The sequence below is a fragment of the Nuphar pumila genome, chromosome 12 (assembly GCF_984573655.1).
Source record: "Nuphar pumila chromosome 12, dmNupPumi1.hap1.1, whole genome shotgun sequence".
Taxonomy (NCBI): Eukaryota; Viridiplantae; Streptophyta; class Magnoliopsida; order Nymphaeales; family Nymphaeaceae; genus Nuphar; species Nuphar pumila.
Genome location: NC_143260.1, coordinates 13,666,916 through 13,739,004, shown reverse-complemented (window position 1 = coordinate 13,739,004; position 72,089 = coordinate 13,666,916). Strand labels below are relative to the sequence as shown.

Sequence of the window (72,089 nt, the reverse complement as noted above, 5' to 3'; positions counted from 1 at the left end):
AGACAAAAATATCCCATCTGTGCAGGGTTGCATGCCTGTGTCCACTATCCTCAGTTTATTGAACCTATATATTGCATCTTCAGGAACAGATGTTAAAATTTGTTTCTCTCAATCATCGTCTCTCAAAAGCACATTTGTGAATGAAATCAGGGAAAAGACAACCACAGCCCAATAACTAAGAAACTACAACAGATTAAACTGGAAATGCAAGCAGTCAGAGATAATTACACAGAAAACAAGTTTTTATTATAGCAGAATCTTAACATAGATAAGAGCCTGCTTCGTAAAATAAACCTGTATATATTTTAAATGCAAACACTACTCAGAGATAAAAGGGAGCATCAGGTTGAGCAATGATTTTTTTGACAAAATCTATAAGAATTGCAACGGGCTCTGTTGGATGAAGTTTTGCTTCCACAATGTAGCCATCTAGGAAACGAACCCAAATTATCTTTCTTTGTGAAGTACAGAGAACTATCATACAACAACAACAACAACAACAACTACGCCTTCATCCCAAAACAATTGGGGTCAGCGATATGAACCAAAAAAGAAATTCATTTTGGGTCTTCCACATGAATCCTTTTCCTCCAATCATTTCTATCCAACGCCATGTCCTCGGTGAGGTTCAAAGCATTCATATCCTTTCCTATCATCTCCATCCAAGTCTTCCTAGGCCTACCCCGACCTCTTTTAACTAATATATTTTCCCATTTCTCCAACCTTCTAACTGGAGCATCATTAGGCCTTCGCCGAATATGTCCAAACCACCGTAAACGATTCTCTCGCATCTTATTTTCAATGGGTGCAACACCTACCTTCTTACGTATCTCTTCGTTCCGAATCTTATCTTTTATTGTATTTCCACACATCCATCTAAGCATCCGCATCTCAGCTACACTCATTTTTTGAATATGATGTCTCTTGGCAGCCCAACATTCCGTACCATATAGTAAAGCGGGTCTAATAGTCGTCCTATAAAACTTTCCCTTCAACAGCAATGGCATTCTACGATCGCACAGCACTCCAGTAGCACTTTTCCATTTCATCCACCCAACCTTTATCCTATGATTTACATCTCCATCAATTTCTCCATACTTTTGAATGATGGATCCCAAATATTTGAAATAATCATTCACCGGTATATCTTGCTCACCAAGTTTCACTACACTCCCATCACTACTTCGTTGCTTACTAAACCGACATTCCATATATTCAGTCTTACTCTTACTCAACTTAAAACCTCTAGCTTCCAATGTCTGTCTCCATAATTCTAACTTAGCATTAACCCCAGCTCTAGACTCATCAATCAAAACAATATCATCAGCAAACAACATACACCACGGTACATTTTCTTGAATTGATCTCGTAAGCTCATCCATCACTATCGCAAATAGGAAAGGGCTTAAAGCAGATCCTTGATGTAACCCAACCGTTATCGGAAAATTGGTTGTCACCCCTCCACAAGTGCGGACATTGGTTACTACTCCTTCATACATATCTTTAATTATACTAATGTACAGAGAACTATCATAGTGTACTGAAAAATTATCCACATTGACTTGGAAATCTAACTGCATGTATGTCACATCACTAATGCAAACTATAGAGGAAGAGGCTTACATTTTCGTCAAAAGTGTAACATAAACATGTTTGTAGGATCAAATAAAAAAATTACAAACCAGTCAGGCATTTACCACTGCCTCCAGCCATCCAACTGCCAGTGCAAAAGCAATACCTTTCCAATAATCTGGATCATCCAACAGAAATTGCACAGAAGAAAAGCCCAATCCTCTTAATTCCTAAACTTGCAGACCAAGAAAGACAAGATCAGTGTTATTAAAAACGTGCCTTGAGGCGCAAAAGGCGTGTCTCGCCTTGAGGCGAGGTCCTCTGCGCCTCAAGGCGCCAGCCTGAGGCGTGAGGCATGAAGAAGAAGAAGAAGAAGATATATTTAATTAGTTTCTTAGTTACTTTTTATATGTTAATCTCATATTTTTTAACTTTTATAGGTTAATCTCATATTTTTTAGTACTTATTTGAGATTTTCTAAGTTTCTTAGTTACTTTTTATATGTTAATCTCATATTTTTTAACTTTTATAGGTTAATCTCATATTATTTAGTAGTTATTTGAGATTTTCTAAGTTTCTTAGTTACTTTTTATATGTTAATCTCATATTTTTTAACTTTTATAGGTTAATCTCATATTTTTTAGTACTTATTTGAGATTTTCTATTGCTTATTGGTTGTTGCTTTATAGGACATTATATTTTTCAATTATATAATTAGTTTTCCAGTTATGTAATCAGTTGCTTAGTTATTTTATATGTTAATCTCATATTTTTTAGTACTTATTTGAGATTTTCTATTTCTCATTGGTTGTTACTTCATTAATAAAGCATTTCTTTATTTATTTGTAATTTTAGATATTTTTTTATAATTTTGTTAAAGTTTTCAAAAAAAAAAAATTGAGGCTTACACTTTACGCCTCGCCTCAGTTTTTGGTGGAGCGCCTCAACGCTTTTCACAACACTGGACAAGATCCATGTAAGCAGGTTAGCGCATAATGGAACAAAAAACACACTTTTGGCAAAAGAAAAAATAACATTTTTCCTGCTAATATAAGAATTCTTTTACATCATTATTTTGTCACTTGGTGAAAAGACATGAACAGCAACAATGTATACAAATGCAGATTAATCCATATATAACTCATTATTGCTTTTTATGAGAGATGAAGATTAAACCCACCGTAAAATGTAAAATACATGTTTCACAAATTTAAAAAAGATAGCCAAAAGATATACAAAGGAGCTTCACCTTCATATGCATTTAACAACAATTTGCCACAAATGTGATAATATTCTGGATCCCTAGTTAACAATTGAATCAGTATGCACATGGCATTTTTTGAAGTTTATTAGGTTTGGCAGGTGGATATAACATATTACTAAGATCTCACAAGATCAAACCTGTAAATTGACAAGTTTGCTTTGCAAAGCCACAAGCTTTACTTCTTCATGTGGTTGACAGTTATAGATTTTGGAAAATTTGAGTCATTTCTGGAGGTAAAGAGCTTGGTGGAAAACATATAATAATACCTTCCACGATCCCACCTATGCATGGCCTGTGGCTGCACATAAGCAAGCTGAGCCCATCCAGGCTGTTGAATCTGGAGATGTTTCTCAGGCTTGACTTGGTAGAGCTCAAGCAGATAAACTAATTCAGTACCTTCTATTTGTTATTAAGATCAAGTGAAGGAGGACTTGAAACCTGCCTCTCAAGCACAGAACAAATGATATACCACTGATAATTTTTCCTTGGTTTCCCTTAAAGATTGCATACATCACTGTTGGCTTGAATAAAACCCAATTTTCTTATGCTTTAAAAGTTTCACAGAAACTAGATTCACTTTAATGCTTAAATCCTAATTATGAAAGGGAATCTGCAACTCCTTACTCCTAGCACAGCTTCCAGGTTTTACTGGTGGTTCCAGCTATGATCTTTGAACACCAAATTTCATGCTTAAAGACAGTTCCTTTAATGCAAGGCTCCAAGGATATGTAGATCCTCCCATATACAGGCTGCATTTCACACACAATAGCAAGTAGTCTATCCTACAAATGCATAATTTCTAAGGGAATTTTAAGCATTGTGAAGCATTATATGAACATCAATCAAAATATTTATCTATTTAGAAATTTATCTAATGCAAATGCTCAATAATTATGTGAGCCAAGCAACGGTACCTAAATGAATACATCAAGTATGCATGTAAGGGTCATGCTTTTTCATGGACATGGAAGTCCAATCAAAGTAGTGTGCCAGGATTATCTACCGGAGCCTAAGTAGGAGGAAATTATGTGCATTTCATGCATCTCAAGAACTTCAAATACACAGTTGAAATTTCTATGAAAAAGACTATATGAAAATGAATAACAATTATAATCACATTCTAACAACTAAGAGATGTATCAAACAAAACTTCAGTTCCACGCAGTTGTCTCCAAAAGAATGAATTACATTAATGGAAGACAATGCTCCTCACAAGTCCAAAGCAAACTATCCAATAAACTATCAAGAAAGTTACCTCAATAGCAAAATCAGATGATTCAAAAGAATCATAATTTATGAAGCCAAAACCACGAGAATTTTGAGTCTCCAGATCTCTCATTATCTGCAACAAAAAGAACCAGTTTGATAAAAGAAAGATGTAAACAGCAACGAGAAATGATCATCAGTTTTGCAAACCCACAATGCATTACAAGTAATATCATCAGTTTTGCTAGCCCACAATGTATTACAAGTAATGCATCAATCCCAACCAGAAATGTCACTGTAGTTGTTTAATCAAGCTGCCAAGACAGCACAAAGCTTGGCCAGTCAAAGGTAAAATATGCACTCCATATGCATGCTCCAGTTTGTGTATGTGTGTGCATATGCATGTTGTGCAGAGCAATCGGTACATACTAATTATTATCCTCCTAACCATCCTAATTAGTTTGAGAAAACATAGTTGCAGGTGTTTTCACCTAACACCTGTAGATGCAATTTTCATTAAATTCACTAAAAGAACAGTTTTAGACCAATTTAATTTAATGTGAAAGTTTGAATTTTTTATCATAATTTTTTTGTGCAAAATATGTGCCATTGGATTTTAGATCACTCAAGGAACCCATCTAAATTTTGGAAAATATCGAATCTAATACATGTTTTATGCTAAATAGACTAGAGAATAGATCCACTAGGTTCAGATTAGCAAAAAGCGTCTGCAACAGTGTTTTTTGAACTGGTTAGGACAGCTGGGAGGATAACTGGTTAATATGTTCTTATTTTATATATATATATATATATATATATATATATATATATATATATATATATATATATATAACCATCCCCCCAAGATACAAATTCAAATTTCAACCAGAGCTATGTTATTTCCACACCACAGAAGACTACACTAACATTACCTATCATCAGTAAATAGTCCATCGAAAAGAAACCAAACAGAAGTCTTAAACACTTGCACAAGAAGAAAGAGTTACATTTCCCCAACGCTTTATAGCACATTACATGTCTGCCTACCAAACTAATTCCCTCTTTTGCAAGTCTGCACATGGGTGGAAGTCCCAATAACACAAACCAAGTATCGACCTAAATAATCAAACTTAATCATGGTCTAAAATGTAAAAAAAGTAATGACAAAACCAAAAGAAAAGAACAAGGAAATTCGATGTGTGCATGAACCTGCAAAGTGAAGATACCAAATACCGGAAATTAGATGTAATTGTAATATATGCTCAAGCATTTATGAAATGTCCACCAGTGCTCACAATTGAAGAAAGCTGAAACAAAAGCAATGCACAATGCTAGAAGGCACCTTGATAAGAAATTAAGTATGATTCTTGTATATGTTCAAATATTTCTGAAATACAGTTGTTTAAAATATAAAAATAGTCCATATTTGTCCATCCACCAGTGCATAAATTTGAAAAAAAACTGAAATTGAAACCATGTGGAATAGTTATTAAAAATGCAAAGCCCATTATTTTCCTTCCACCAGTGCACACAACTGAAGAATGCTGGAATTAAAACAATGCATAATTTTGAAGGCACATTGGACAAGTTCATCGTGGGTAAACAGTAAGCTACATAAAGAAACTCCAAAAGATTTACTTAGATGATTTGAAGAGAAAAAATAGTGATTTTTAACACCAACTGAGAGATACAAGAAGAAATCTCAATAGTATAACCAGGAATGACTGCAGCAGACAGCAGAAAGAACCTTTGGATTTGTGACAATAACTCCGAATGCACTGAACGTATCATAGAGAAGCTTTTTCATCCGCATCCTGTAAATGTCTAGAGGTAAGTTTTGCACATTTTAAAACGAATAAATAAAATATATATATAGTCTTTGGTTCCAACCGAATCAAGGTTTCCTACAAAAAGGTTTGCCCCAACATCCAAACTCGGCTTATCTTGAGAAGCCTGAAATGGAAGTAAAACGTTAGATAATCACCATAGTCCAAATTCCTCATGCTAAAGCCTCCACATCATTGGCAATGCTCAGAATTATCATTGAAATTATGCAGAAATCAAGTACTTCCCTCATGCAAAACCGCTAGTTAACGATCCAAAAACCTAGATTGAGAAACGAAATCTCGACACAGAAGAAAGAAAACAACAAATATCAAAAAGAAAAGAAAAAAGCAAATTACCTGTAATTCCGGCAGATAATCGATCAAGTAAGGAACCTCTTCGAGAACGAAACCTCCCTCTCCCTTCTGGACCTTCTTCAGGTGCGCAACGAGATCGCCTCTTCTCCTCTGGATCGACGCCGACGCCGAGTAGCCCACGCAGGAAAACCGAACTCTGGAGTTGAAGGAGCAAGAGGAAGCGGGTTTCTTCGTCCTACGCAGTTCTGCACGGAACGGCGGATGGAGGGAGAAGGGAGCAGCGACAGTGAGAACACGAAGGAAAGGCGGCGAGGGCAAGAGATAAGGGGAGACAGATAAGGAGCGAGAAAGAGAGGGCGACAGTTCTTTCAAAAAAAAAATAGAGAGAGGGGCGACGGAGAGGGGGCGAGAGAAAGGGGGTGAAGGGCAACAGAGAGAGGGCGAAGGAAGACGGAGAGGGCGCGAGAGCGAGGGGGCGACAGAAAGATAAGAGAGGGTTCGAGAGACGCAGTAAAAAGGCCGCGTCCCTCGAACCTTCCTTTTTATTTTTTGTTAAAACAACCTTATACTGGCGCTACTTTTTTTCTCGCCGATAAAATTATTTCACTGGCGTGATTTTGCGCCAGTAAATGTAATGTATGTCGTAATGTACCTTCTGGCACGAACTTAGCAAACATGATTCATTGTTGGCGATACATTTGAGGTGAGCCAGTAAAAAGATAATTTATGTAGTGCTCAGATGCTAGTCACGATGCTGTGGTGATTTCTCCCAATCCTATAGGAGATTCACCCTCTATATGAGGATACTTGCTTGGAATATAAGGTGTAGGGCGTGTTTGGGCCAAAAGAGAAATCTTGATAATTTATGTACATATACAGAATATCGATGCACCCTAACCACAGCCAAAATAGATCTGGCATTTCTCGAGGATTACTTCTCAGTCATCTCTTACTTGTTTTAAGAAGTACAGACTTTTTGGAGAACTTGCTTGCAGCCTCATCATGTGGCATTCTGTCTGTGGAATCCAGACAAACATGGATGTGGATATTTTATGTCTGATCAAAGTTCTTTTGAGCATAGAAATCTTCCTCCCTCAAGGGCCCTGATATCTCTAAAATACCATCCAGCCTTCTCTCTCTCTCTCTTGCAAAAATAAGGTTAATTGAAAGGGGCAAATGTGATTACTAGGTCATATAAATTTCTCAGTTAGTAGCTAAGGGGTCCTGTTGGTAGATCTCCTCGTTTGCCCCTTAGTACCTCCCAAGCATCTTGACTACCCACACACATATTGCACCTGATTCTCTCTCCATGAAAAGTATGGAAGATCCAAAGGTTTCAAGTCACCGAAAGTATAAAGTATGCTCAGATAGTGAAGAAAACATTCCTACAACCTATTGAACAGAGAAACTAAAAATATCTTGTCCATTACAGAGACTAAGTAAAATCATGTGAACTTCGGGGATAATTAATATTTGAAAATGATGATATTACTTAGAAATCATAACAAATATAAATGTACCTAAAGAAATTTTGAAAATGGCATGCTTAAAAGGTATATTCTTTGTTTTTTCTGAAAAAGAAGCAATCGTGAGTGAAAACATAGGTATGGCAGGCTGAGCCAACACGATCAGGTCTTCATGCCGAGTGCGGTTTCTTTGGATTTTAAATTCAAAAAAAAAATGTATCCTTCTTACTAGTGGACCAACAAACTGTCAAGTTGAAGCACCTGCTTTCCCTTTCACATTTAATTTTTTTTTTTTGAAAGGCAAGTCGGGGTTAATCAGACCCCGAAGCTTCTTAGGTAGATAGGAAGCGCACTTTTCGAAAACTTTAAGGGAATCTCGATGCTTTTTTTATGCTTTCCACACATATGGTCTATGCTTTCTATATGTTTTTTCACATTTCTTTTCATGTTTTACATGTACTTTCTCTCACGCTTTCACTCACTTTTCATGTACTTTCTCTAAATTGGTAACCATCTTGTTAGATTCTAACAAAAAATTAATTCTTTTACTGAAAAATCATGAAATATAAGAATGATCAATTTTATTTTAGTTTTTATTTGTTTTTTGTTCAATTCCTATTCAGTTACCATATTGCTTCATTATTTATTCATATTTCACTTTCAAATTGATACTTGGCTTTCCGCTTCTTATAAATTTTAAAATGACTCGCTTCTCACTTTCGCTTCCGTATTGTTTCCTACTTTCGCTTTCTAGTTTGACAACCTGGGGCAGGACCCCACGTGCACTCACAGCTCCTACCAGCCACGCAGAGTCCCTATCGTGCAAATAACATCATTTTCCTTTTTTATTTTATTGGACAGTCTAAGGAAAAAAACCCTATCACCAACCACACATTGCCTTCAACCCTTGAGGTTTCTCCAGCCCATCAAGGAGTACATCCAGCTTCGGCCTTGCGACCAGGGATGCCACCCCTGGATTTACCAACCAGTGACATCATTTTTCTTTGACATGTTGATTGTGCAAAAACACCTATTCACCTCTTCACACTTGTGCAAAACCCTATCATTTTTTCTTTGCAATAATCGTTGTGCAAAACCATCTTGTTATATTTCTCAAATGCTCCACTGTTATTAAATATTTTTAAAATTAAAAAATGAAATTGAAAATGAACTCATTATGGCATTAGTTATCAAAGAAACCTAGCTACTTCTATTTTTTAGTCAAGTTGGGGGAGAGCCCTAATGGGATTTGAACCCATGACTCCTGAGTTAGACAACATCCCTCCATGGGCGGATCCATGTTGGAGCTGGATTGCATGTTTAGGGCCTGTTTGGGATTGGTAGCTGGGATGGGCGTTTATGGAGTTTATGCATTTGAGGAAGTAGTTACCACCTCTAGGAGTTCGTAGCTGTCAAATCCATCCTTTAGCGAAGGAGAAAGGGCCTTCTCATCCCAAATGCATAAACACCCATCCTAGCGCCGAGATTCCAAACGAACCACCTTGGGCGTTTGACCAAGATTTTGCCTCGAGAACACCAGATGCATAAACGCCCATCCTAGCACCGAGATTCCAAACGAACCACCATGGGCGTTTGACCAAGATTTTGCCTCGAGAACACCAAATGCATAAACGCCCATCCCAGCGGCGAGATTCCAAACAGGCCTAAGTACATTAGGAATCCATTCAGGTGTCTTTATTTTTTAATAATCTATTTTAACCAGGCCTTGCATATAAGGTGTCTCATCCTTTCAATGATCTATTTAACCAAGTCTTGCATACGAAGTGAAAGATCTACAAAATCTGTTTTATGTGGCTATCAACGCTCATTATTCAAACCGTTGAGGTTAGAAACACAATCACAGTAGTATAGACCAGAGAAAAATTATCCCCTTGATTAAATAACTTCAATTTCCCACAAGAGAAAATTTACTTCTACCAAACAGGAATAGATGTTTTGAGCAATGTTGTCAGTATTGGCCAACTATTCAGGCGAATCGGACGGTACCAACTCTAAAGTGAATCGTTCTGGATCAGTTAAAAAATAATTAAAAAATATGTCATGTCAATCAGAACGTGACATGTGTTGAAACCATTAAAATAATTTTAAAAAAACCAAATTTAAGTATTTTATATTTATTAAAAACTAGACTATTCAGATTAGTATCGTATCAATTTTTCTGCCGATACGGGTCAATACTGACAACGCGTCATGTCCTTTGGTCAGGGCCATCCATCCAACCCACTTAAACCAACATGATTTTCTTTACTTCTTTTTTTCTGATAGGCAAGCTAGGAGACAACCTCCATGGATTTGAACCTAAGACCCGTTGATTATGCCATCCAACTATCTCATTTGACCCCCCAACATGAATTACTGTTGCTTGTAAATCCGACCTGCCCTTTTCTCCTAGTGGGATAAGATGAACCTGAAGGATATAGCTGCAAAGAGGGATGACAAAAGTGGATTTGGGCTAGAGAGCCTGATTGAGACTCATATCCAACTTTGTGGCACTGGTACCGGGTCCTTGTTTGGATCTGATCAGACCTGGCTTTAACATTATCAGACGTAGGACCAGATGCAAATGGTGAGAACCAAACCATGTAAAACCTCTATTTTTTGGTATTTTGCATGCAAATTTTGGGATCTCAAGCACAGTGACAAAAATTTTAAATGGTAAGATAATGGCGGCCAAATTCTTGTGAGAGATTGAATTTTTTTTATTTTCCTTTCATTTCGATTGACAAAAAATATGGACATAAATAAATTAACATTTAAAAAAATATGTAAAGATGACAAAAATGAAAAATATACTTAAAAGAACATGTTTTTCTAAGATATAGCAAATATAGACATAAATATATATCGCTGCAAGGTAATCATATTTTTCTCTAAATGACAATCATGATAATTTTTGCCGTCTAAAAGCGGCAATCAAAATATCATGTATTTTCGTGATATTTTCAAACTATCACACTAAGCTCTAATCGAACATGGGTCTGATTTATAAACTATCAGCAATCGAGTTGGATCGTGTGTGTGTGACACAAGTAACTATGTAAGACCTACATTAGTTAAGTACCCCCACCCACCCCACCCCCCCACCCCAGGTCTGACCATGTAAGATCCAATCCAATGGACAAACCCTACTTGCAAGCTCCACAGTTCGATGTGTTAGACCTCGAATTACTGATCACGTCTCACCATTCTCCCCGCTTCCAAGGGTGAGAATCCTGGTTGAGACCTTTGAGGTTCATCCCCTCCTAAACTCGCTCTGGTTTTCCCCTAGGGGGTTCCATCCAATCTAAGTTCGCATTCTGCGGATCCAGATCCATTTCTGCAGGTCCCATAGCCAAGAGTCTGAGATTTCATATATATATATATATATATAGATAGAGAGAGAGAGAGAAAAGATCAACATTGCCGCTCATGAAAATCAACAAAATGTTGATCTCATGAACCGAACAATATAGAGAACAAAACAAAAAATAGCTAAAGAAAAAGAAACTATAGACAGATAACAACCGACAACAAAGCCAAGCTCAACCAAGATCCATTGGATTAGAAGAAACCACCGATGAGTGAACGTTGTTAAGAGGGAATGAGAGGTCTCTAAGATGCATACGTAGAATTGCATATACATCAACCAAGATTTTATGGACAAGATTATTAAGGACGACCGAAATTTGACGGAAAGTAGCATCATTGTGTGTCATCCAAACAAACCACCAAGTAGTAAACAACCACGTCTTCCAGATTAGTCTTCACCGCTTGCAACGTCTAATTCCAATAGGGCCCAGGAGCAGATCAATCACAAAAGAATCCTCTTTGACAATTACATCCGGAGATGTCCATGTCTTATTAAATAGGGCCACAAAGATTGGGCAGGACCAGAATAAATGAGAAGTAGTTTCTTCAACAGCTTGACAAAGCACACACCAGCTAGGGAACTGAAAGCCCAACTTCTTTCAATAACTGTGAGTCTGAATCCTATCATGCAAAATTAACCAACCCAAGACCCGAGATCTTGGGGAAGGGCCCTTAGCCCATAACACACACTCAGGGAACCAATCTGCCCCCGGGGGGAGCAACGATCTATACACTTTGTGGGTGAGGAATGCACCATTTGGCGCAATCGTCCATTGCAACCACTGATCGTAATTTTCCGCATCTCCAATTTGATCTCTGAATAACGATAAGGCTCTCAGCCACATGCTTCGCACGTGCAATATCGCCAACCCCCAAGTTCCATGACGAAAAAGAGATAAATCAGGAGCCCAATATTTAGCATGAAGCAAACTAGCGCATGGAGAATCTGGATGATGGGTCATCCAACATTGCTTGGCCACAAGAGCAATACTCCTCTGTCTTAGAGCAAAAATAACTAAGTCAGCCATACACCTAGGTAACACTACCGTTCGCCAACCAACCAAATGGCGCTTACTCTGGAGTTGACACCCAGACCAAAGAAAATCTGTCATTAAACGACAAATTTGTTTCTCTACACCCACATACATCATGAACATTGACAGGAAGAATTCAGGAATAGAAGAAAGAACATGTCTGATCAAAGTCAGACGGACAGCGATGGAGAGATAAGATGTCTGCCATGCAAAAAGCTTATTTTTTACTTTTTGAATAGTTGGAGCCTAAGCAGCAGAAGAGAGGTGCTTCACTTGTAACGGCATACTCAAATACGTCATCGGCAACTCAGAGATAGCTCAATTAAAAATCCGTTGACCTGCTGCAAGTATAGAAGACTCAACATTGAAATAGTAAGAGAGCATTTGCTATCATTTAGGGAAAGCTCAGAAAGAGACAGAAAGAACTGAAGAATAAGTTTGAATCTAAGCATCTGTTGCATGTTTGCTTGCCCAAAAATAATCATATCATCAACATAAATAAGAATATGGTCTGAGAAACCCTAACATCTAAAGGATCTATCAGGCGCTTCTCCACAACACGCTTGAGCAACACCACAAGACCCTCAGCAATGACATTAAACAACAAAGGTGAGAGAGGGCAGCCTTGTCGTAATCCATGCCCCAACTTGATTTGGCCACCTCTAATGTCGTTAATCTTAATTATAGCCTGAGCATTGGAGATCAATCCCCTCACCCACCCAGAAAAACGACGATCAATGCCAAAATTGGATAACATTTGAAATAAGAAGGGTCATTGCACAGAATCAAAGGCTTTATGAAAATCTAATTTAAGAGAAAAGTAGGACTGACCACTAAGATGTAAGGAGTGAATTACTTCATATGCCAAGATGAATGAATAATGAATCCTTTTATTGTGAATAAAAGCAAACTGAGAGTTCAAAAATATTTAGTTAGCCACGAACTTCAACCTATTAGTCAATACCTTGGCAATCATCCGATAAAGAGCACTCATAACAGAAATCGGGTGAAACCTAAAGATATCAATAGCAGCAGCATCTTTCGAAAAGAGAGGGAGGCATGTCGAATTTTATGAGTGGGGGATGGCAAAATGTCGACTCAAACAAGAGTACAGGACCCCATATTAGTGGCCCATTCAAAAAGCCTTCGTAGAAGTCAAAAAAAAATCCAACGACAGGTTTCCTCCTTCCGTGTACGCACGAAGGCTCCATCTGTCTGTTGGGGAGCGGTTAGCTGACCGTTACATCGACACGGCAAACTGAAAAAAGTACGAGTGCTTTTCTGGGCACCACCCCCACCTCACGCGCACACATTCACAGGGACACACCCAAATAGAACAACCGAATCTCTTCAACCGCCACCCTCTCTCCCATCTGTACACGACAAGTGTTGGGCCACCAGCTTACTATATTTCCCCACTGATGACCCCAAATTCCCCTCCCCAAGATTGGAAGTCAGTTTGCAGTTTGTGAGACCTCTCTCTCTCTCTCTCTCTCTCTCTCTCTCTCTCTCTCTCTCTCTCTCTCTCTCTCTCTCGGATTCATTTTATTTGATCCAAAAGTCTGAAAGAGTTCGGGTTTCTTCGTTGAATTTTGCTGGGTGATAAGAGCTTGTTGCCAGTTGCAGAACCACCATTTTTTTTCCTTCAAGATAAAAAAGGACCACCCATTTGAAACCTGAAGTTTCTGAAGGATTCTGGTAAGAGTTGGTGAAACCTTCCTGTTTTCCTCCACACCATGTAGTTTCTCTTTTTTCTTGGATGTTTTTGTTATTTTTTTTTGTTTGATCTGTTTGTTGGTACAACATAAGTTTGCTTGTGAGATTTGGTGACTTTTAATCCGATCAGAGTTTTTTTTTTTTACAAAGGTGGCAGAGGAGATTAGTGCTATGGAGCAATTTCGGCGCGTTGGAGAAGTTCTTGGGAGCTTGAAGGCTCTGATGGTTTTTAAAGAAGAAATTAGGATCAATCTGCATCAGTGCACGCTGTTAATCGACATTTACAATCTTGGGTTCGACGTGATCGCAGATGAGATGGCGCGGAATCTGAGATTCGAAGAGAGATCAACGAAATGGAAGGTTTTAGATCAACCACTGAGGGAACTTTATAGAACTATGAAAGAAGGGGAGGGATACATAAGAGAGTGCTTGGAGCCAAAAGAATGGTTGATCAGGGCAATTTGTCTTGCACAGAACAACGATTGTGTCGAATTCCACATCCATAATTTCTTCATGTGTTTCTCAGTTGTGATGGAAGCTATCGAAATTGCGGGTGAGATCGCGGGGTGTGATCAGTACGAGATTCAAAAGAAGAGGATTCTGATCTCTAAGAAATATGAGAGGGAATGGTTGGACAGGAAGCTTTTCCAGTGGAAATTTGGCAAGCAGTACTTGGTGTCGAATGATATACTCAGGAAAATAGAAACAGCATGGAATTCAGATAGAAGGATGTTGTTGGATACTGTCAATGAGAAGAGAAACTCGGCAGGTTTTGGAACAAAACAAGAAAACAGAGTCCTGGAGATTTTATTGAAGAACTATGAAGGATTAGAACCATCCAAGGGAAAGATATTCCCTTCGCCGATATTGGTTGGTTCCAAGGATTATCAGGTGAGAAGAAGATTGGGAAATGGCAGTCAGTATAAGGAAGTTCAATTGATGGGAGAGAGTCTTGTGGTCAGGCATTTCTTCGCAGAGATCGAGCCATTAATTCCAGAGATCACCCAGTCGTCTGCACTCATGCATCCAAACATTATGAATTTTCTATGTGCATTTACTGATGAAGAGAAGAAGGAATGTCTTCTGGTCATGGAACTCATGAATAAGGACCTTGGCAGCCATATCAAAGAAGTTTGTACCCCAAGAAAACGTGTACCCTTTTCTCTCCCGGTAGCTGTTGACATCATGCTTCAGATAGCAAGGGGAATGGAGTATCTCCATTATCAGAAGATATATCATGGTGATCTAAACCCATCTAACATACTTGTGAAGATGAGAAGTTCCTCCCCAGATGGGTATCTACATGTAAAAGTGTCTGGTTTCAGACTTCAAACGGTCAAGAAATTTGGCTCGCGAAGTCCAACTGCTCAAGCATGCTCCGATTCATTTATCTGGAATGCACCTGAGGTTCTTGCAGAACAAGAACAGGGGAACACGAGCACAAAGTATACCGAGAAGGCAGATGTTTATAGCTTTGCCATGATCTGTTTTGAGCTATTAACTGGTAAAGTCCCCTTTGAAGAAGGGCATCTTCAAGGAGGCAAAATGACTAGGAACATAAGAGCTGGAGAAAGGCCCCTGTTTCCATTTCTGACACCAAAGTACTTGACAAGTTTAATTAAGAAATGTTGGCAAGCCGATCCCAGCCAGCGTCCGAGCTTCTCGTCCATCTGCAGAACCCTACGCTTCATCATGCGTTTCCTTGTATTGAATCCTGATCATAGTCAACCTGAACCAATTGCACCAGTAATTGACTACTCTGATCTTGAACCAGTCCTTTCAAAAACTATTGTTGGTTGGGCAAGTTCAGAGACCACACCAGTATCAGATGTACCCTTCGAGATGTTTGCTTACAGAGCTGCAGAGAAAGAAAGGACAACTGTAAACTTGAAAGACAAAAATTCAGAGTCAGGAAGTGAGGAGACATCGATCTGCGGGGATGAGAACCCTGCTGGAGCAGAGGATCTTTTTTCTACGCCTGTTACTTCGTCTAATTCGTGTTCCAATTCAGACAACACCAAGAAGCACTCAACAAAGAAATCAGGAGATGCAAAAGCATACAAGTGCTCAGGTAACCCCTTCCACTCCTACCATCCGTCCGCATTTTTTCACAACAGTAAATCTGTATGCCCTGGTTGCTTTTTTATGGCATAGCCAAGGATGTTCCATTCCTTTTCATAGCACTGAAAAATGAGGTTGTCCTCAACTATATTAGCATGAATCATTGCTTCATGTCTTTATCTATGGATAGCTGTGAGCAAACCCATGGCAACCATGGAGAACATTTTATATATATATATATATATATATATATATATATATATATATATATATATATATATATATATATATATATATATATATATATATATATATATATATATACATTGGATAACAATTTAAGATAGCTGATTTTCACCATGGTTGCTTTTAGATTCAAAAGGAATCGCTCATTTGCTAGTATTTAGAGGAAAATTATTGAATGTGAAGTTAATAGATTATGATAATGTATGCTTCTGTTCAGCTCCTAACTTTGTTTATTTATGTTTCACTTTGCTATCATAGGACAACAAAAGGGGGGAATACTAAGACCTCCTCAAATGGCATGCGGCCGAAGCTTGAGGATGAACTCAGAAAGCCAGTTGCAACCTATGGTCATGAACCCAGATAAGCGGAAAAGATCTGGACACGTCTCTGATTCTGAGATCGCTTAGGAATTAACATTCAGTTTGTGCTTTCTAACACAAAACATCATCAGATTATCCACATCTTGCTTATTTAAGCAAGTCATATACCCAAGTTTTCATGTTGTCGGTAAGCGAATAGCATTATTGTATCAAGTTTGCAAGGCCCCTTGAATCTGTTAAAGTGGGGAGATGCTAACCTTTTATTATGTGGAAATTATGTTTTGCCAATTAAACAAATTCCAGATTTGGAGATCATATATCCCCCACACCAAAACCAACCTCTCTCTCTCTCTCTCTCTCTCTCTCTCTCTCTCTCTCTCTCTCTCTCTCTCTCTCTCTCTCACTCACTCACTCACTCACTCACTCACTCACTCACTCACGCACGCACACACACAGACGAGTAATGACAAAAAGTCAGTTATTATAGTTTCAGACACTAGCAGCACAAATTGAACCTGAAAAACAATACTTTCTTGACGTTAAATATTCTGTGGCAGGTACAAAATTTTGCAACGTGCAACAAATACATTACGAAATCTGCCAATTACAATACCTCTTCTAACTTGTATGGTCAACTGAGATTGATTCAAAGCCAAAGTCAGAAGATCAAGTGTTGTATCTCTCACCTGATACTGATTGCAGCAGTAAACATTATGAATCTGGCGATGCCTTGTGCTATAAATTCATGCACAGTTTGTTCCAATCTTGGTTCAGTCACGTAACCGTGAGATTCAACAGATAGTAACTTAAAATGCTGATGCTTCAAAACACTAAATTTGTAAGGCCTTTATTTCAGCATGCAAAAATGCCCATCAGTTGATGCAACTATCACAGATGGCAATCCAATATACTCGAAGCACATACACCAAGCTATACAACAAGCAAACACTGAGCTTAGCTCAGTGCCCAAAGATCAAACTGGCCAATGTTGCTCTATGTCCAGCTCATCTCAGTGAATTCCATCCTCACATATTTCGTTGCATAGGCTTTCTGTATATCATGCCTTCTGACCAGCAAAGGCCCCCGGCAGATGCTCCACAAAAATTTCCATCAATCAAATATGTACAAAATTTGATATGTAACAGCCATTTATCAGATGTGCATCACATCAGAGAACACAAGAACCATCCAATGATGGTGCATTATAGAAGATCGCCTGGTTGTCTTGTTAGAAAATCAGACCCATAACTGCAATATGCCAAAAGAGTTGGCCTTACAAAAAGACAAAACCTTAGATGGTGAAGTTGGCAATCCTTGTATACTGAATTTTTATTTCCCTAAGCTTTCCATGCTTCAGGTGCTGTCAATTAGTTGATCATTTGCAAGCTGGAAGCTCCCAACTCTAAGATACCTCAAGTCTATGTCACACATCCCATAGTGATTTGGAAACAGACAGGCCCTGAATCTTATTGCTGTTTTCATGTGACAGGTCTGAGACATCCAAAGGCTGCAACAGGATCTTTTTAGTCATTTCTTCAGTTCAAACTTATTTCAAGTCGATAGCTTTCAACCCATGAAACTTTCTGAGCACAACTCTGTCGATGTTACAACAACTGCAACAGCTTAATATTTCCGTTGGAGTTTGCAGCAACAACCATATTTGACTTCCCCCTCCAACACACACTAGAAACAAACAGCCCACTATCATCACCCGTCTCTTGACCAGACACAGGATCGACGGATCCAAACTTGTGAGAAGCTATTGGCATGGGAAGAGACCTATGGTAAGCATAAACCTAACAAACAAATAGGGTGAGTAAGCAGCAAGCCCCAACTTTTCAAGATTGAATGGATTTATTACAGAAAAATGCCTGATTGATGAACTATCAAGATAAAATCTTTAGTTCGTTTAGGGATCCCATTGAATCTAAGTCTTTGTAGACGGCTAAAATTGTGGAAGGATCAGAGCAACAATGTGGCAAGCATGTATTAAGAATCTCCTAGAACAGAATGAAACCAAGTTATAGAAATACCTCATTAGTTTCAGAGCCACAAGCAATATATCCATCAGAAACAGAGAGGCCCACGAAGTTCTGGAAAATAAATAATTGATGTCTACATCAGCATAACAATATAACCGCTTTAACTTTGAAAGTTTATTCTAGTAAACCGGAAACAAACCTTTTCATTGGTGTGGCCGCTCAAGGTCAAGCTGCAAGCACTGGTAGACGGAACACAATAGTTGGTTTTGTTGAGATCCCAGATCTTCAGTGTATTATCAGTGGATGCTGAAATAACTGTGCTTGCATCCAAGAATTTCACATAACTAACAGCTTTTCCATGCCCAGTCATCGTACACCATGGCACCCTTATGTTCCGAAGATCGTAACAGAAGACCTTGTAATCAGCAGATCCAAAGGCCAATAAATGCGTAGAATGTGGGGAGAATTGCACACAACAGACATTGGCAAGGTTTCTTATTGTACTAACACAATGTTTCTGTCAAGCAAAAAAAAATGTAAGATGCAAATCTCAAAAATGAATTTGCTAACTGAGACATGAAATTCTCCCCAAATTTATGAAAAATCAAAATAATCAAAAGTCATACAAATGATTAGTTCCCAGAACAGGAGAAATGATGACTGTGTGATTCAATATCTTTGTTAACCAAAGCTAGTTATTTTCAAGATAATCTGTGCCTCGTATATCCTTTCAGCATGAAAGATTCAAGAAATAAACCTTTCTAACAGAATTCTAATTGACAAGTGTACAGTTCAGATACCACTCTTCCCAGGGTGAGATGATTGATGCTTCTCTTGTTCCTTCTTTAAGGATAGATCTCACAGAAAAACTTGACAGGATTGGGTAACTAAGAAAAAACACATACAATAAAAATCATATAATCACCCAAGAAGCTCCAAGCCTGCTTTTGGTATGCTAGGAAAAAACTAATTTATTTTCATTTGATTTCCTGAATTCTTTTAATTTCCTATGAACTACAACAAAAGCAGAGTAGAATGGTTCAAAAGCACCTGCCTCGTTAATGCTCCAAAGTTTCACAGAACAATCGTCGCTTCCACTGGCCAATTTTGTTGGATCAGCCAGTGAAAAATCAACAGACCAAGCTCGCTTTTGGTGCTCTCCATATTGCATAAATCCCTGCCCAGTGCTTGCATCCCATAACTGAAAAATACCAAAGCAAACATAAAAGTGAAACGAGTCAGTTCATCCATCAAGAAGGAAACATAATAAATGATAAGTGCTTCCAATAAACAAAAGATCACAGGCTAAACAATACAAACAGGACATTCATTAACATTCCCATCTTTTTTGGCTTAAGCAGCAAGTGTGAACAGGGTTCATGCTGAGGACAAAATAAGATGAGAGGAAGAAGAGGATGTTGCAAACCCCCAAAACGTCAATGCCACAGACGTATGGGTTCTCTTCTATTATATTAACTTACCTTTTAAGAGTACATGTCCATTTACAGCAATACCCCATATTTCTAAAAGCCTACAATACAAGATAAGGGGAAAATATAGGAAACATAAAATACATCAGCACATGGGATAAACATAAAATAAATCAGTACATAATGCATCTCAGTTCTGGATCCAAACCAAATCACGCCTCATAAGATTCCTTGAAGTTGTGCATAGTTAAAACCATGGACAACTTGCTCATTAAAAACCAGAACCACTCTGTTACTCAAACCTTTTGTGAGTAAATCAGCTACCTGCTCTTCTGTCCCAATAAACTTAGCCTCGATCTCTCCATTCTCAATCTTGCTTCGAATGAAATGCTGATCTATTTTGATATGCTTTGTTCTACCATACTGAATGGGATTAAAAGAAATCTTAATAGCAAGGTTATCGCAAAGTAGTATAGACTATGTCACAGGGACTCTTCAACTAGGTGCCGCACCCGCACCCGATGCAGTCAACCTGACCCTGGGTGCAGTCAACACACCCAGGGTCATTTATGTCCAACTTTTGGACTTTATATATATATATATATATATATATATATATATATATATATATATATATATATATATATATATATATATATATATATATATATATATATATATATATAATTTTTTATATTTTTGCCGAACCCCCGCATCCACACCCGCACCCATGTGACATAGAGTATAGAATATAACATCTTTTGATTTAATTCACTAACCAAGTATCTAACCCATGTTATGAAGATGTCATAGCCATCGCCCTATACTCGGACTTTGTACTGGAATGTGCAATTGCCTTCTTTTTCTTACTACTCCATGATCTTCGTTCATTTGGATCACTTGACCAATTTGCATCTGAATAAGCCATTATAGTTATAGCATTATTTGTTTCATCTCTTTTCTTCTAGCATAAACCATCACCAAGAGTACCTTTGAGATACCGAAGTATTCTTTTAATAGCCTCTACATGACTAGTTCTTGGAGAATTCATGTATTGTGACCAGTGTTGTTAAAAACGCGCCTCAAGGCGCAAAAAGCGCGCCTCGCCTCGAGGCGAGGCCCTTTTCGCCTTGAGGCGCACTTAAAAAGCGCAACAGCCTCAAGGCGTACGCCTCATGCGCCTTGAGGAGTACGCCTTGAGACGAGGCGCGCCTCAAACTGAGGCACGCATTAAGAAATCAGATGGCCCGAACCCGAGATCGACCCAGATCCGGGCCCGTATTCTCGAAAGATCGAGAACCTGTCTTTAAAAAAGACAGACGCTTCGGGGCGAGGGAAAGCCCTCGCCCCTTCTCTCTCCACTCCGTCCCCTCTCGTCCCCCGCCACTGCTCGCCGCCGGCCACCACTCGCCGCCGGCCACCACTCTTCCACCTTCTTCTTTCCTTTGCTGAGAAGCCATCGGCGACCCGCCGGCCACCACTCTTCCACCTTCTTCTTTCCTCTGCTGAGAAGCCATCGGCGACCCGCCGGCCACCACTCGCCGCCGGCCAGCGACTCACCGCCACCGCCGTCCATTCCGGCGACCTCTGCGCATTCCGGTGACAGGTAAGATCTGTGTGTTTTTCCCCAGCTTCTTCTTTTGTCATTTGTTCTTTGTGAAACCGTGTAACCTACGTTTATGGGGAACCCGGCTCCACTCATCCCTATATCATCCTCTGTGGTCATAACTCCCTCTGGGATCTCATTGGTACTAAGTTATTTTGATCAATCTGGCCATAACGATGGGTTCAGCACGATTGATTTAATAGAAATCAATCTTTTGATAGTGTTCTTTAACAAAAAAAAAACATGATTTTCAATTTATTTTGACAGTGTTCTTTAACAAAAAAACCATGTTTTTATTAATGGTTATTGATTTTTGAATCAGCAAAAAAGTCTTGCACATAAGTCGGATTCTGTCTATTCAAATGCCGATCTTCACTAAATGGATGATGTAGATCACATACACAGGGTCCAATTTGATGAAAACAACTTGCATCAGTGAGGTCCTAATTACATGTTAATCTCATATTTTTTTCGTATTTATTTGAGATTTTTTATTTCGTGTTGGTTGGCGCTTCATCAATAAAGCATTTCTTATTTATTTATAATTTTAGATCATTTTTATAGTTTTTTTCAAGTTTAAAAAAAAAAAATTTTGAGGCTTACGCTTTGCGCCTCGAGGCTTACGCCTCGCCTCGGATTTTGGTGGAGCGCCTCGCTACGCCTCAACGCTTTTAACAACACTGATTGTGACACTTGATTCACAGCCTAAACAACATCAGGTCGTGTGAATGTAAGATATTGGAGCATACCTACAATACTCCTGCACTTGATTGGATTATCATACACATCCCCTTCATCATAAGCTTTTGATTCAATAGGCTAGGAGTCAGAAGAGGCTTACAATCTTTCATACCAGCCTTATTTAACAGGTCAATAGTGTACTTGTGTTGTGTCAACAGCAATGTGTCGTTTCCTCTATCAACTTCGACTCTCAAGCTTTTCCTAGTCTTTCATTTTGAACCTTCGTCTTAAAACTTATTTGATTTCTACAATATGCTTCTCAAAATTTTCTGCAACTATTTTATCATCCACATAAATGAGCAGAATAGTATACGAAGAGGGAATGATCAGTTGTGACCTGATAAATCCATGTTTTTGAATCTCAAGGGAAAAGCTCTCAAACCACGACCTAGATGCTTGCTTAAGTCTATACATAGCTCTAATAATTTTATATACATACCGATTGTGATCCTTCTCACTATATCCCTAAGGCTTTTCCATATAAACTTCCTCCAAATCTCCATGTAAAAATGCATTTTTAACATCTAGTTGGCTTATGTTCAATCATAGTCAACTACGAGAGATAAAATAATATGCATGGTTCTCATTTTTACCATTGGGCTAAAGGTCTCATCATAGTCCAACCCATGATCTTGTTTAAACCCTTTTGCCACCAATCTAAACTTGAGCTTTTCTATACTTTCATTGGGTTTATATTTAATCTTATACAACCACTTTAACGCAACAACATTTGTATCAACAGGTCTCGGGACAATATCTCATGTTTGGCACCAGTGTTGTTAAAAACGCGCCTCAAGGCGCAAAAAGCGCGCCTCGCCTCGAGGCGAGGCCCTTTTCGCCTTGAGGCGCACTTAAAAAGCGCAACAGCCTCAAGGCATACGCCTCATGCGCCTTGAGGCGTACGCCTTGAGGCGAGGCGCGCCTCAAACTGAGGCGCGCATTAAGAAATCGGATGGCCCGGACCCGAGATCGACCCGGATCCGGGCCCGTATTCTCGAAAGATCGAGAACCTGTCTTTAAAAAAGACAGACGCTTCGGGGCGAGGGAAAGCCCTCGCCCCTTCTCTCTCCACTCCGTCCCCTCTCGTCCCCCGCCACTGCTCGCCGCCGGCCACCGCTCGCCGCCGGCCACCGCTCGCCGCCGGCCACCACTCTTCCACCTTCTTCTTTCCTTTGCTGAGAAGCCATCGGCGACCCGCCGGCCACCACTCTTCCACCTTCTTCTTTCCTCTGCTGAGAAGCCATCGGGGACCCGCCGGCCACCACTCGCCATCGGCCAACGACTCACCGCCACCGCCGTCCATTCCGGCGACCTCTGCGCATTCCGGTGACAGGTAAGATCTGTGTGTTTTTCCCCAGCTTCTTCTTTTGTCATTTGTTCTTTGTGAAACCGTGTAACCTACGTTTATGGGGAACCCGGCTCCACTCATCCCTATATCATCCTCTGTGGTCATAACTCCCTCTGGGATCTCATTGGTACTAAGTTATTTTGATCAATCTGGCCCTATCGATGGGTTCAGCACGATTGATTTAATAGAAATCAATCTTTTGATAGTGTTCTTTAACAAAAAAAACATGATTTTCAATTTATTTTGACAGTGTTCTTTAACAAAAAAACCATGTTTTTATTAATGGTTATTGATTTTTGAATCAGCAAAAAAGTCTTGCACATAAGTCGGATTCTGTCTATTCAAATGCCGATCTTCACTAAATGGATGATGTAGATCACATACACAGGGTCCAATTTGATGAAAACAACTTGCATCAGTGAGGTCCTAATTACATGTTAATCTCATATTTTTTCGTATTTATTTGAGATTTTTTATTTCGTGTTGGTTGGCGCTTCATCAATAAAGCATTTCTTATTTATTTATAATTTTAGATCATTTTTATAGTTTTTTTTCAAGTTTAAAAAAAAAATTTTTGAGGCTTACGCTTTGCGCCTCGAGGCTTACGCCTCGGATTTTGGTGGAGCGCCTCGCTACGCCTTAACGCTTTTAACAACACTGTTTGGCACTCATATAATGCCTTTATTTCCCCATTCATGGCCCCAATCCATCTATTTGAATTTGATGAAAGGTGATATGTCCCGGAATCTTCATATTTTGAGATAGCAATGAAGAATAATTGATGATCGATACTAAAACTTTCATAACTGACCCATCTTTCTACTGGATATCTGATTCGAGTGGATCTCCTCACATCTGGCTGCATGTGATCATCTTCAATGCTGGCTGCATTATGTTGCACCTGATCTGTCCCTGTTTCAGCCTTTGTTTGTAAAATTTCCAAGTTATTGTTGTCTAAATTTCTGCGTCTCAATACTTTACCTTTGAATCTGTCATTGTATAGCTCAAGATCTTCATGTGAAAGGTTGTTCTAATGATTATTTTGATCAGCACACTGCTGATTCTCAGACTGCAGCTCATGTATTTCATCTTCACACGAATTGTTATCACGTTTCCTTGGACTGATTCATCATTCTTTGCTGGGAAAAGATTTGCATTCAGCAAAGGGTGATAAATATCAGCTGTTTGAACTCATTCATATCCATTATTTTTGTGATCGAAATTCCTTTCATCAAATATCACATTCCTTAATATGCGGATGCATCTGTTTTCAATGTCATAACAGTGATATCCCTTATATTCATCAACATAACCAAAAAATTTGCAAACATATGCCTTTTTTCAAACTTGTTTCTCAAGGATGCATCAATATGCACAAAACAAATGCACCTATAAGCCCTCAAGAGTCAAGTTCTTGAATATGTTAAAAACTTCATGTCTATGTTTTACAAAATATATCCAAGTGTACCGGAAAAAATTGTCAACAAAAATCACATAGAATCGACTTCTAGAAGAAAAAGAATTAGGAGTTGGACCCCATACATCGGAGTAAATGATTTAAAAAGGTTATAAGCTCATTTATTGCTGAAAATAAATGAAAGTACACGACGCTTGGACACTCAGCAACTATGACAAACATGACTCAAATTCTTGACTCTCACTAGAAACAGAAAATAACTTATTGGAAATGAGCTTTTTAATGAAATTTTCATTACAATGCGCAAGACGACTATGCTAAAGATTAAAATTACTTGATACGGACTCATTAACAAAACATGAGGACAAAGAGAGACTCTTGGAATGCTGCAAACATTTATTGACTCCAGCCACTGGATCTTCCTTGAAGATGTACATGCTTTCTTCCCTCTGCACTTCAGCGTACGTCCTCTTCATGTGAAGATGGATCTTCACATAAACAGGAGTAAAAACAACACACGAGTTGGTATCATCAACTAACTTTGAAACAAACACTAGATTATTTTTAATATTTGGAACAAGAAAAACATTTGACAACTAAAGACTAAAAGGAGACATAGGAATAGAAACCTTTCTAGTGCAAGTGATGGGATGTTGACTACCATCTCCAGTAATGACTATCGTTTCCAAAGGGACCAAATTTCAAAATTTACCTACATCCCTAGTAATATGATTGGCTTTTCCTAAATAAACATACCAAACTCTTTGTTCATTTTGTTTCAAATTGAGTCCTGCAAGTGTTGCCAACAAAAGTTGTCTATCTACCAGTGCTTGGGCCTCTGAACTCGTCTCTGCCCCTATAAATCCTTCTGTTGATTTTCCTTGAATTTTAGCCTCCGAATTGTATTTGGGATCATCCTTAAACCAACAATCTTTCTTCACATGATCTGGCTTCTTGCAGACATAACACGTAGGAATTCTTTTGCCTTGATTTGTCAACGATGGAATATTTAGAAGTGGAAGGAGACATAGGCCTCCCAGATACCCAAATCGTCCACGTCTTCTGCCACCTCTGATTCCACCATGTCCTCTACTATACTGATAATCAGATATTAATACACTATGGTTGTCGGCATTACATGAATTACCTCTCGAACCTCCTGACATGTTCATTTCAAAGAGAAGCAACATTGACCTTAATACTTCAAATTCTGGCAATGCCATATTCTGATTCTAACGATCCCAACTGACCCTCGTAAAAATAAAGGATTTTTTTAAACAATTGCAGAAACTCACCCAAGGATCCGGGGCATCATAGATTTAATATACAAAACCACAAACCATACCGTGCATTGAATCAATCTAAAGAAATAAATCAAACTTTATTAATTTAATCAAACTGTCAAATAGTTTAAGACACAAAAATCATTTATATCAATTTGAGTCATCCTGTCAGAACTCAAACACCAGTCACAAGGCTCGCAGTCTCCAGCCAGTTAGTCCAAGACATAATTCAGCATATGTGCCTGTAAAACAGTTTTAAAAAAACGAGTAATAACCAAAGTCCTCGTACGAATTCCTCTAAAAATTCAAACAATAAATGAAATAACATAAACAAATTCATGCATGAATTTCAGAGGAATCACAAGCAATAACTTACTATAACTATCCTACCAATCAAGCATTTAACCAAATATCATGCAAAACCAAATATTATGTAAAGTCAAATATGCATAAATGTATAAACTAATGCTAAACAGTAAAATATGCATGATTCAATACACATGCATGAATAATTTATTAAGTTATTCATCAGAGTTGTTTTTGTATGCATGTCCCTATTAAATGCACACAAGTTTAATTTTCACTTTTTCTTAAACTCGCAAATACTCAAAACAGGCACAAATTACCAAAGCTCAAGTTAGGTTCTCAATTTTAGCTTAACACACAATTTATATTTTATTACTAGGTTTCACACTTGTTCCTCGACCAATATCAAGAATCCTCACCTTTCATCGAAACATTAGTAATCCTCACCTAATGTCGGGACATCAATGAAAATCTTCAACCATTGACGTCACTTTCTTGGTATAACAAAAACTACAGGTGAGTCAACAACACCCTTAAACAAAGTAGCTGAATCTCCCTAAAATCATGACCGGAAAGTAAACCATCATTTCAGGTTTAGAGACACAATCGCATACAGAGTTTTAGTATTCTTACGGTCCCTCATAACCGTCATCCAAGATTCTCACACTGTGGAAGGGACATCAAAGAGATTAATTACAATGTTTGGTCTATTTTACCATTTCAAAACAATTTCAAGTTCTTTACATAATAACCGTTTTGCAAATCCACGTGCAAAACAAATAATTTTTGGCTCTAGCCCTCACAATTTGACAATGTAATTAAATTTGAAAAACCAATAAATTTCTAAAAATAAATTTTGCAATGCATAAATAAAATCAACAAGAATTAGAGCAAAACATGCTCCTCGCCTACACGACCCGCACTGGTTCACATTTGACCACCCACATATCTCAAAAGTGATTTATCAAAATTACAAAATTTCGGTAACTATGCAACACACACTGTTTCTAAACGTGTTCACATTGCACATTCAAAATAAAAAATATGAATGCACATTAAGACAAGCACATGCGCATGTGAATACAATGCTTGCAAAACACACCATTCATGATCAATTTCACGAATAATCAACCAAACAGCCATGTGATCAGAGTCATGCAAACATCAAAATTATTTTCATATTCATGTGTATGATATGCACAATTGCAAACTGATCAAATCACGATTAGGTTAATATATCAATTCAGAAAATACATAATCTAATCACAATCATGTTCGTGTATTTGCCATCACAAAACCATATATGGCTGGTCTGATTATCAGGCCAATAGCTGGGGTTGGTCCATGTACATGACCAAAATCAAGTACATGCGTCGGCTAAGCTGAAAAATACATATTAACCAGACCACAAATAACCATGTACCAGATTCATGTACATGGGTCCGCCAGACCTGTACCACATGGACAGCAGCATGTTGACTGATCCATGTACATGATTAAAATCATGTACATAGGTCGGCCAAACCAAAAGAATTATGTGTACAGCATGAACAACATGCGGGCTGCACATATACATGAGTACGAAACTCGATCATTAGAAATATATAACTATTTCGAGACATAAGTGTTAAAATACATGTAATTCATATATATATATATATATATATATATATAATTGTCTAAAATACCCGATAGGGGTATTTTAGTCATTTCACAAGTACCCGATAGGGGTACTTGTTTTTCCTCTTTTATTTTCCTTTTTATTTTTTGTAAATTATATTTTTTTCTTTTTTGTTTTTTTGCTCACACAAAAGGGGCCCCACCATGTAGTTGATGGGGGCCCCAACGGTCACATTTGTGACCGTTGGGGGCTCCCAACGACTACATGGGGAGCCCCTAGGTGGCTCTCCTTTTAAGGCCTCTTGGCCATCCCCCCTCTCCTTCTTTTGTGTATAAATAGGGGTGAACCCCTCTTGTATTTTTCACTTAAGAGAGCTCTCTCTCTTTTCAATAAGAGACTTTTATATTTTTATGTTGTGTTGTCTCATGTGGGTTTGGGTGTTAGCCCTTTTGTTTGTTCCTTAGTGGATGTTGTAAGTGCTTAATGCACTCTTTTGCTTTTCCGCATATTTCATTACAATAAGTACCAACTTGACAAACATGAGCATGTAACTTCGCCAAATCTGAATCAAAGAATACATTCAGAATGCATTGATATATAACTCGACAAGTCTGAATCAAAGAATACATTCAGAATGCATTGATATATAACTCAACAAGTCTGAATCAAACGAAATATATTCAGATGCATTGATATATATATATATATATATATATATATATATATATATATATATATATATATATATATATATATATATATATATATATATATATAACTCCGCAAATCTGAACCAAAACAATTCATCAAATGCAATAGCATGGAACACGACAGATCTGAAACAGGAAAAGTATATTCAAATGCATGCTTTTCAAACTCAACAAAATCTGAAATAAATTATATATTCAGATGCATGCTTTCAAATTCGACAAAATCTGAAACAAATTATATATTCAGATGCATGCTTTCAAATTCAACAAAATCTGAAACAAATTATATATTTAGATGCATGATTATGAAACTCAGTAACCATAAATATATATATATATGTATGTGTGTGTGTTCAGATTTCAAAAGCATAAAACTCGACAAATCTGAACATAGAAATATATATATATATATATATATATATATATATATATATATATATATATATATATATTCAGTATACATGAGCAAGAATATCACCAAAACTGAACTACGCATATATTTTCAAAGGCAACGAAAAAACCTTAACTACATGGATATTTTCCGATATATGATTAAGAAAAATCGACATATATATATCGACATGCCTATTTTTTTGATGTAAAATCATCAATTCTGAATATGTATATGCCTATACGTATTCAGATGCATGAACCATGAAATTGACATGTATATCTTCAGGTTATGATAAATAAGGGAAATTGACCATCATAAAAAAATTATATATATATATATATATATATATATATATATATATATATATATCATATTTCCCCTTTCCCCAATAAACTCATGCTTAAATCGATTTAAATGATTTTCTTTCCTAAGTGTGTGTGTGTGTTCAGATTTCAAGAGCATAAAACTCGACAAATCTGAACATAGAAATATATATATATATATATATATATATATATATATATATATATATATATATATATATATATTCAGCATACATGAGCAAGAATATCACCAAAACTAAACTACGCATATATTTTCAAAGGCAACGATAAAACCTTAACTACATGGATATTTTCTGATATATGATTAAGAAAAATCGACATTATATATATATATATATATATATATATATATATATATATATATCGACATGCCTATTTTTTTATGTGAAATCGTCAATTCTGAACATGTATATGCCTATACGTATTCAGATGCATGAACCATGAAATCGACATGTATATCTTCAGGTTTTGATGCATAAGGAAAATCGACCATCATAAAAAAAAAATTATATATATATACACATGAAATCATATTTCCCCTTTCCCCAATAAACTCATGCTTAAATTGATTTAAATGATTTTCTTTCCTGAGTGAATTTAGATAGAAATCGTACCTTGAATCGAAGTGTGAATAACTCGAAAAAATCGATGGATGTATGAAAACAAAATTCTTCTTTCTTTCTTTCTTTTAACTCTGCCTATGTATAACTATTTAGTTATACACTGCCGATCCAAGCCTGGATAAAGGAGGAGGGTTGCGGTAGGCCAGTGACAGCCAGCATAAAAACTTAGTCACACCCTATGAATATGAACCAATATGAGAATTTCGTTGGGGCGTTCCCTACTAAGCGACGCGTTGTACTCTATAGGCCCGGAGGCAGTGATAAATGGGCAAGGGTTGCTAGGTCGTCGCCCAGAAGCGACGCGTCACACTGGCGCCCGGGTGTGGTGTCAAATAGGCAAGGGTTCCCCCACTTTGTTGGACGGGTGGGGGTAAAGAAGATAGTTCAAGACCATAAAATTAGGTTAGCCACTTGGAACATAGGGTCTTTAACTGGTAAGTTGGTAGAGTTAGTAGATGTTATGTGTAAGAGAAAGATGGATTTTTTATGTCTACAAGAGACCAAATGGGTAGGCGAGAAAGCAAAAGTGATAGAACCTTGGGGATATAAGATTTGGTATACAAGAATAAATAGGAATAGGAATGGAGTAGGAATTGTTATTAATCGTGAGTTTATAGATAATGTAGTTGAGGTCCGTAGGAAGGGTGATAGGATTTTACTTATTAAATTAGTATTAGGTACGAATATTATTAATATTATTAGTGTTTATGCACCTCAAGTAGGTTTAGATGATTCCATTAAGCGTCAAATTTTGGGAAGATTTAGATGGAGTAGTACAAGGGATATCTTATGGTGAAAAGCTTTTCATCGGCGGTGACCTTAATGGACATGTAGGCATTAGTAGGGGATGGATTTGAGAGTATCCATGGAGGCTATGGTATAGGAGAAAGAAACGAAAGTGGAGAAAGGATTTTAGATTTTGGTTTGTCCTATGATATGATCTTAGAAAACACTTGGTTTAGGAAGAGGGAGTCTCACCTAGTAACATTTAAAAGTGGAGTTAATACGAGTCAGATAGATTTTTTCTTACTTAGAAAAAGAGATAGGGGTTGTTGCATCGATTGTAAGGTTATACCGGGAGAAAGTGTAGCTACACAACATAGAGTCTTAATTTTAGATCTTAGAATTAGACAATGTCGCAAAAGGGATAGACATAGTATAGATCCTAGAATTAAGTGGTAGGCATTGAAAGGAGCTAAACAAATAATGTTTATAGAGCACGTAGTTAAGGAAGCTGATTGGTGTCTCGAGGAGGATTCAGAATCAATGTGGAATAAGATAGCGGGTGGCATGAGAAAGGTAGCTAAGGAGGTATTGGGTGAGTCCAAAAGGCGGTGCACCGCTAGGTAAGGATATATCACGGTGGAACGAGGATGTCAAATTAGCTATTAAGGTCAAAAGAGAGTGTTATAGAAATCTAATTAAGAGTCGTGATAATGAGAATTTGAAGAAGTATATGATAGCAAAGAAGGAAGCTAAAAAAGTAGTTCAAAACGCGAGGGATAAGGTACATACGGAGGTTTATGACAAGTTGGATACCAAAGAGGGCGAGAAGGATATTTATAGGCTTGCAAAAATGAGAGATAGGAAATCAGGGGATCTGGGTATGGTTAGATGTATTAAAGATGAAACGCAAAGTGTTTTAGTCAAAGATGAGGAGATTAAGGAGAGATGGAAAGATTATTTTGATAAGTTATTTAATGGAAATCATGCTCAGGATCTTGGAGACTTCTTCATTCCTTTTCACGAGATGAATCGTGACTTCATGCGCAATATTCAAAAGAAAAAAATTGCAGAGGCTTTAAAGAAAATGAAATCAGGAGGGTAGTTGGCCCAAATGGTATACCTATCGAGGCTTGAAAATGCTTGGGTGACAAAGGTTTAGAATGGTTAACAAATCTTTTTAACAAGGTTTGGCGGACAAATAAGATGCCTAATGAGTGGAGGAAGTGCACTTTGGTGCCTCTATATAAGAATAAGGGTGATATACAAGATTGTACAAACTATCGTGGTATAAAACTCATGAGTCATACTATGAAACTTTGGGAGAGGGTGATTGAGTATAGGTTGAGGAAGGTTGTCATGATATCAGAGAATCAATTTGGTTTTATGCCTGGAAGATCAACTATGGAAGCTATACATCTTCTTAGACAACTTATTGAGAGATATAGAGAGAGGAACAAAGATTTGCATATGGTTTTTATTGATTTGGAGAAGGCATACGATAGAGTACCTAAGAATGTTCTCTGGTGGACAATGATGAAGAAAGGTGTTTCTCTTAAGTATATTAGTATAATTAAAGATATGTACTAAGGAGTAGTAACGAATGTTCGCACTTGTGGACGGGTGACAACCAATTTTCCTATAACGGTTGGGTTACATCAAGGATATGCATTAAGCCCTTTCCTATTTGCTATAGTGATGGATGAGCTTACGAGATCAATTCAAGAAAATTTGTCGTGGTGTATGTTGTTTGTTGATAATATTGTTTTAATTCATGAGTCTAGAGCTGGGGTTAATGTTAAGTTAGAATTATGGAGACAGATTGTAAAGTCCACTTAAAAAAAAATCGAGTCTGACACGTGTCGGACACGTGCCTCGGTCGATCTGGGGTGTCGAATCCGAGCCGGACCCGGATCCGAGCCCAGCCCGGACCCGGCTTCTTGATTATTCGAGAAGCCTGTGCCTTTTAAAAAGGCACAGGCGCCTCGGGCGAGGGGCTCATGCCCTCACCCGTTCTCTCTCCTCTTTGCGCCTCCCACCTTCCTCCTCTCGTTTTCCCCATGGCTGCAGTTGCCGACGAACGATGTTGTCGGCCCTCTCACCTCTGAGGGAAGCATCGGCAACTGAAGCCGCCGACCACCCTCCTTCCTTTCTCTGAAGCGTGGACGCTAGCGACCCACCGCCTCCACCTTGTGTTTCGGCGACCTCGGCCGACGTCCACGCCGCCACCCCCTTTTGTTTCTACGACTATCGGTGGCATCGGAATCATCACCAGTACCCCCCCCCCCTCCAGGTAAAACCCCTCTTTCTCGTCTCTCCGTGTCGGCAGGGGGTTCTACCTCCCCTGCCATTCCTTGTGTCGACAGGGGGACTCTGCTCCCCTTGTTTCCTCTTCCTTTGTCGGCAGGGGGGTGGAGCCCCTTGCCATCTGTCTTGTTTGACAAGGGGCTATGTCCCTCTGTGTTTGTCGGCAGGGGGGCGAAGCCCCCTGCCACCTCTTGTTTTGACAAGGGGCTCTGTCCCCCTGTCCCTCTGTGTTTGCCGGCAGGGGGCAAAGCCCCTTGCCACCTCTCTTGTTTGACAAGGGGCTCTGTCCCCCTGTCCCTTATGTGTTTACCGGTAGGGGGGCGAAGCCCCCTACCATCTGTCTTGTTTTACAGGGGGCTCCGTCCCCCTGCCACCTCTCTTGTTTGATAGGGGGCTTCGTCCCCCTGTCCCTTCTCTGTTTGCCGGCAGGGGGGGCGGAGCCCCCTGCCATCTTTCTCATCTGACAGGGCGGGCTCCGATCCCCTTGTTCGTTGTTGTTAACGGTAAGGGGCAAAGCCCCCTGCCATCTGCCTTGTCGACAGGGGGCTCTGTTCCCCCTGTCTTTCGTTTTGTTTGCCGACAGGGGGACGGAGCCCCCTGCCACCTGTTTTGTTTTTCGATAGGGACTCTGTTTCCCTGTCCCTCTTATTGCACGCTAACATTTTTCGTTCTGCAGGTTGCACAACGGAGCGCACTCGTGTCTCGTGGCCCGAGACGCTCGCAGGAGTCCGAGAACTCGTAACCCCCCAAGGTAGGGGAAAGTTGCGTGAAAGGACTTTGAATGAACAAAACTAAAACTAAAGAAAAAATAATCAAAGAGGACGATTATATATGTATACATATAAGTTATATATGTACGTTCTTTAACTCAAGGACGCGGTTTCACGATCCTTATCCTCTTTGTCTTTTCAGCATTTTACTTTCTGTTGTCGCCGCACTTTATGTGTCTAGGCTTTACTTTTTGTCTTTTAGATCAAGGACGCGGTTTTGCGCTCCTTGTCCTGTTTACTTTTCAACACTTTACTTTCTGTTGCCCCGCGCTTTATGCACCTTGGTTGTTTACTTTTCAGCACTTTACTTTCTGTCGCCCCCACGATGTATGCGCCTTGGCTATTTACTTTTCAGCACTTTACTTTCTGTCGCCCCACGCTTTATGTGCCTTGGCTGTTTACTTTTCAGCACTTTACTTTTTGTCGCCCCGTGCTTTATGCGCCTTGGTTGTTTACTTTTCAACACCTTACTTTTTGTTGCCCCGCGCTTTACGCGCCTTGGCCTTGTTCTGGTTCTTGACCCGCTTGTTTACGTTCTTACTGCTTTACTTCTGGCTTGCGCCATGTAAATTGCGATTATGCTATTGTTTCTCTAGAGATTGCTGACAGTTTTGAGCTTGTTTTGAGTGCCTCCTTGTGGCCCGTGGCTATCAGCCTAGCCGCATCTCTTGGCGATGATATGTGATGCTACGATGAGTAGCACGAGGTGGATAGACCTCATAATATACGATAAAGCATAATTATGGACATCTCACTAAATGGTAATTATACGCCTTCACAAGCAAGATGCTCGAGTGGGTCGAATAGACCAGGGCATGTAGAGCAAGGCGATGATGAAGAAAAAACCCCTCATCGTGCTTGTTAGGGATGGTTCATCAAGAGAGATGATGGATGGTACAAAAACTCTGATGGACAATCATTAATGGCTATTATGGACAAAAGTCCGGCTTCCGCAGTCATCGGAGGTAGGGAAAAGGGGCTACCATAAGTATCATAGGTGGTAGTCGCCCGACACTTCTACAGAAGTTGGATGCATCCTTGGGACCTGTTTTGTCTTTGGGGACTTACTCTCTTGGTCATTGGTCATTCCCTTAGGAGCGGACTCAGTCAGTCCTTCAGAGTATAATAAAATACATAGCATAATGGACCCCCGAATGAATCTTGGTTGTTTCTATGTTTTATACATTGTGCGTACCCACAATGGCCAGTTAATAATCAGAACACAATATGGCATGCTCACTGCAGTTCTTCGTTCTTAGTTTTGACTGTCTGTTTTACCTTGCTACTAGTTTGCTACTTGCGATAGTTAGAAGATATGCATGATTAGTCTTGTTACTGCTTACAGTTAGATTTGTTATCACTGTAATACTAGTCTGCATGTGCTCACGATGATACTCTGGTTAGCTTTTGCTATGGTCTTTGCTATTCAGTTGTTTACTGCCTGTTGCATCAGTTTTTATTTGCTTAGATATGAGCATGCTTTAGATTAGTTGTTCTTCTTCTTATTCTTTTTGCGCACCTACCAGTTTTCAGGACTGACCCCCATTTTTTATGGGTGTAGGTGATAAGTAGGCTCTCCTTACAGGCGGCGATGCAATGCTACATGATCAAAGCCTCACCTCTCTCGTCGGCATTCTGGATGCTTCACTTTGGGTTTTGTACTTTAGTTATTAAGAGTGGATGACTCCCCCTGTTCTGTACAGACTAAATCATGTTATGGATAAACTCTTTTTTAGCTTTTCCTCATTGCTTGGCTTAGTTAGGAAATGAGTTTGTACTGGGTCTTTTTGCTAACGTGCTCAGAAGAATCGACTTATGCTTTTATCTAAAACCTTTGGTATCTTTAAAAAATCTGTGTTGCAAACTCTGACTTTCGAAGGCAATTTCATTCAAATCTTCTTATCTCAAGTCGAACTTCTGGGGCGTTACATAGACATTGGGAGCAAGAGGTTTTAAGTTGAGTAAGAGTAAGACAGAATATATGGAATGTCGGTTTAGTAAGCAACGAAGTAGTGATGGGAGTGTAGTGAAGCTTGGTGAGCAAGAAATACGGGTGGATGACTGTTTCAAATATTTAGGATCTATCATTCAAAAGTATGGAGAAATTGATGATGTAAATCATAGGATAAAGGTTGGGTGGATGAAATGGAAAAGTGCAATTGGAGTGTTGTGCGGTCGTATAATGCCATTGCGGTTGAAGGGAAAGTTTTATAGGACAACTATTAGGCCCGCTTTACTATATGGTACGGAATGTTGGGCTGCCAAGAGACATCATATTCAAAAAATGAGTGTAGCTAAGATGTGTATGCTTAGATGGATGTGTGAAAATACAATAAAAGATAAGATTCGAAACGAAAAGATACGTAAGAAGTTAGGCGTTGCCTCCATTGAAAATAAGATGAGAGAGAATCGTTTACGGTGGTTTGGACATATTCGGCGAAGGCCTAATGATGCTCCAGTTAAAGGACGGAGAAATGCGAAAATATATTAGTTAAAAGAGGTAGGCCTAAGAAGACTTGGATGGAGATGATATGAAAGGATATGAATGCTTTGAACCTCACCGAGGACATGGCATTGGATAGAAATGATTGGAGGAGAAGGATTCATGTGGAAGACCCAAAATGATTTTCTTTTTTTGTTCATATCGCTGACCCCAAATGTTTTGGGATAAAGGCGTAGTTGTTTTCTTTCTTTCTTTTTTCTTTTCTTGTTTTCCTCTCACCTCACAATTTTTTTGTTTCTCACTTTTCTCTCTCTATCAGAGTGTCTCTATCTCTCTCTGGAATACAAATTCTAGCGAGAGAGGTTAACCCACCTTATTTTATATAAATTCTAAATGAGATTAGAAGGGGGTTGACGTCCCCTCTAGAACACTCTAATTGGGTAGAGTTGTCTACACCCCCTATCTATCTTATCTCCAAAGGATATGAATGCTTTGAACCTCACCGAGGACATGGCATTGGATAGAAATGATTGGAGGAGAAGGATTCATGTGGAAGACCCAGAATGATTTTCTTTTTTGGTTCATATCGTCGACCCCCAAATGTTTTGGGATGAAGGCGTAATTGTTGTTGTTTTCTTTCTTTCTTTTCTTTTTTTTTCTTTTCTTGTTTTCCTCTCACCTCACAATTTTTTTGTTTCTCACTTTTCTCTCTCTATCTCTCTCTAGAATACAAATTCTAGAGAGAGAGGCTAACCCACCTTATTTTATATAAATTCTAAATGAGATTAGAAGGCGGTTGACGTCCCCTCTAGAACACTCTAATTGGGTAGAGTTGTCTACGCCCCCTATCTATCTTATCTCTACTATTTATTTTTAATTAATTAATATTCGAGAAGAATATTCCAAAGGGTAACACCCCCCTCTCGAAGGCTCTATGAGGAAGAGTTCTACCCCGTCCTTAAATTTAAAAGTTGATTTTAAAACTTTAAATTCAAAGTAGTTTTAAAATTGTCATTGATGGCTTTTGGATCCAAGATCCAAAGCCATATGGATCTAACTTGGACCATATCCTAGTAAATATGGATCATGGACTGGGTTCAGATCTATATTAACTTGGATCAAATGGAGCAGATCCAGCCCGATCCAATCCAGAAAAATATCAAAAATAGAGGTTGATCATTTTTTTAAAATGCATTTTTCAGGCGAACCGTAATCCAATTTCGGAAAAATAAATCGCCATCATGACTTACATTCCGAGACGAATCTAACAGTAGTCATACTTGAATTTCGCCTGAATTTAACTTGATTTTTGCTCAAATTTTGCTTGAATTTAAAGGTACAAAAATGAAAAATTTCTCAAATTATAACCAACTCAAATAGCTTATGTCAGAAGGCACTGAGCCACCCCCAGACCCTATTGATGTCACCTATATTTTAATATATCTTTTTATGATTTTATCAGTTTTAAATAAATATATTATTTAAAAAATATATTTTTCGACTTTAAAAATCATGAAAAAATATGCAAAATTATATAGGTCTCAATCCATTTAATACTTTTTGCACTTTATGTAATGAAGTATGCAGAAATGTAATCCAAGAATGTTAATGCATTCACAATGTCCAATAATGGACAAGCACAAAGGCACAAGAGAGATAGCAAAGAAGTCCATTAAGGGACAATACAAAAAGCTCTTTACACATAAAAAAGTAAAGAGATTTATTAAATGAGAGATCACAAGCTTAAAAATACAAGGGGAGAACACCCCTATTTATACATAGAGTGGGGAAAAAGGGAGCCATTGGGAGCTCCCATATATTGTCGTTGGGAGCCCCCAACGGTCATATTTATGACCATTAGGGGTCCCAACGATTATAATGTGGGACCCCCAATGCATATTAAATAATTGAAAATAAGAAAAAGATAAAAATAAACTACTTATTAAAATAGTTGTTTCTAGAAACAACTATGTAAAATAACCAAAATGCCCCTATCAGGTATTGTGTGTGTGTGTATATATATATATATAACACCCCCTCCCTCAAACTTTACGGAGAGATAACCAAAAGTTTGCTAAGAAGAAAAATAAAACGGGGAGCAGGAAAAGCTTTAGTGAAGAAGTCCGCCAACTGATACTCTAATGTGACATATGGCAGGGTAACCGTTCCTCTGAGATATTCATCACGTACATAGTGTCAGTCCATCTCTATACGTTTGGTGTGCTCATGAAAAGTGTGATTGCTGATAATGTAAACTGCACTTTTGTTATCGCAACATAGATTTGAAGGATCGGAGATGTCTACACCCATATCTTTGAAAAGACTTCGTAACCAAACGAGTTTCATAGTGGTAGTTGTCATAGCCCGGTATTCAGCTTCAGTAAAGGATAACGAGACTTCCTACTGCTTCTTGCATCTCCAGGCAATAAGAGAATCTCCAAAAAAGATACAAAAATCAGTAGTTGAGATTCCATCATTAGGGTTTCCTCCTCAATCAGCATTAGTATAAGCAAGTAAATTTAATAAAGAAGATAAGGATACAAATAGCCCTTTAGTGATGGTATTCTTGAGGTATCTGACAATTCTTAACACAACACTCATGTGGACAGTTGTAGGAGCATGTCGAAACTGGCTAGCAGAGTGAACGACATGAGCAATATCTGCTTTGGTAATGGTTAGATAGGTGAAAGAGCCAATGAGTTGTCTCTAGGGTGTGGGATCTTCTACAAGAGTCTCATCCTCCGGTCTTAATTTAACATTGAATACTGATGTAACTTTTTCTTGGAAGTGTTTTAAAAGATATTTTTCAGTAAAAATCGTTTATGTAAACCGTGCATCAAATCTTAAATTTCTGGTTCACACTAGTGGTGAAGTCCTGGTCGAACACGGGAAACGTGTTTAAAAACCTTCGTACTCCACACAATAACAAAACTTTATTTCCTTAAAAATAAACAAAGCGTTCTCCCCCATTACAAGAGTTTGAATAAAAATTAAAAATTATTACAACCCAATTAAATAGTCACTGGCCCAAAAAAATAAAAATAAAGAAAAACAAAAAACTGCAGGGCTCCTTCTTTCACGAACTAGCTCTCTTGCATGGCACGGGCACGACCCTGGCGATGGCACTTTCTTCAACACTGTGAACCCACTTGCAAAAGACACAGAAAACAAAACAAATGAATTCCACTAGAATCCCTATTCTAACTACTGTTAGTTTACAAGAAGTAAAAATTAAATCTAAAGGAATGCAAGAATCTAATTATACTTACTCCCTAAAGAAATCACACTCTAACTAACATGCAATAAAATACTATAAACCAAAAAGCAGAAAACAAGAACACAAGCAGAAAACAAGAACACGCAGGCCTCTCCTTTTGAATCAGATCCAAGTGGCGGCCAGTTATGTTTAGGCCTGGTGAGCAGACCGGGATCATGCTGGTCTTATTTGATTCGAATTTTACGCCATCCAGCAGGCCAAAAAAATGCAGATTGACTGTTGTCACACTGATTTTGACACTAGCCGAGTTTGGCCAAAGGGAGTTTGCGCTATTGGCAACCAATCAGACGTGATCTGGTCTGATTGACGTCTGCCAAATCTGATCAGCTTGGATCTAGGCTGTTGTGGACAGCCGATCAAATCTAAAACAAGTATATTAGGCTGGCCAGATTTATAACAAAAGCGTAGATTAAATCTGCCGGATTGAGATCTTTAAACCCAAAAGAGAAAGACGCAGATCTGATCACGCTGAGTGCACTGATCTGCATGATCTGCTGATCACGCTGGTCTGCATGCTCAGATCGAACTACTAATCTGTGCGATCAGGTTGTGATCAGGTCGAACAGGCCAAACATGCAGTCAAAAAGTCTTCGATCTGATCAGACCACACAAGCCGAAACCGGGCAGCACAAGTCACGTGCGAAAAAAATTAATTTGAGTGCAGATCGGTCTGATCTGGCAGACTGGTGGACTAACCTGACGCCGCAGATTGGAAGGTCTAATCAAGTCGAAACTGGGCTAATAATGTGAACTATTGTCTGGGCTGTCGACGTGATCAGATATGGCCGGATTTGATTACAGATCAGATCACTGAATCGACCAAAAATAACAAGCAACCTCTAATATATATATATATATATATATATATATATATATATATATATATATATATATATATATATATATATATATATATATATATATATATATATATATATATATATATATATATATTCTTCAATGCAGATCAATCTGCACTGGGTCAGATCCCGATTTGTAGTCAGCCGAAAGGATCTGAGCAGATCAGACAGGTTGCTGGTAGGGCCTGGCCTGGTATGGTTAGTGGAACCTGACCAGATCTATCAACGATGGCAAATCTGGTACAAGTTTAACGCAAACTGAGCCGCAACCTACGTGCCCTCTTAAAAAACAAAAGAATGAACTAAAAAATTATAAACTAACTATATGATGCGCTGAATTAAATTTTACTCTAATCTAAATGCAGAGAAATGGCAGAAATCATACTACGCTATATGCAATGCTCAAACAGAAATTATATGCATTCAAGGAATAAAAAAAAGTAATCTATATGCGTAAACAACAAAGAGAAGAGGGAGAGGAAGCGTACCTGGCAGCCACTTCCGATGGAGGGGTTAGAGAAGAATGGTTTCCTCCGAGATCGCAGGTGTGATGCCCTCCGATGAGAGGAGAAGAAACAACTGACGAAGAATAAGGGTAGAAGAGAGGAAGATAAGAAAGAAAGAAGGTAGAAGAGAGGGGAGGAGGCCGGCTCGAAGAGAGAGAGAGAAAACGAGAGGGGCTGGCATGAATCCCAAGAGGAGACGTCAGCCTCTTCTAAATCTTTATTATTTAAAGACAAAACTATGGTTAGTGTTGTTTAAGAAAATTTTCTGAAAACCTCTACAAGTTTTCAATAAATTCAAAAGACCAACATTTTCAAAAAAAAAAAATCAAAAAGACTGTTAGTAAAAAGATTAAATTTTTAAAAACACTCAAGCGGGTTTACTTTGTGCAATTTTCCTCTTTTTGAAAAATAGGTAGTGCCTTACCAAAAATCGATTAAACATGGGTAATTATTCTCTCTTCACAAATAATCATGCACATAAAATATATATATATAATATGCATAAGAATTATGCATAATCCATCACTTCAGGAGTTTTCACCTTCTTATCATCTGAAATTCCAGATTTAGTACATATATATGCAGCAAGTTTTATTTGAAAAAGTATATATCCGCGAGGAGAATATGCAACTTCAATTCCTAAAAAATATCTTAAGAATCCTAAGTCAGACATATCAAAATTATCTTTTAACATATTTTTAACATTATGAACACCAATTTGATCATTCCCTGTTATAATCATATCATCTACATAGAGTAGAAGAATAACAATATTAGTTCTTACATTTCTTACAAATACAATAGTGTCAGTATAACATGAACGAAAACCTAGACTAGTCATGACATCACTAAATCTATTATACCAAGCCTTGGGAGCTCTCTTAAGACCATGAAATGCTTTTAAAAGTTTAATAGTTTTTTCTTATTCAATGTTAAATCCCGGCGGAGGATCCATATAGACTTCTTCATTCAGGTTTTCATTACGAAATGCATTTTTAACATCCAAATGATATATAGGCCATTTTTTAGTTGATACAACAGCTATTAGGGTCCTAACACTAGTCATTCTAGCCACGAATGCAAAGGTTTCCTCATAGTCAATACCATATTCTTGTGAGTATCCTTTAGCTACTAATTTTGTTTTATATCGTTCTAAAGTTCCATCATTTTTAGTTTTAACTTTAAAAACCCACCGGCATCCAATAGGTTTCTTGTTGGGAGGAAGTTTAACTATTTTCCAAGTGTTAGCTTTCTTAAGAGCATCTAGTTCTATATTCATGGCTTCAATCCAATGTGGTATATTTTTGACTTGATTATAATGTGTTGGCTCATGACGGGAGTGTAAAGTTATTAAGCAAGCCTTATAATTAGGTGTTAGTGTTTCATAGGACACAAACCTATTTGGTGGAATGGATTCTCTAGTAGATCGTCTAAGAGAGGTTTTTTCTAGACTCATTGTTTTGAGAAAATTCTTCTAAAGCACTAATAGGTTTATTTTGCTCACGCCGAGTATAAACTTCAAGATTTTTATAATTATCAATGATGTCATCACTACTTGGTGATGTTTCAATATTAGAGTTTTCGTGATGTGTGTCATCTATGATTTCAAAATGATTCAATGAATCATCACTAGAATGCATATCTTCCGTTGGAGAAAGATCATATAAAAACATGTAGTCAATTTCATCTTTCTTATCAACATTTTTAAAATCATTTTCATCTTCTAAGAATGTCACATTTTTTAAAACATAAAGTTTGTTATTTTTGAAATCAAAGCATCTATATCCTTTTTTATTTTCAAAGTATCCAAGGAAAACACACTCAATTGTTTTAGAGACAACTTATCTCTTTTGTGTAAAAGTACAAAGCATTTGCAACCTAAAATGCGTAAGCGATTGAAGTTGGGTGTCATGTTGAGAAGTTTTTAATAAGGAGAGATTTTTCAAAGTGGATGATGGCATACGATTTATTAAATAAGTAGAGGTCAAAACGGCTTTGGCCCAAAATTTTGGGAGGATATTTTTAGAAATAAGCATTGTTCTAGCGGTTTCTATAATATGCCTATGTTTTCTTTCCGTTAGCCCATTTTGTTGAGGTGTTCTAGGATATGATCTTTGATGACAAATTCAATTTATTTTTAGGTAATTTTGAAAATCATTAAATAAATATTCTCCACCCGAATTGGATCTAAGAATAGATATATTGCTTTGAAATTGATTTTTAACTTTTATGCAAAACACTTAAAAACTTTTGATTTAAAATTAAGAAATAAATCCATACATACCTAGTAAAATCATCAATGAATGTTACATAATATGAATAACCATCTTTAGACAAAACCGAAGATGGACCCCATACATCAGAGTGCACCAATTCAAAAGGTCTTGTTAAAACAAAGGTTTCTAGTTGAAAATGGAATAGATTTCATTTTCCCAAGAATATAATCTTTGCAATTCATATCTTTTTCTTTAGAAAATTTGTTCCCAAAAAGAAAAATATACATTTTTGAGTAGCTTGGATGTCCAAGTCTTTTATGCCAAATTTCAATGCTCTTCTCTTGGACATATGTACAAAATGAGTTGGAAGGAAGAGTCAAATAATCCATAAAGTAAAGGTCTCCCTTCTTATGGCCTTGCCCAATCCGCTTCCCGAACTGGAGATCCTGCACAAAGCACCCATTAGATGAGAAAGACATTTCACATCCATGATCGGCAATTTGAGAAACCAAAAAATATTTAAAATTAGTTTTAGAACAACTCTAACCTTTGAGACAAAAAACTTTTGAGAATTTTTGGGATCTAGTGTTTCTATACTTTATATTTTTAAAAAGGTTTCATCGGTCGTAGAGACACAAGATATTTTTGAATTTGTGCATACATCGATTAAAGCATTTTCATGTGGAGTCATATGAAAGGATGCTCCTGAATCTAAAATCCAAGAATACGTACCATGTGGTGATGTAGAGGCAATGGCGACACCCGATGGAGAGGAGGTAGCTTTGAGGATTTGTTGAAGAGACATGAAAATTTGTCTAAGTGTATCTTTAAGATCTTCACTCTTGCCTTTATCTTCCTTTTGGTAGTTATTCTTCAATGGAAGCAACCCTATACTTGAAGGTTTCATTCAATTTTGGGCAAGCGGGTTTAATGTGACCCGACTCATTAGAATGATGACAAACAATCATCTTTCTACCTTCACCATAGTTATTATTGTTGGTATAGTTACCTTGCCTCCTAAAATGTGGAGGCTTATATGTGTTAACAGTGTTGCCGGGTTTAGGCATGGCTAAGACCTCATCAACACTCTTACTTATGCCAAGCCGAGTTTCTTCTTTAATACTTTCGGCAATGGCATCATTCAAAAGAGGAAAAGTAGATCTATGTAGAAAGGAGGATCTAACTTATTCAAACTCAGGACCAAGCCCAAATAGAAATTGAAAAAGCCTTTATTATTCCATTTGCCTTTGCCTAAGTTCCACGTCCTAAAAGGCAACCCACTTAGGGTCTAAGAGTGTTAATTCTTCCTATAAAAGATATAAAGCACTATAGTAATCTTGAATAATTAAATCACCTTGTTTGGTGGTTCTCACTTTTTCTTGCAAAAAATATGCTCTTGCAAGATCTTTTGGGGTATGTATACCCTTCATAAAGAATCAATCCTCATTGGCTTTATGAAATTTGGCAATGTTAGCACATACATTGAGTTCTACATTGTTCATGAACCATGCAAGGATCTTTGCATAATTGCTCTCCTAATCTTCCACCCTTTTTTTATGTTCTTCAATGGCCTTGAGGCGAGCATCGCCCTCGAGAGCTTTCTCTTGACCTCCTATCTTGGTGAGCTCTAGTTGAGGTTTGGGAATATAACCCATTACATAACCCCAATGTTTTCTACTTTGAGATTATTCTCCACCGAGGACGCCCACATCATGTAATTCTTGTCATTGAGCTTGAAGGAGAGATATGTGAAAATGTCTATAAAGAGACAAAGTATACGAAGGATGTCAACTCCACAAAGAGGGATGTGCACAAAGGCACCTTAGAAGAACACTTGAATATGTGTACACACTAAACCCATATGCACAAAGGCATTAGAAAAATAAAGAATCTTTATTGAGAACACTAGAGCATAAGCTCTTAGAAAGAAAAGAGATATATTACAAAGGGGAGACAACCCCTATATATAGCACAAAAAGGTGGCGCCTTGGAGGGGCCCCAATGTGATCGTTGGAGCCCCTCCAACGGTCACAAATGTGACTGTTGGAGGGGCCCAGCGATCATATTGGGTCCCTCCAAAGTCAAATCAAAAAGAAAAAAAGAAAAGAAAAGTTAAAAAATAAAGTGCAAAATTATATGCACATTTCAAATCAAAGGAAATATGTGCAAAAGGAAAAAGACTGAAATACCGTTTATCGGGTTTTACAAAGAAAGTAAATAATATAAATATATAGAGAGAGATGCGTATATATATATATATATATATTTTTTTTTACATTGTGAGTATATTTTAACAAGATCAATCTTGGATTCCATTGTACGAACAAAAGACAAGAGAGACAGCGTTGTCACGACTTCAACTCCGAGAACCATATGGCTCTAATACCATGTAATAAAGTATGCAAAAATGTAATACAAGAATGCTAATGCATTCATAATATCCAATAATGGACAAGCACAAAGGCACAAGAGAGAGATAGCAAAGAAGTCCACTAAGGGATAATACAAAAAACCTTTAAAAGGCTTTATTGAATGAGAGCTCACAAGCTTAAGAATACAAGGGGAGAACACCCTTATTTATACATAAAGAGAGTGGGGAAAAGGGGAGCCATTGGAGGCTCCCACATGTTGTCGTTGGGAGCCCTCAACGGTCATATTTATGGGGTCCCAACGACTATAATGTGGGACCCCCAATGCATATTAAATAATTGAAAATAAAAGAAAAGAAAAAATAAAGAAAGATAAAAATAAACTACCTATTAAAATAGTTGTTTCTAGAAACAACTATGTAAAATAACCAAAATACCCTTATTGGGTATATATATATATATATATATATATATATATATATATTAACACTTTGTCCTTCTATGAGACTACACATCCAATGGTTTCTAAGTGATATGTGATCTGCTTCATTTTGTTTAAATACTCCATTATGGAGGTGAACCCTTTCTTGAGATTTTGGAACTCCTTAAAAAACATGATCCTTGCTTCATAAACTTGAGAATATTTCTGAACTAACTTACCCCAAAGTTCCAGAAGAGTGCAGTCAAAGGATACGCTGATCAGAACTTCCTGAGACAAGGTAGACTTAATGTATGCCACAAGTGCTTTATAGTGTTTCATCCAAGAGACATTCAGGATTGCAAACATGGGTAATTACAACCCCTTTATTGTCTTTTTTTCCTGCATCGCGATCGAGCCATCTAGGTGACTCAAAAGATCTTGGTTGTGAATGAATGAAATGATTTGTCGTTTCTAGATGAAAAATTAGTATTGTAAGTTTTTCATAAAAAAGTTGATTCAAAAAACTAGCAGAAAGGGATGAGGATACCGAAGAATCCATGCCGAATACGGGTAAAAAAAGAGAAAAGGTATAAATAAGAAGAAACTGGTGCCAAGAATGAAAAAAGGAATATAGGATTATAAATCTTATAACAGAAAACTATAAACACAAATGATTCGAAATATGCAGACTGTCAGTTTTCTGCACCATAAGTTTTTTGCTGCACGTTAGAAAGAACGAAAAATCAAATTAACTTGAGCACCCAACTCAATCTGAGTAAATAAAATGATCCAAGTACTTCTTCCTCTTTTTTTATTTACTATTTAAAAGAGACGTGTAACCCAGATATGAAAGAGTAAGTCAGAATATTTTTCTTCACATGAATATAACTTTCATAGATCTGAAAACGAGGAAAAATATTTTCAAGCTAGAAACACGAAAACAAGATTGAGTTAGGGTTAAAGAATAAATCCAAAGAACAATAGCAGTAGGAATTGAAGGAGACAAGAAAGAAGAGAAATCAAGATATACGCAGTGAAGAGAAGGAGAAAGGGGTTGAGAAGAAATATTTGCAGCCAAGGTTTCGATCTTACCTTGATGATCAGTTTTAATATCAGACCCACTTTGATACCATGCGAATCGGGTCCATGCTGAGGAAGAAAGAAGATGAGAGGAAGAAGAGGATGCTGCAAAACCCCAAAACGTCAATGCCACAGACGTATGGGTTCTCTTCTATTATATTAACAACTTACCTTTTAAGTGTACATGTCATTTTACAGCAATACCCCATATTTCTAAAAGCCTACTATACAAGATAAGGGGTTAATATATGAAACATAAAATACATCAGCACATGGGATAAATACAAAATAAATCAGTACACAATGCATCCCAGTTCTGGATCCAGTATAGATCTGGATCTAGATCATGGATCCAAATCACATGTCAAGAGCAATTGCTATTTAGATTCTCCAACAGCTTAGTTGGGCATAAATTATGAGTCTAGTTTCCAGTTATGTGCTCATACTGAAACCTTTTCATCATTTTTTAAAAGACATATTCATAACTTTCAAAAAACTAAATTTTCACAATAAAGACGAAAACTGATTTTGGCTCTAATGGTCTTGAATTTAGTAGCCAGCCAAAACCTAACCCAATTACCTGTCACGGGTTGTTCCCACCCAACAAAATTTGATCTCTTAAATCAGGTAAGAGCATAGTCACTTGGAAGCGAAGTGGAAACAAAGAGATGCATGAAGCAGAAATGGGGAAGCAAGTGTTAAAAAGTAGTGTGAAGAGGGAAGTGGGATTCATTTTGGAAGCGATTGTGGAAGCGTGTGAGAAGCGAAAAAGAAAACATTAAGGAACGGAGTGGGAAGTGAGGGGGGAAGCGAGTGGGAAATGAAAGGAAAGCAAGAGGGAAGCGAGTGGGAAATGAAAGGGAAGCAATTTGAGAAGTGAGTGGAAAGCATATTTCCCACAAATGGGAAGCGACTAGCGAGTTTCCCCTACACTTTCTCCTTTTGGGGGAAGTGTGGCACTTCCCGTTTCATAACCTGGAAGAGTGCTCCCCACCCCCCAGCAATAGAGGTGCTTCCCATAACTATGGGTAAGAGTATCAGCCAAGACACATACCTAAAGGATTTGGATACTTTGATACCATCACCACAATGCATAACCAAAGCCCCAAGATCAAATATGGATCACATTAATAAAACTCAAATTGTCTGAAAATCTCTTAAAAAGTCTTGAGAGACTAGGAATCAGTCAAGCCTTCTCAAGAAAGGACTAGATCAATTTATTAGACCAAGAAACCCTTACCCCCCCCCCAAAAAAAAAAAAAAACAAATAGGGATGTCACACAGCTAACACGTCCAAGAAGAACTTAAAAATCTTGGAAGAAGCTCCCCCTTTACTAAGGTGTTAAAATCGTCCTGCAAAAAATGGATTTGAAATCCCCACCCCAAAAACCACGATAATGCTAAGCATAATTGTTGATATCCTTTAACTCATTCCAAGATGCTCGTGACAGTCTCACAGAAAAACAAGTGAAGATAAATGGGTTGCTACAAACCTGAAAATCAAGACTCTACTTTATCATTAGCACGTTTAAATGAGAAACTACAATTCTGCCATATCCGATTGATTAAGGCCCTCTCAATCTCCTCCAGCTCCTTCTCCACAATGCCAACAGTATCAAGCTTTTGTTTCCTAATCGAAGAATTGCCTCCTGTAGTCAAGAATAACCTAGATCATTGAGTGAGAATTAAAGATCCAACAAGTTGTGTCACAATATGTCAAGGACCTTCAACTCTCAAACCAATCTCTTCTCTTTTTGGTTAGTTTTGATATCCATGTCGGCATTATTAGTATTGTATCATATTGCATGGTAAAATATGTTAAATCACATTATTGGCACTATTATATGCAACAAGACAATGTTAGGTTACAATTATTAGGCCATATGATACGAGTAGACTCTTTTTTTAATACTTTTCAACGGGCAGAAAAGTGGTAACTGGTCACTTCTAGGAACCATTTTAAAGCAAGAAAGGGATATTTTGACTATACTTCCACTCCTCAACTCGATTTGCACATCCTCACATTTTGGATCAAATCACCCAAATTTTGGTGATTTCGCAAAAACTGGGACCTACAAAATATATTCTTTTCTGCCCCTGATCTCCAAGTGAATAGGAAATAAATCAAATTATATCATTTTCCTGTTCACTAGCATATCCCGGTCATCCCTAATCCATCCCTAATCGAATGAACTCCAGCATGGGGTGTATGATATGCGACATGAGCATCCCTGTACCTTGACCATGTGCATCTTGGATTTAAAATAAGTTAGTAAGATTGGGATTTTTTTTCCACCTCTCCTAGCCATAGTGAAGACAAAACTCTATATCCTTAAAATTCAACATAGCATCCTTATCACACCACCAACCGCCTGTTCTTGTAGGCCAATCCCTTACTTTCACCTGATCATTTTAATTCTCTTGGATTGCTTGAGTTCAGCCAGAGACCACCCATTATACATAGAGAGCCCACCTGATTGAGTGAGAATGATAGGCTAAATGAAACACAATTCTTCTGTGCTTGAAAAACCTCTCTTTGTTCCTGATCTCCTCTAGATATAGAGAACCCATTGGAAGACAAGCCAACACCCCTTCTACTGATGACCACCATTCGGAATAGACAATCAAAACCATCACCAAATCATTGAGGTAGAGACTGCTAACAACCTTGATCCGCTTCCAATGGAAACCCAGAGACTTCCACAAGGCAGGTCTCCACTTCCCAGCCCCAGCTCCAAGTTGAACTTGCAACCTCCATCCAACGGCCCCATTTTCCTTTATTGTAATACACTTTTTTGTCCTGGATATAACATTAATTTGATCATGTTTATTATTTATAAAACCTTACATTATATCCCCCATTTGGATGTGTATATATATCGCTCCTTCCTATTTATATTTGTTTTAAATAATTATTTTATGTTTGTTTTTTTGCTTTTTTAACAAATTTTTATAAATGGAAATAGAAACGGACCATTTAAAAAAAGGATTGTTTTTCTTTTCTATTTTATTTCTCTTATTTTACCACAATCACCACCACCTTTACCAACACCGCTACCAATCATTATTCAACATCATCATCATCATCAACATTACCATCCCATCCTCACTACCATCACCCCTTCTGTATTTCCACACGACCACCACTACAACTGCATTTCTTCCCTACTTCACCACCATCACCAAGATAACTATCCCCTTTTCACTTCCATAACCACCACTATCCCTTCTTCACCACCAACACCACCCCTTCTTCACCACCATTGCCACAAACATCACTATCCTTTTTCCACTTCCAGCACCACCATCATCATCACCATCACTTCTTCATCCTCTCCCACCCACCACCTATCCCTCTTTTTTCTTCATCCTAGGTTTAAATAGTTTGTCATCAAAAACTGATTCAATTATAAGAAAAAAAATTATTTATAAAATGTGTTTTTATTTATACTTATAAAGAACAAACATGGGCCGTTATTTATCAACATTTTTCTATTGATATTTATCAGCAATAAACAGAAACACATTCAACCAAGGCTAAAATGTGAGCTACAATTGAATCATGCAGCTTTAAATTTCTCCAAATAGAGGATGCCTCCTATTTCCCTGTTTATGTTGTTTTCAGCATTTCAAATTTTTATTTTTCGGAGCATGTTGAGAAGTGTGGTTTGTTTTAGAGGCACATGAAAGGGAGCAGTTAGGAGGAAGGAGACAGAAGTTGCAGAGGATTGCTGAAAAAAAAAACCTTAAATAAGGCACACCGTATGATCCCTAGAGAATTTAATGGACAAAAGATATCAGCATCATAGAATTTTTTATCACCACTTTCCCAGTAACAATTGAAAACAAACCTGAACTACACCATCATAATCAGTTGATGCCAAGAAGTTTTTAATGTAGTTGTTCCAGCACACACAGCTGAGCTTAGATCTGCTTGACATCTCAATCACAGGGTAGTGAATATCAACCATGTCATTCAACAATGATTGGAACTCAAAGATCTTGATCTTCTTGGACACGCCAGCAGCAGAAAAATACTCTTCATCACGGTCAAAACTCAAAGAGCAAATAACATTTGCAGAATTGAGGAGATCACCATTTCTTAGGACACCACGTACTTCAAACTTACTATACCGAGCGTACTTGCAAAAACCATCAAAAAATGCTCCACGGGCATCTTCCTTTTCAGAATTCTTGCAGCCCTCAACACTATCACTTGACATTGGTAAGCATCTATCTTGATTCCTCAGCACATCCCTGTCTGTACGTGTTACAGTCTCATTTTCATCAAGCTTGAGTTTTGAACGCATGGAAAAATATGCATCCTCTAGCTGATTAATATTCTTTAATATCCTGGCTTCATTAGAACATACTATTTGTGACCAAGAGGGACTTCCTGAAGTTGTTGGCAAAGATTCTTTATTTTGACATGCTGAGCTTATTTTTTGGGTGATATCCTCAGTTTGAGTTTTCAAATCATTGCCAGTGTTGTTCTCCTTGCATGCCTTACGAAGACAGTCAGTACTTCCCAACAGTGATTGCCTTCTTTCAACTTCCTGAATATCTGCTTCTAAACATCCAATATCTTCTACCAGCTTAGAGGACTGAATGCACTTTTTCTCTTTCAAGGTTAAAAGGAAATGCAGTAGCAATTCTGATTCAGCGTCTTCTTCATCAAGGGATGGAGCTGAATGCTTTTCCACAGGGAATTCCTGTGATCCAAGTATCAATTCTGATTGTAGCACTCTCCTGCCATTATATCAAAGGACAAAATCATCAGAAACTCTAAGTAGACATTTTCACAGCAACAACAAATTTCAATTCAGTTAACAATAAACTATCAGCATCAGAGACCACCAAAGATAATGAGTTACCACAAGAATAGGTCATGGCCCTACTCTGGAAGTCTATACCATTTAAGAAGTAAAATACAACAAATTCTTTGTGCGTGTAGGATGTTGTTCACATGCATGACTTATACTGGAAGTTATCAACAAGCCATGTTCACCAACTTCTATGACACCTAAGAAATTTCAGAGTTCCATGAGTGTATTACATTAGATAATGTTGGTGAAGGGATTTTCTTATAATTTTACATAAAGCATGATTGCATTTATTTTATCCTTTGCAAAAACTAGAGAATTTATCAAAAAAATACACAAGCCACAAATTTTATAAAGAAAAAGAAAAACCATTGGTGATGTTATCAAAGAAAATCACTACATGGGATAGTGAAAATTAGGGAACTTGCAAACATTACCATAGTTGAGTGTGTGCACGCATACACACAGGGAAACACAAAGTTTACTTATTATCTAGTGTAAGCACATATTATCTAATCTAGAATTTAGCTCATCTTGTTTCTGTAGAGGATTTCAATCTCAAGTAAGCATGCATATAATATAAGCATATTATGGGGCTTGTTTTCATAATTTGTGCAAGTCACTTGATATGGAGAACAAGACCACTAGAGATCCATGACCAACTACATGGAGTGTATAACACAAATGTGACCTAAAGCAAAGACACCATAACATGGCTGAGACAAGGGGAACCTCTTTACAAGGCCTTTTTAGCCCAGTGAGAGAAGACAAGCACAATTTTTTAAAATGAGAAAAATAAGCTTTCTGAATCCATGGCCTTTCTCACACTTCTTCAATATGTGGAGGATGTCTTAGTTTTACACTACATCAATCAAGAACTTGGATAGAACTTAAACCAAAAAGCAACTACTTTTCATGAAAATAATAAAGAATCATACTTCATATTCATTTAACCATCAGAAAATACTTGCAGAAAATATCTTATTGGTCGCCTTATGAAAATTTCCCAATCAATTCCCAGTCAAATTGTCCAGGATGCCACTTTATGCAGGGGCTAGAATGAAAGATTTGTTCTTTTGTAGATAAGGTCTGAAAAAATGAATAATTAAGTGTGGTATGAGAGTGTATTCTCCTCTCTTAAGGAGGAGTGATCTCAAATGAGGTTTCATTGCACGACTCTGTTCCACTGACTACTAGACAGATCCATAGAGGGAGGGAAAAGACAACTAGTATTCCTCTCATCCCTAGGTCGGCATTCCTTCCATCATTCGTTGAATGCCTTCTCACAATCAACCATGTACTCTATTCTTTTTATAAGGAAGAAATACATTATGAAAATAGTGTTGTCACTAGTCGTGGCATTACTAATCCATATTTCCACTCCTTTCTTCCCATACCAAATGGGAAGGAATTGATTGAGTTCATCTAGGAATCGATGTAAATCCTATCAGCAACATGCTGAATGAGACAGATGAATGGCTGCCTTAGGATTATGTGTGCCCTATGTCACAGGGACTGAGCAAACCGGGTGCCGCACCCACGTCGACGTGATGCGACACAGGTGCGCGTGCGGGTGCGGCACCCGGTGCGGTCAACGCACCTAGGGTCATTTGTGTCCAATTTTTAGATTTAAAAAAAATGCCCGATGAAATATGTTGTGGAGGGGAGGATTAGGGCAATTTTTTTTTGCCCTAATCCTCCCTTCCTCTCCTCCCAACCTCTCCTCCTGAAGCCGACGCCGATCAACCTTCGTCAGACCCCGACGTCGCCGCCGACCACTCCGCTGGACCTCTCTTCCTCATATATGCTCTCTCCTCTCTGACTCCCTCTGCTCTCCCCCTCTCCTCTTCGACCCCTGCCCTGCACAAAGAGGGCGCAGGGAGGGGGCCCTGCCAACAAAGAGTGCAGCCTCCCCTGCACAAAGAGGGAGGACAAGGAGGGGGATCGGCCCTCCCCTCCACACAAAGAGCGCAGGGAGGGGCTCCCCTACCAACAGGGAGCGCAGGGAGGGGGCTCGATCCCTCCCCTGCCAACAGAAAGTGCAGGGAGGGGGCTCGGCCCCTCCCCTGCACACAGAGAGCGCAGGGAGGGGCTCGGCCCCTCCCTGCCAACAGGGAGTGCAGGGAGGGGGCTCGACCCCTTCCCTGCACAAAGAGGGCGCAAGAAGGGGGCTCGACCCCTCCCCTGCAAAAAGAGGGAGGGCAGGGAGGGGACTCGACCTCTCCCCTGCACACAGAGAGCGCAGGGAGGGGCTCGGCCCCTCCCCTGCCAACAGAGGTGCAAGGAGGGGGCTCGGCCCCTCCCCTGCACAAAGAGGGACATAGGTTAAAACAAATATATTATATATATATATATATATAATATATATATATATAATATATTTTTTTTGCCGCACCCCCGCACCCGCACCCATGTGATATAACGTGTGCCTCAATCTAGAGGCCTTTAACATTTCTCCCAAGTCCTTCCCTTTCAATAGAAGACAATGGAGTCCTCAATTAGCATGCATTAATAGAAGCCAACAAAAATTTTTGATTCTGATGAAGAGGCATGGTACAACATGAAGTGGGACACAGAATTTAAAAAAAGAAGCTTAGCCTTGAATAGGATGGCAATGGCATCTATCCTTTGGGGTTTATTCTCTGCAATCAATTGAGTGCTCAATTACATTTTACACTCCCTAACTTCCTTATCTACTCTAAATAGATTTTGCAACTGACCCAGTACATGGGGAAAATGAAAATGGTTGGTATACACAATGAGTGATCCTGTGACCCAACCGAGTTGTCTTGGATCGAACTGTTACTGAGTCCAGAAACATGTTTGACTCAATAATAACCTACACCCAGATGAGTTTCATGCTTGACTTAGTCGACTCAACTGAGTTTGCATGTCTCTCTCTCTCTCATACTTAAGGCCATAGTTACCAATAAATGAAATAGATACAGGAAGTAATGCATGAAGTGGAAATGAGGAAGTGAGTGTTAAAAAGTAGTGTGAAGTGGGTTTCATTTTGGAAGTTGTGAAAGAGTATGAGAAGCGAAAAAGAAACATGAAGGAAACGAGTGGGAAGCAAAAAAACTAACATTAACATGAAAAACACAAAAAAAAACCAAGGGGAAGTAAGTGGAAAACAAAATGGAAGTGAGGGAAGCGATTTGAGAAGCAAGTGGAAAAGCATGTTTCCCCACAAATGAGAAGTGAGTTTCTCCCATGATTAGCATGGAGCTCCCCACTTTGGAAGTGCAACACCCCGCCCCCCCACCCCACCCCACCCACCCACCCACACACACACACACACAATAGGGGCGCTTTCGGTAATTATGCTTAAGGCATTTGATAGTTGGTAATCTTATTATTTCATATTTTAAGATGATTGTGAATGCAGTAAGTCAATCATGATTTCTTGATATCGAAAATGTATGATGTTAGATGTTGAGTTTAGCTAAATACAAGTGACACTTAGTAAAAGTTTGTTCTTTTATATTTATGATTGGTTTAGGTTATTTAATTATTATAGTATCATATTTTAATTTATCTACTTATTATTTAGTTTTAATAAATTAAAAAAAAATTGACTGACCCAAGTCTAGACACGTTGCTGATCTAAGACTGAGCTCTAAGATTGCCAAACTGTGCTGAAGTGGATGGTGTTAAAATGTAAAATTGTACATATATATATATATATATATATATATATAATATTATATTATATTTTTTTTTCATTTCTTTCTTTTCTGTAATTTTTTTCCTTTATTTTTATTTTTTGTCTTTATGTCATCTAGTTCAGTTTGAACTAGAATGACCGTTGCCAGTCAAGTCCTGTCCAGACTTGACTAGCAATAGAGCTGTTGGACTGTGTCCTCCAACAACTCTATTGAGTCCGCTTTCAGCTGTGTATATAAAGGGGCGCAGCCCCTCTTGTATTTCATTTCAATGCTTCTTAAGCAATTGGTTTTTCATATCAATAAAGAATACATTTTTATTTTTATTTTGTTTCCAGTTATACCCTTTTTAAGGGTTATGCTTTAGTGTCATTCTTGAGAGTTGCCCTTGTGAATCTAAGCTCGTTTTTCGAAGATCCCCATTTCATTTCATGGTATCAGAGCCGCAGAAGTATTAAATCTTGAGGAAAAGCTGCCTCGGTTTCCGTGTCTGTTTGCAAAAGTGTTCGCCACTTAAAAAGAAGTGTTTTATCACTTCATTGGGGAAGATTTCACATCTTGTTGTATTGTTTTTTCTTCTTTCTTTTTCATTTTCCTTCTTGTTTCTCTTTTATCCATATTTTTTCTCTCCTTGTAATCGATGGATGACAATGATAAAGTCACCATCATGCCTATGAAACTAAGGGATACGAACTATGTAATATGGGCTTCAATCATGAAGCACCATATATGGGGTGGATGGTTCTGATTCGGAACCTAAGCTATCTCTTACTAAAAAGGAAGAAGATAATCGGAAGAAGAGAAAATCAAGGTTATTGCCTCATACGAGAAGAAATGGAAAGAATGGAGAATATCTCATGTGAATATAATGTCATGGCTTATCAATAGCGTTGACATTAAAAAATGCTCAAGTCTTGCCAAATTTGATCATGCCGATAAGGCATGGGAATACCTTAAGAATATGTATTCCCTTAAAGATATTGCACACGTGTGCAACCTCCAAGAAAAAGTTTGAATGATGACACAAGGAGACAAAACTATTCGTGAATATTACAATGAGTTGTCCGAACTTTGGGAAGAACTTTCCTTTTTAGAACCAAAGTGGCATTATGCCGAAGACATCGAGCTTCGTTAGAAACAACTCGATGCTGAACATTTTTGCCAGTTTATCACTGGATTAAGGCCGGAATTTGAAACCACTAAATTGGCCCCTACTTCACCGAGGAAAATTTCCTTCTATTGTTGAAACTATTGAAGAGTTAACAATGGAAGAAAATCGTCTCCGGAAAAGTTCTTTAAAAATTGAAGATGATTTTGTTTTAGCCGTGTCTAGACCAGGGAATCATATTCGATCATATAGACCTCCTCAGTTTAACCAACAAAATGGTGACTATGATAAGAAAGTTATTTGTCATCACTGTCATGAACCGGAACACTACAGGCCACAATGTCCCAAACTTAAGGAATTGAGAGAAAAAAGAGTTGCAATTGTTGGACGGAGCCAAAAGATCAGGATGCACCAGTTTCCCTAACCCAACTAATGGAGATTTTTCAGTCTCTCATCAAAGGTGTCTCTTCCTCATCTGAAGCTTCAACCGGCGCAGCAGCCTCATCTTTTTCTGATCCAGGTAAAATTTCTTGGCTCCTTGACTTTGGTGCATCTTTTCATATGACCCCAAATAATCAAAGTCTATCCAAATGTGTTAAAAATAAAACAAGTGTGTCAAAGGTCTTTACTGCTGATAGGACTTCTCTTAAAATAGAAGGAATAGGAAATTTTGAAAAAATTTATAAAACAAGAAAATTTTCTATTCCAGAAATTAAACATGTTACCAAATTAAATTTAAATCTTTTATCTGTATCTCAAATTTCTGATTATGGGTGTAATATTTCTTTTTCTTCTCATGGTTGTTGGGTACAGGATCGTCACTCAACCAAGCTGATTGGGGAAGGACATAGAAAAGGAGGGCTCTATTACATGAATTTTTTGGAAATGCTGAAGAAAGTTTTTTGTTATAATATTCAAAAAATAGAGTTGGAACTGTGGCATAAGAGACTTGGTCACCCACATATAGCCAAAATCCGACATTTTCCAAATCTAGGGAAATTTTGTAACTCTGAATCATTTGATTGTAAAGATTGTATTCTCGACAAAATGAAAAGATTATCATTTCAGAACAGAACATTTTTCTCTTCAAGACCACTTTAATTAATACACTCTGATGTTTGGGGTCCTGCACCAGTAATTTCTAAAGGAGGATTTGTTTACTATGTTATTTTTGTCGATGATTTCTCTCGACACACGTGGATTTACTTTCTCAAACATAAGTCTGAAGTATTTTCATACTTTCAAACTTTTCATAATATGGTTAAAAATAAGTTTCAAAATGATATTACTATTTTTCGCACAGATTCAGGAGGAGAGTTTTTATCCACAGATTTTCAAAATTATCTTAAATTGCATGGCATCACACATCAAAGATCGTGTCCTTATACACCTCAACAAAATGGACTGGCAGAACGAAAACATCGCCATATTATAAAAACCACTAGGACTTTATTAATAGCAAATCAAGTCCCGAAAGACTTTTGGGCAGAAGCTGCCTTAACTGCCACCTATCTCATTAATAGGATGTCATCTTCTTCGTTACAAAATATCACTCCCATTGAAAAACTTATGAACATTTCTCCAGACTACTCTACACTAAGAAATATTTGGGTGCAAATGTTTCATATTTCTGACAAAAATGATAAACTTTCTCCTTATGAGATTCCCTGTGCCTTTTTAGGATATGCTGAAAAACAGAAAGGTTATAGATGTTTTGACTTCAAAAATAATAGACTATATGTGTCTAGAAATGTTTCCTTTCTTGAAAAGGAGAGCTTCTTTGATTTTAGAAAATTAAAAGACGCCACTGAGTACTCCTTTTTGCTAGATCTAACATCAACATCTGATGAATATGACCTTGACTGTAACTTTGATAATGATCAAAGAATTATTGATCTTAATGTTGAAAATGAAGAAGTTCACAGAGATACTAGTATTCAATATTCCAGGCGACAAGAGTCTAATCCTCCATGTGCACTTGAAAAATATTTTAACATTCCAACTAGACGATCATTTTGAGTCTCAAGGCCTCCAGGAAAGTTTGTATCATATGAGTCTTTCTCACCCACATATAAGGCAGTTATTGCATTAATTCACTCATATAAAGAACCATCCACATATTTTCAAGCAAAAAATGATATCAAATGGATAGAAGCCATGAAAGCTGAATTAGATGCACTTGAAAAGGCTTCTTCATAGAATATTCAAGATCTTCCTCCAGGGAAGAAAACTATAGGATGTCGATGAGTTTATAAAATTAAAACCAAGAGTGATGGTACTCTTGAAAGATATAAAGCCCGTTTAGTAGCCAAAGGTTAAGCCCAAGAATATGGGATTGATTATGAAAAAACCTTTGCTTTGGTAGCTCGTATGACAACTGCCCGAACCTTAATTGCCTTAGCTTCTATCAAAAAATGGTCTATTTTTCAAATGGATGACAAAAATACTTTTTTAAATGGAAAGCTAGTTGAAGAAGTATACATAGAACTCCATCATTGTCTAAGTATTCCTAAGGGTAAAGTCCTTCGCTTAGAAAAAACTCTTTATGGACTTAAACAAGCACCAAAAGCTTGGTATGATAGGTTTAGTCGTGTTATGATTGATATTGGTTTTCAATTCTATTTAACGGACACTGCTTTGTTTATTAAGAATTCTGATGCAGGGATCATTGTGCTTATTCTCTATGTGGATGATATGATCATCACTGAAAGCGATAAATAGGGAGTTAAAACAATCAAAATACTTCTTAAATCTCATTTTGAAATGACTGATTTGGGCTTGTTGAGATATTTTTTAGGCATTAAAGTTGCTTATTCTCCTAGAGGATATTTATTATCTCAGGCTAAATTTGCTTTTAATATTGTTTTTAGGTCTGGTATTACTGATGATAAGAAAGTTGACACTCCAGAAGTTAATGTTAAAATGAAGATTGATGATGAAAAACCTCTTGCAGACCCTACTCCTTACAGATAGCTTGTCGAAGCACTTTCTTACCTATCCATTACCAGACCAGATATAGCACATGTTCACACAGCAAGTCAATTTCAACATGCTCCTACTTGTGTTCATATGGGAGCAGTCATGCGTATTATAAGATATATCAAGTCCTCTCTTTCACAAGGACTTTTCTTATCTTCCTCATCTTCTCTTGATTTAATTGCATATACTGATGCTGATTGGGGAGGTGATCCCAATAACAGACACTCAACCCCTGGCTTTTGTGTCTTTTTAAGGGAATCATTGATCTCGTGGAGGTGTAAAAAGCAACAAAAGGTATATCTCTCATCCATCGAAGCTGAATACAGAGTCATGGCAACCACGACCATAGAAGTAGTTTGGCTCTGACGACTGCTTGCTGACATGGGAGCTGAAGCAACAAAGGCTTTGACAACAAAAGTGCGATCTGCATTGCCAGTAACAGAACACTCCACGAATGCACCAAACACATCGAAATGGATTGTCACTACGTCAGAGAGGAATATCTACACTGGATAATTGATCTGCCATATGTCACTTCAGAATATCAGTTAGCAGACTTCTTTACAAAGCCTCTCGCTGCTCCCCGATTTCACTTTCTCTTAGACAAACTTTCGCTCATTGTACCGTAAGTTTGAGGGAGAGTGTTAAAATGTAAAACTGTACATATATATATATAATAATATTATATTATTATTATATATATAAATAAATAATTTTTTCATTTCTTTCTTTTTTGTAATTTTTTTCCTTTATTTTTATTTTGTCTTTATGTCATCTAGTTCAGTTTGAACTAGAATGACTGTTGCTAGTCAAGTCCTGTCCAGACTTGACTAGCAATAGAGTTGTTGGACTGACACAGTCCAACAGCTCTAAATAGAGTTGTTGGACTGTATCCTCCAACAACTCTATTGAGTCCTCTTTCAGCTGTGTATATAAAGGGGTGCAACCCCTCTTGTATTTCATTCAAATGCTTCTTAAGCAATTGGTTTTTCATATCAATAAAGAATACATTTTTATTTTTATTTTGTTTCCAGTTATACCCTTTTTAAGGGTTATGCTTTAGTGTCATTCTTGACACTTGCCCTTGTGAATCTAAGCTCGTGTTTCAAAGATCCCCATTTCATTTCAAATGGTGCTTAGGAAACTCCTTGCAGATAAGTCTTTGTTTGTTTATAACTATGTCACATGAGTATAGGCGGCAATTCTAAAAAAGTGTGGGTACGGGGACACGACGGTATATATATTAAATATTACATAAATATAAATAGATTCCAAAAATCAAAATCTATTATTCCAACAAGACAACATAAATTAATTTAACATTTAAATGATTAACATTTAACAACCAATTAAACTAGTAACAGAGCAGGCTAACAACTTTTATTCAAAGAATCAAAATTCAATAACAAGTAAAGCTACAACTACAACTGAAAAGATCTAAATAATCTATATGCAGTCTGAAAATATCTAGATTATTAGATATATTCAGTAGAAAATATTTAAGAATCTATATTCTGTCTAAAAATAGATAATCTATATTCGGTATGAATATCTAATAATATATATAAGTATAACTGGAAAATACCTTAAAACAAAAAAAAAGGAAAAACAGCATAAAAAGCTGAAAGAGGGAGATAGAGATGAGGAAGACAAGAGCAAGAGAGAGGGAGACAAAGAGGGGGAAGACGAGAGAGAGAGAGAGAAAGAGAGAGAAATTGAGGGAGGCACGGATGTGAAATCGAGAGAGGGAGAGAGATGAGAGAGGCGATTCGAGAGGGAAACAGAGATGAGAGAGGCGAGAGGCAAGTAGAGAGGGAGACAAAGAGAGGAACAGAGACGAGAGTACCTGAGCTGCGCAGAGAGGGCAATGTTGCGAGGGGCTGAGAGAGGTGACACTGCGACAAGCGGAGCGACGCTGTGAGGGGCTGAGCGACACTACGAGGGCCTGAGCGATGCTGTGAGGGGCTGAGAGAGGCAGCGCTACGAGGGCGGAGGCAGCGTTGTGTGTGAGAGAGAGAGAGGGAGAGTTAGGGCAGAGAGTCGAGAGAGAGAGAGAGGGAGTCGAGCGGGTTCTTTAAAAAAATGACACGGGCCGGGTTTTTTGGACCTGACCCGACGTAGTGCGGGACCCAATCCGTGGCTTACCCGCACTGCAGCCGGTGGCGGTACCCATGTCGACACGGGTAAGGCATCCTAAATGGAGTGTCCGTGTTACATAGGTCTATAAAAGAAACAAAAGGGCAGTGACCATACACATATACTGAGAACTTAATAGCCAAAGGCGGCTTATATTTTTTGTGTGATACAGTCAACAAGTTTCTTATAAATATTTACTGATTATAAAAGATGCCTTCTGAAGGGAGTTGAATGGTACAACAGTTGCCAAACATTCTAATATCTGACTTCTTACTCAACCCAATTTCTATGAACCAAATATGCCAATTAAAGCAAGCTCCACCTTTCACGCAAGGAGTAAAGAGGATTATCTATGTTAAGGGACTATCAACCACTGTATCATGCTTTCACAAGAATGACAAACTCTATCAAAAAAATGAATGACCTGAAACAGGTAATTATGCATCCCCCCTTGCTGCTGATGACTGAACTGAAGACCCAGACTACAAGTCACTCAGGCTATCATGTAAACCTAGTCAGGAAATTAATTGAGAAGCAAATTATAAGAACACAGTAGACAAATATAGAGCTAAAGTTGAACCTAGGGAATTGGCCAGAGTTGTAGCTGAAATATCATATAGCATTGGTCTTTTAAGAATAAAAAGTTAGGTACTCAACCTTGTTCTATGATATTAAGGAGTTTCCGGTGCTGCAACCCCAACCTTGTACTATAATACAAATATCAGTGTTTTCTGGTCGGTTTGAATTATCTGGTGGATGACTTATCCTTTTAGATGTACAATCAAACCTCTTTTTCAATGTCATAGAAGCCCAAAGAAAGAAGGGAATACAGTACCCTTTTAATGAAGGTATCATTAAACAAATCCAACTTGATTATAGTTTTTTGTGGGAGAATAAAATTGAAGCACAGTTTTTTAGGACCAAAAACCAAACTTATGATATTTGTATTAGAAAACCTATTAAGATGGCATCATAAATATTAAATGTCCAGCTCTGCACATGCTTGATCCAAATACAAAACCCTACCAAGAGTCATCCTTGCATCAGTGTCAAACTATAAAATACTTTCCTCATTCATTGATGTTTACTTTCTTTAACAGCAATTTTATAAGATTCTTTTTTTTTCACTTCTTTACAGTTAGGGGTGGCAAAATCTGACACGACCCGCCAACCCGCTTCTTAGGCGGGTTCGGGTTTGGCTTAAACGGGTTCATGTCGTAAATGGGTCGACCCGCCTAACCCGTTTATTAAACGGGTCGGGTTCATGTTAGGGGTATGCCAACCCGGCTGACCCGTTTAATAAACGGGTTAGGCGGGTGGGTCAACCTGTTTACCCGAACCCGACCCGCCAACCCGTTTACCCGAACTCGACCCATCCGCCAACCGTTTACTCGAACCCGACCCGCCAACCCGTTTACCCAAACCCAACCCGCCAACCCGTTTACCCGACCCGACCCGCTTATTAAACGGGTTAACCGTGTCGTGTCGGGTTACCCGTTTAATAAATAGGTTGGGTTCATGTTTGCCACAGCCGACCCGTTTAATAAATGGGTCGGGTTCGTGTTGAGGTATGCTGACCTGCCAACCCGTCGACCCGACCCGCCAAACCATCGACCCGATTGCCACCCCTATTTATAGTTACTGACATAATAGTATTACCTTAACTGAATAACAACAATTCAAGTCATACTATTGACTTGCACAAATGATAAATGCCCAACTCATATTTTTTGTCTCCATCAATGCTAAAAACCTCAAGGTTTTATATGTTCATAAGAAGAAAATAACTCTGTTCATACAAAGATAGCTTTTTTCTTTTGATAAGCAAGCTGAGTTAGGCGGATCCCTACCAGTATATAAACACTATAAAACCAATCTGGAGGCCTGTCCTTCCAATGGCATTCCATATCCAGCGGGGCCATATTGGCCAACTTACAAGCCGGATCATTACAAAATCAAGGCACCAGATGAACCCAACAACAGGGCATTGTAAGCAGTCTCACCATCACTGAGGTCGGCATCTTACCTTTAGTGCCCCAACCTTCCAAATTCTGATTCAGCACCCTGACTATATCATGCCTGGAAGTTTCAATTATTACTGGTTTTGACCCATCAATCTTCTTAAGCATTCTGGCCCAGACATTCCATTTCCAGTCTTGCATTTTCCAGCTGCCCAAAAACCACCCAGCTGCCAAAAAATGGCCTGTACATTCCCGGATTGTGTATCCAACCCTCTAATGTGTGTTATCTCTCTAGGGAATTGGCAGTTTTATCTTCTAGGGAGAGAATAAAAGGGGGAGAATAATGGTCAAGAGGTAGTGAAAAGCTATCGCCTGTAAAACAAGACCAATCCTTCTTAAGTCACAGTAGATAGCCTCAGCTGAAAATTATAGTCAATTATTTATCAAACTAGTACTAAAACTTCCAGTTAACATCTGTATCCCATGTAAACGCCACACTGCATAAACCATGAAAACAGATGTATGCAGTCAAACATACATCCGACACAATCAACATGATCTCTTAACTTCCTTTTTCGCCCTATAGTCTTGATTCTCCATGTTATTAGTATGTTCCTTTCATAATTCGTCATTAGATTACTGTGTGTTTCTTAAGGATCTTAAGTTTCCATTGTAACTCGTAAAAATTTGGGGCATGTTTGCAATGTCATGTGATTCTTGGATCTTGTGATTGTAAATCAGAATCACCATACTCTCTCAAGGTTAGTGGAACATGAAAAAGTAGTTGTAAATGTGAATGTTTTTACCTTGAATTTTAAATAGGTCACAAGATTGACCTTGTGATATACTTTCTCAGCTTCTACTTTCTCACCTGTGACCAAAACAAACAAGCCCTTGGAGTCTAAATAACCATATTGTATAATATTTATACAACTAATTTACATTTACATGCCTATGAATCCTACCTTTCATAAATTTGACATATTGGCTCTCAGACACAATTTCAAGGATGAAGTAAGCAACAAGCATCAACCACTGCTAAAAATTTTATTCACCCTCAGTATCATGCTAAAAATGCCTTTTAGAAACACTAACTTGTGAATTTCCAAATGAGGGGCTATTTTTGAGTAGTGCACCATGAAAACTAAAGACCCTATCATTCAATGAGTGAATTAGGTGTTTGTTCCAAGCACAAAAACACATGCTTGGATTTGTGTCACACTGTCCAAAAAGTTTCAAAATTCAAAATCTAAAAACTTCTTGGATTTGCGTTAACAGTCCCAAAAGTTTCAAAATTCAAAATCTAAAAACTAAAATGTTTTGAAAAAAAGTCAGAAACCTGGATTTCCAAAACCCATTTTTCCATACTTGAAAGATTTTAACCTCTTCTGTCGTTTGATAGCTTACTTCTCTTTTTCTGACTGATTGTTGATTTAGATGGATGACCATGTCCAATTTATAACAAGCAGCTGGTGTCATTGCAATTCAGGACACGTAGACAATTATTTCCCCAGACTTGTTTGCTTTCCAAATTTTCCATAAAATAATATATACAAGGTGGTTATCTTGGTTCTAGTTTATAGCATTAATACTTATGATAGGATTTAGAGAAATCACATGAAAAAAGAAAAGAAATGCAGAATCTTTATACAACAAGTAGACAAAGAACAGTTCTAGGAATAAGGTTTCTGCACTGAAAATGAAATAGCAATGATATAAAAATTTGTGTTAATAACTTTCTAGGGTACACATATTGAAGGAGTTTAAACAAGAACAATCCATTTCCCATAAATAAGTACCTTGCTTTAGGCCGAGATAAAGGCTCAGGATGGAGCAGCCAAAGACAGAAGGCAGCCTCCTTTGGATTCTCAGACAAAAAAATTGGAGGGAGGATACGATGCCTTAAATCTGACATTGATGCTTCTTGTACTTCCCATGACTCAGAACAGCAAAATAGCTGATACAGAGATGCTGCTATTAGTTTCATACAACTGATAGATTGTCAAACAGAATCACAAACACAAGTTTAAGATCATGCAAACCCAGAAATCAAAATGTAATTGTGGCTTATGCATACTTAAATTATCTTATTTTCAAAGAGCCTGAGAAACTCCTGATCAGCATCAAAGTCTCGAACAAATCCAAAATACTAAGTTTATGCTGTGAATTTTTTTTGATAGAGCACAACACAATTATTTCTGGATAATTTATGATGCTAAAAAACATAATCTTGACTGCTTTTATGCTGATTGCAAAAAGAAACACCACAAATAGCACATTCCAGACACACACACACACACACACAAAAGAAAAGAAAACCTTTTCTTTTCTTTTTTTATTTTTGGGAGAAGGAAATACTATCTTTCAGATAAGACAAAAAAAAAAGTTCTGCTGCTTCTGGCTTTTGGGATTTGATCTATGTTATATGTGATAAAAGTTGTCAAGATCCATGTAGATAAGTAGAAGAGAAAAACATCCTATTTCAGATATGCAAATACCTCAAAGAGGAGAACACCAAGACTGTATATGTTTGATAACAAGAAGCACGCCTTGCCATTGATCTCCTCTGGACTAGTGTACCACCTCTCCTCCAACTGCTTATCATTAAGAACAAACTGTTGCTGAGGTTGATTAGGCAAGTCAGAGGAGCCAGTATACCATTTCGAAGTATTATGATTTTCATATTCATTCTCATGTACCTTAAGTTCACGTTGAGATTGTTGTGCTAAATTTCTATTCATAATCATATATGCTGCTGATTCAGGTTTAAAATCACATGGTGAAGATGATACATGATGTTGATTAGATAACCTTAAATCATTGACAAACTTTTGGTATTTCAAAGATGGAGTTCCTTGGCTGCGCAAACCACGCACTGACTGACTTGCACGTTTTAAATTATTGCCATGATCAAAAGATTGTTGATGCTTCCTTTTCAGATGACCATCAATTGAAGAGTTCATGAAAGCCTCGGTACTACCTGAATAACCCAATGGAACATGAAATCTCGAAGAGCCAACATATTTAACTTGGTTATGTGGTGAGACAACGAAACTTGATGGCCATAAATCTTTTATAAAAACCCCTTGAGAGTGAGCAAGATCGACTAGCTCTAAGATTTGCTTAAATATAAGCAATCTTTCTGATTTATTTAATTTGTTGCTCCCACCCCGAAGCCACTCCCTTAAGTTAACACCATCCTCAAATGACTCACCATTGATACCACGATCACCAAGTAAAGATGAAGTACCAGCATAGGCAACAGAATCGTGGGATGCATCTGGCAAAATATTAGCATCACAAAAAACGCTTCCCAAATTTGCAGGTTTTATAGAAGCATCAGAATCCTTAGGAGGCTCCACATCCCTCATTGCAATCCCCTTTCCCTTCAAGGTATTCTTGGCAAAGAACTCAGAAAATCCCGAAGATGGTAAAACTCTGGTTCGCAGTCCCCCACTGAGCATTGTTGTGGGTGACAAACTGCTCGAATGATGATGCCTGTCACTATGAGCTAAGTTCCCAGAAGCCGCGTTGCATTCTTGACCAGGATACTGAAATGAAACTGGTATTCGATCCCAAGACTTACGCAAGTAGACATTCTTCATGTTCTCTTTGGTACCATCATCACAATTTTCTTTAGGGGATAGGTTTACATTAAACTGCGCCGTTGCTTGTTCCTTACAGATGGACCGACCATGCGAACTACCATTCCCTTGACCACCGGCCATCTGATAAAGGTGCTGCCAATGGAATCTTCTGCTCTGTGTCTGCCCAATTTCGCAAGCTTCAACAGGCGCAGCATTGGAGCACCCATCAGCTGATGAAACATTAGAACCTTTGTAGTTTATCAGTGTCAACTCTTCGACCATCGACTCAGTATTACTCACAGAGCAATCGTGTCCAGAAGTAGACCAAGAATGGGATAAAGGTTTATTCTTGAACCTATCTAGAATTTGTCTCCTGGCTTCCAGAATCTCCCCAAATACAACCGGCGAACCTGGGAAAAACCCCATGGCGCTGTGCCCCATAAACGACCTCAATGAGGAGAGCTCCTCCGGCCACTCATGCTCCGAAGAGGCAAACTGGGATTGAGATTCTAACACATTGCATGTATCCAGTTGTAGGGCGTGACCACTGTCCGTTACTTTAGTGGGCGGACCCTCTGTCGTCTGCTTCACTGTCTCACTCTCTGTAACTTCATTCACTCCTTCCATGGCACCCCAAATGGATTCAACACGCTCACATCATCGGGCACGCTTTAACTCGACCAGAATCGGATCAAATATAGCGCAAACCTATCCTCCCACAGACAAGCAAAAGCCAAAACAAGAAACTCATAACAGACCCTGCAATTATCAAGCAAAAATCGCAAACTAACTTAATCAGAACTACTCAACTTTCAAAACTCAAATTCCCCTACCCGCTCTCCCCGCTAGCTCAATCCGTTTTTCAACCCAGTTCAGATTTCGATTCAAAAATCGCAATTGATCTCTCTCGTCCCGCCCAATCAACAAAACAAAACAAAAAAATGTGCAGTTCCCAAAATGCAACCAAACTCTTGAATGGGGAAAAACTTGAACTCGGGACTTGTACGGGAAAACCCCCAAGATAGATAAAAGAAAAACCATAAGAAAAACGAATTAACTTAATAAAAGCGAACGAGATATCTGAAAGCTGATACCAATCGTAGGCCGATCACCGGAAATAGTAAGAGCACCGAAAGATGAACGCCAGCGGCTTGCCTGAAACGGGAAATTCCGGGGAGTTAATCTCCTCCTCCTTTGTATCCCCTCCGTATCGAAGCACAAGCAGGAAACCCTAACTTGAAGAGAGCAGAGAAGCCCCAAGAAAATATTAAGGAAAAATAAATACAAGGGAAAATCGAATGAATCATTGTACCCTAACCACCAGATTTATGGCTCGAATTTCTCGCTGTTTTCGTTTCCTTTTCTGGAAACCTCAGAGGAGGCCATGAAATCTCAATGATCGTTGAGAGAAAAAAAATAATAAAAAGTAAAATTTAAAACCTCACCTTTCTTTACAGAACCGCTTTGTCTGTTGTCGTCGAAGCCTACAGGAGAAGCCGAGGGATCGAGAAAAAAGGCCACCAAAGCAAACACTCGACGGAGGATATTTTTCACGCAGAAAAGAGTCGAGCGTGATTTGTCCTTTACGGGTTTTTACCTTATCTGACCACTGTGAGTGTTCAGAACCTTGTGAAACCAGGTTGCATTTTGAAACATATTACAGGTTGTAAAACGTTTCTCACCCAGCGTTTACAGCCACAAATCCCATCCCTCTGTGGGTCCCACTCCCCACCGTACCCTAACTCCACAAGTGAGACCCACAGAAGGGCGGGGTTTGTGGTTGTAAACGCTGGGTGAGACTGTATTTTACAGGATACGCTCTCGGTCTCTTTCTTGGGAGATTGGAAGGGTTCAAAGATCTTTTAAGGGATCCCTTAGCTTATGTTTGATGGCACGATCAGCATATTTGCGCGGGACGAAAAGCTTTTTTTTTTTTACATTTCTTTAACAAACGTGAGACGCGACAGACACGCGCATGCATTAATATTTACTTTCACCATCCATCCTTAAAAAAAAAAACAGGAATGAAGGGAACGAATTTAAAAAAAAAAATGCATCAAAGACTGCGCCCATCAATGCTCTCTCTCTTTTTCTTTCTCCTGTGCTGCGACCACCTCACCTTCCTCATCAACCACCCAAGCTGGCGGGCACCGTCGATGGCCATTTGCCAGACGGTGGCCCATCAGCTCAAAGAGCGACTCTTTGAATGGGGCTATTTCAGGCCGGTGGTCGCCCTCGACATCGCCTGAAATCTCGTCTTCATCCTCGCCTCCGTTGTCGTCTTCTGTGCTGTGGTTAGGGAGATGGCTCACATTGCCATTAGGGTTTGGATATGTAGTTACGCCTTCCACTGACTATTGCACGTCGTCCTCGACATTCTCTGTCTTTTTCATATGATTAATCATTTGTGATACAAAGAAGAAAATTGCTTTGGCTAGGTTCCAGCTATAGTGATAAGAGGATGGGGGGCATGGAAGAAGCATCATTCATAGGTAAGGTTTTCATTCTTGTTCTTCATCCTCTTTACCTTATGGCCTCCGATTATTTGATGACATAACCAGGTTTGCACACATAACCAGGTTGTAAAAACATATCATGCCACACGAACAGATGTTTTACATGAGAGTTTTACGTGGTTCGGTCTCTCATACCTACGTCCACGATAGGCAACCACTCCAACTCTCTTTTTATTCTTTGATGATTCCATATGTACATCCAGATTTTTATATCTCATCTAAGTACCACTTAAGGAGAAAAAACAGAAAACTCAATCTCATCCTAACAAGAAATGAGAAAGAGATTAGGAATCATAACAAACCATGGTTGCCGACTTCCCTTATCTTCATCACTCCCCCTCAAGTGGGGTGTAAATATCATGACATCCCCACTTGTTTAACATGTTCTTGAGTTGAGCCTGCGTGATTACTTTTGTTAGCCTATCTTCGGTTTGATTGATACTCCTTGTGTAAAGTGTACAAATCTCTTCACGTTGAACTTTTTCTCTGACAAAATAATAATCAATTTTGATATGTTTAGTTCTTTCATGAAAGACATGATTAGCTACGATGTGAATAGCCGTCTGGTTATCACAATACATTGGTATAGGTGTGTTTGTATTGAACTTGAGCTCAGACAGAAGATTCTTGACCCAAATGAGTTCACTGGTAGTGGTGGTCATGGCCTTATATTCTGCCTCAGCACTGGAACTAAAAACCACACTTTGTTTCTTGCTCTTCCAAGATAGTGAGTTATCTCTGACATATACACAATAGCCTATAGTAGATCTACGATCTACGCTACCTGCCCAATCAGCATCTAAGAAGCCTTTTAAGTCTATGTTGTCATTCTTTTTGTACCATAATCCTTGATCAGACACCTTTTTCAAATACTTGAGGATACGATCAACAGCCTTCATGTGACTTTGGCATGGAGCTTGCATATGTTGACTTATCTGACTAACGGCATATGTGATGTTCGGATGAGTAACTGACAGATATATCAACTTTCCAACAATTCGTTGATACTGAGTGATGTTGGAAACAAGTTCATCTTGATCTTTCTTTAAATTACATCTGGTTTGTATAGGAGTATTGACTGGTTTACTTTCAAGTTTTTCGGTTTCCTTAAGTAAATCGATGGTGTATTTTCTTTGAGACAAAAATATCTCCTTTTTTGAATGAGCCACCTCAATGCTTAAAAAATATCTCAGTCTACGAAAATCTTTAATTTCAAATAGTTTTTGAAGGTCTTTGGCAACAACAATTTTTTGAACATTATTCCTAGTGATGATGATATAATCAACATAAATCAACATGATCACCAATGAGTCATTTTCCTTTTTGAAAAATATAGAGTTGTCTGCAGAATTTTTTACGAACCCATGCTTTTCAATAGCATTGCTCAATTTAAGATGCCAAGTCCTTGGAGATTGCTTCAATCCATATATGGATTTGTGAAGCTTGTAGGCGAGAGAAGGATCTCTTTCATGAGGATGACCCGACGACAAACTCATATAGACTTCTTCTTGAAGATCGCCTTGCAAGAAGGCATTCTTCACATCAAGTTGATGAAATGGCTAGTTTAAATTGCATGCAATGGATAAAATAATACATACACTATTCATTTTTATAACCGGGGCAAACGTTTCTTCGTAATTGATCCTTTGGGTCTGAGTGTATCTCGTTGCTACAAGTCTTCCCTTGTGTCTCTCAATAGATCCATCACTTTTAAATTTATTTTTGAAAATCCATCAACACCCGATAATCTTTTTTCTTTTCGGTAGGGAAACGATTTTCCATGTTTTATTTTTATGTAGAGTGTCAAGTTCCTCTTTCATTGCCTTAACCCAAACAAGCTCGTTTTTTGCTTCTTTGTATGATGTTGTTCATGATAGGCTTCAATTGAGCTGAGAAATGCCACGAAAGCCTTTGGCAAATGCCCATAACTAATTTGTTTTTCAATAGGATGCTTAGTTGTCCTATAGATAATAAAATCTTTCATATGATCAGGAGGTCTAGAAACACGCTGAGATCTTCTTGCATCTACATGGTGGACCACTATCTATTCATTGAAAGTCTGACCTGTATTATTTAGGGACAGATTATCCATTCTTTGGGGCTCACTAATGGATCTAGTGACTTTGGTTATCAACAGATCAT

General features: G+C 38.1%; 2 protein-coding genes across 6 annotated transcripts; one reads left to right on the top strand and one right to left on the bottom strand.

The window, feature by feature from the left end:
* Nucleotides 1-13,790: 13,790 nt before the first annotated feature.
* Nucleotides 13,791-16,482, top strand: LOC149820055 (Protein kinase family protein). Its single transcript, XM_089981733.1, has 2 exons — nucleotides 13,791-15,839; nucleotides 16,334-16,482. Exons 1-2 carry the CDS (start codon nucleotides 13,940-13,942, stop codon nucleotides 16,480-16,482), a joined length of 2,049 nt encoding a protein of 682 aa, XP_089837859.1. The 5' UTR covers nucleotides 13,791-13,939.
* A 422-nt stretch (nucleotides 16,483-16,904) lies between these two features.
* LOC149820054 (protein SPA1-RELATED 2-like) lies at nucleotides 16,905-69,001 on the bottom strand. 5 transcript variants are annotated; one of them, XM_089982053.1, is made up of 10 exons: nucleotides 68,877-68,947; nucleotides 68,526-68,666; nucleotides 66,544-68,190; nucleotides 66,343-66,459; nucleotides 65,644-65,801; nucleotides 51,024-51,921; nucleotides 19,432-19,578; nucleotides 18,577-18,894; nucleotides 18,429-18,488; nucleotides 16,905-18,191 (listed from the first exon to the last, which is right to left on the bottom strand). In XM_089982053.1, the coding sequence occupies exons 3-10, from the start codon at nucleotides 68,056-68,058 to the stop codon at nucleotides 18,000-18,002; spliced, it is 3,405 nt and encodes a 1,134-aa protein (XP_089838179.1). In that variant the 5' UTR covers nucleotides 68,059-68,190; nucleotides 68,526-68,666; nucleotides 68,877-68,947; the 3' UTR covers nucleotides 16,905-17,999. The 5 variants fall into 5 exon arrangements, with proteins under 5 accessions (XP_089838179.1, XP_089838176.1, XP_089838177.1 ...); XM_089982050.1 differs by having other exon boundaries at nucleotides 66,343-68,190; nucleotides 68,526-68,662; nucleotides 68,877-69,001; XM_089982051.1 differs by having other exon boundaries at nucleotides 66,343-68,190; nucleotides 68,877-68,954.
* Between the last annotated feature and the right edge of the window lie 3,088 nt (nucleotides 69,002-72,089).

Excerpts from the sequence above, each read along its gene's own strand:
- LOC149820055 (XM_089981733.1), top strand. The coding sequence starts at position 13,940 with ATGGAGCAATTTCGGCGCGTTGGAGAAGTTCTTGGGAGCTTGAAGGCT. Across the intron at positions 15,840-16,333 it reads AAAAGCATACAAGTGCTCAG|GACAACAAAAGGGGGGAATA; the intron begins GTAACCCCTTCC and ends TTGCTATCATAG.
- LOC149820054 (XM_089982050.1), bottom strand. The coding sequence starts at position 68,058 with ATGGAAGGAGTGAATGAAGTTACAGAGAGTGAGACAGTGAAGCAGACG. Across the intron at positions 18,895-19,431 it reads AACTTTGGAGCATTAACGAG|AAACATTGTGTTAGTACAAT; the intron begins GCAGGTGCTTTT and ends TTTGCTTGACAG. Across the intron at positions 18,192-18,428 it reads GTGGCTCTGAAACTAATGAG|GTTTATGCTTACCATAGGTC; the intron begins GTATTTCTATAA and ends TTTGTTTGTTAG.